Raw genomic sequence first — 72,089 nt, forward strand, 5'->3', positions numbered from 1 at the left:
GTATTTGGTCTTTGCTCACATTCGTTTATATAATGGACAGCACTGAGACCTGAGAAGTTGATAAATCTGACAGCACTTTGTTATAACCTGTTATCTTGCTCCAAGTACATTGAAACTCTACTGTGTTTTAATAGCCACTCCGTGGGGAGCAGAAAACGTTGGTGCCAAATAATCTGTGTCCGTGACAACCACACGGATGGAAATGTGAACTGTGACATTTTCCGTTTGGTATGAAGTGACACAGATAAACTTGAACATGTAGACCAAAATGGTGTATAGTGCACTGTACATACCTGAGCCAGAACCACTAGTTACTACAGTGTGTATAGTGTACAGGATAGGATTCATTTCATAGGGAGAGTCATGGTAAGAAGTATTATAACCTGTTGTACCGTACATAATATACAGTATATCCTAAACCAGGCATGTCCAAAGTCCAACCCGTGGGCCAATTGCGGCACGTGTTCCAGTTTATTGTGACCTCACTTTTAATTTGGATATATATATCTTTTGTGGCCCCCACCGATTTCCTGAGTGTCGTTGGGGGGCCACAAAAGATATATACTGTGTAGCGGGCACCTACTTTTAGGTAGGTGACCCTTTTTGCTATCTTTCTATGTCAGGTAAATTTAGACAGGCTTGTGCTATTACAGCAGGCCTGTTGTTGTCAATTTCCTTTTGAGTGACAGGTAGTTTATGTGATAGTCTGGACCAATCATTGATTTGCTTGGTAATGCCCGGGACTCTCATATAAAAGCGGGGTCACATGGTTAGAGGAGGGAGTTGGAGTTCAAGGTCGAGTCCAGTCCTGCTCTGCGGAGCGGGAGAGCCAGCCTGTTTCCCGGAGGGGAAGGTGGAGGCTTTTCCCCTCCGGGGGAGCCAGTGGAGCTTCACCTTTGCGAGGAGGGTGAAGAACCGGTCCTCATGGAGGAACAGACAACATCTTACAGCATGTAATCGCTGATGTCAATGGCCGCCCCTGTGGGGAGGGGAGGGGAGTGGGCCACAAAGGAGAAGAGGAACTAAGAATCATTGCAGGAGAAGTAGAGACAAGCGGAAGGAAACTGGGTGATCGATCGCTTAGGAGTGACACACGGGCTATTGATCAAGTGAGTGAAAAGCCCAAGGGAGGGGTACTGTGCAGAGGCTGAGGGATGTTGGTACGCAAGTCAGCAAGACAGGTGGTTGTGGCCTGTGACTTTGGGTTCAGCATTGCCCCGGGATTCCAATCAGTTAAGCGGGAAAAGGTCATTCAGAGTGACTCTTCTTTAGCTCAACTTGGAAGTACCATGCGGATGGGAAGTAGTGGTAAAAAGGTAGCGGTGAAGCTGCGAGCACATGTATAGAGATACAGACTGTTCGTAGAAGTCCTGCAGATAAAGATGTTATTCAGAATGACTCTTTATTGTTTGTTCTCAAAAATCTACTTCCATCTTCCCTGATAAAGTAATCATCCAGTTTTGAATCACTATCACCCGCAATGTTATGAGTCTTTGCGGGTGATAGTGAAGTGAAGCAAGGAAAAGATCAGAAATCAACTAAAGAGCATCTCAAGGGGGCGTGGCTTGGACGTTCATGTAGGCAGACGTGCTTCACCTCAGCTCCTGCATCCTGGAACAAAAATCCTGTAAAGGGCCACACATGCCGCCGCAATAGACCGGATACTTCGCTCCCGGAGTGGAGCTACCCCTGCTAGGACACCCGGTCGACATAAAAGTACAGCAGGAATGCCGAAAACAAAACCGGAGGGCGATCCCGCCAGCGGAGCGGCCCAACATGGCGGACCTCCGCTCCAGCAACGTGTAGGGAAGGGGTCCTATGCCGCTGCAGCAGCTAAGCTGGGTCAAGATGCCCACAACAACAGCGCAAGAACCGGACAACATTTACAGTCGCCTAGCGCTGGAAACTCGGCTAAACACAGCACTCCTGAGAAATCCCTCCCAGCTAAACATGTGCCTGAGAAGATGGCGCCGACGGCCCAGGGGAACGCAGTGAGTACACCAACCTCTCCTATTACCATTTCTGACCTAGCCAAGCATCCTGACATGTACCGCACAGGACCCTCACTACAGGACATTCTCACAGCAGTGCATTCATATGGCTCTTCTATTACTGAATTGTCAGCAGACATTAAAGTGTGAAAGAGGGTCTGTTGCACATTAGGCAGGATATGCAGAAGCTTAGGGAGAGAACCACTGCTCTGGAGGGAAGAGTGTGTTCCTTAGAGGATGAATTACCCCCCCCCCCCCCCCCGGCTCAAGAACTGCACAATACCTCTACTAAACACAATGAAACAGCAGATAGAGTGGAGGATATGGAAAATAGGCTACGAAGGTCAAACATCCGGATAGTTGGTATGCCTGAAAAGTCTGAGGGGAAACACCCTGCTGATTTCATTGAAGCATGGCTGGCTGACACTTTTGGGAAAAATAATTTAACTCCATTTTTCTCAGTGGAAAGAGATCACAGGGTGCCATCCAGACCACCGCCACCAGGGGGCCACGACAGACCATTCTTGTTGAAACTCCTACATTATAAGGACAGAGACATTATACTCTGTCTAGCCAGACAAACAGCAGATATGGAAATACAGGGATCTAAGGTTTCTATTTATCCGGACTTTTCAGCTGCTGTACAAAAACAGAGAGCAAAATTTACAGAAGTTAAAAAACGAATGAGAGCAATACCATTGATATACTCCATATTGTACCCCGCTAGGCTGAGGGTGGTGGCGGATGGAGCAGTCCATTTCTTTGATAGCCCAAATATGGCTGTGAGCTGGCTGGATCGGCACGAAAGATGCCTGCGGGGAGAACCTCAAGGTCATTCACCTGCCTGATAACTTCCTGTAAAGTATATACCTTCAATCCTTTGCTCAAGATTGTTCATATAGGAGCTTAAGAAGAGGAGCAACTGAATTCAATTGTTAACCTCTACTTTACACCATTACGTCTTGTGCCTTATGTTAAGATCAGAGGGCCCTAGCCCTCACTACTACCCCCCCGTGTAGCCCTGCGGGGCAACTACAAAAGTTCTCTTTCAAGAATGCCTGAGTTGGTTATGGGCAACATGTTTTTTCTATATGTTCTTTATTTTTGTCCTTGTTTTGACTACACTGTTTTTCAGTCTGGATTATATGGACTGCACTTCCGCAAGTGCCCACGCTGCATACCTCTGCTTCACTCTGTAGCCGGAAATAGAACATTTCTGCACATGGATGAATGTCGTCCCCCATCATGCAATAACTCGGGTAACTTTCGGTCATGGCCTAGGTGGTGCTTTGTTTGGGTATTGAACACCCATAGGCGTGACCATCCGGTATTGTACCCCCAAGGATACAATGAGTAATAAGAGAGACACAATTCTTTCCTGGAACATTAGAGGTTTACATGATCCTACGAAGAGAACTGCACTATTTACTTACCTCTCTCAACAGGATCCCACTATTATTTTTTTGCAGGAATCGCACCTTACCAGTGACACTGTTCACTTACTACGTATGTCTAAGTTTCCGCTGCAATACCACTCTATTCGCACTAGATACTCCAGGGGAGTGAGTATTCTGTTCTCTAGGTCCACGGCATTTAGTAAGCAAGATGCAGAAATAGATACCGAGGGCAGATTTATTTTCCTGATGGGTGTTTGGGAATCTCAAACATGTATTATTGCCAATATATATGTACCTCCGCCTTTTACACTAATAGTACTGCAATGTTTCGCTAGATTTTTGTCTAAATACCCTCAGCTGCCGGTGTATGTTCTAGGGGATTTTAATAGTGCAATGGATTTGTCTCTAGACATGCGTAAAAAATACTATCCCCAGGGACCTAGACTGTATACCCCGTTGGCTAAATTTATAGGAGAACTTGGACTGATAGATATATGGCGACGTTCATCTCCTCTGCAGGCTCAGTTCTCCTGTCACTCGCTGACGCATTCAACACTGTCTAGAATAGACTTTGCTTTTGGGAATGAGTTAAGTTGTCGATAGGATCCAAAGGTGATATATTTGGCTAGGGGGTTGTCTGACCACTCTCCGGTGCAGCTTAGTCTAAACCTCCAAAAAACTAGTATGCCTGTACATTGGAAACTGAATCCATTTTGGCTTCAATTGTTTACAAATACTGAATATATGCAAATGAGCATTAGAAATTTTCTTGAGGACAATAAACATTCAGCTGCGCCTGGGGTGGTCTGGGACGCCCTGAAAGCGTTTATTAGAGGGATGTGTGTCAGGGAAATTAGTACTATCAAGACCAGGAGCAAACAATGGGCTGAGGATTAGACATGTGCACACTGAAATATTTTGTTTCGGAATTTCGTTTTCATCCGAAAAATACATTTATTTAGTTACTCCCGAAATTCGTTTTTATTTATTTCGTTTTTCGTAAAAAAATTGCATTCCTCCGAAAATCCAAATTAAGGTCGAATCTGTCATTGAAGGCTTATGGTGTCCGTCGAATGTTCAAAGAAGATTCGACGGAGCAGCTAAACTGTACGATGCCGTATAGTGTACCTGCTCTGTCGAATCTTCTTAGAACTTTCAACAGACACCATAAGCCAAAGTACGTGTGTACTAGCTATTTTACTGCTCCTCCTCTTTGGTTACAATCAGCCAATAACATTCATCATCATCATTATTTTTATTTATCTTTTCTCCCCTACGTCGAATCTTTTCTCTCTATGTCGAATCTTTTCTCTCTATGTAGAATAATCTTGGACTAATAGAGTTAAGGTTAGGCACATTCGACCACAGGTTTGAAGGACACAGATTGTTATTGTCATCATCATGTCGAATCTCCTATATATATCGAACTGTTGTAGCAACAAAAATGAAATAAAGCATTTGTTTATGTCGGATCTTTTGTTTTTCGGATTGTGCACTTTCATTATCGTTTGTTAAAACAATAACGAAAATACCTGAAATTCGGACGACAATGCATTCGGACGAAAACGAATGCACATGTCTACTGAGGATGTCGCCAGAGGGGTAGACAGAGGGGAGGAGGTATTTCTAAAGGATACTACCTCTGAAAATGAACGACAGTGGATAGATGCGCAGAAATTATCTCGCTCCGTTCACCTACAACAAGCTAATAATAAAAGATTTTTCACGACACAAACTTATTTTGAGGAAGGAGAGAAAACTGGTCACATGCTGGCCGTGATAGCTAGATCACAAAACCCCCCTCAAATTATACATAACATAAAAACTAAATCGACATCAACAGTGACTGATACACCATCCATTCTGCAGGAATTTTCCTCCTTTTATCAGGATTTATATTTCTCCAAAGTCTCTTACCCAGAGGAGGAGCTGACACAGTTTCTGGAATCCATTACATTACCCAAACTCCAGAGTATAGATAAACAACTTCTAAATGCACCCCTCTCCCTAGAAGAAATACAACTTGCTTTAACCACGTTCCCCAACTCAAAAGCTCCAGGTAGCGACGGTATACCGATCGAATTATATAAAAAGTTTGGAGGAATACTTTTGCCAGAATTACTTTACACACTCGCAGAGGCAGTTAAATCAGATTCCTTGCCGCGATCTATGTATGAAGCGGTGGTAGTGGTAATCTTAAAACCGGGGAAAGAACCTGATCACCCAGAATCGTACAGACCCATCTCACTTCTGAATACAGATTTGATACTTCTCATGAAAATTATCGCCATGAGGATTTCCAAAGTGGTGTCTAAATTGGTACATCCGAATCAGGCCGGTTTCATACCAAACAGGTCCACGGCAAAATATTTAAGACGTCTCTATCTTAACATGCAAATCCCCACAGACAATCAGGGACAAAGAGCTATACTGTCGTTAGATGCCGCTAAGGCGTTTGATAGTGTTGAATTGGAGTATTTATGGAAAGTATTAGCGAAGTTTGATCTGGGAGACAATATAATTTCCTGGATCAAACTATTATAAAAGGCACCCAAAGCCTGTATCAGAATTAACAACACATTATCACCGTCATTTGATCTATACAGGGGAACCCGACAGGGCTGCCCTCTATCGCCTTTACTTTTCGCCTTAGCTATTGAACCACTGGCGGCTGCCATAAGGGGAAACACAGAAATAGTAGGCTTCAGGCGGGAAAGACGGAAGAAAAAAATAGCACTCTATGCTGATGACGCACTTTTATTCCTAGGTAACAGGTCCACTTCTCTGATTACGCTCATGGAACTGATTAGGATCTTCGGAAACTTTTCCGGATTTAAAATAAATTGGGATAAATCAACAACACTACCCCTTGATCCACTAGTAGGACCCCTACCTCAAATAGCCGAACAAATTAAAGTAGTGAATAAATTTAAATATTTAGGCATAGTCATACACCCTAACTTAGACCAATATATAAAACTAAATATAGACCCACTCCTTAAAAAATTTAAAGAAAAACTTGTCAGTTGGACCCGACTGCCCCTTTCTGTGGTCGGTAGGTGCAATCTGATAAAAATGATCTGGAATCCACAATTACTGTATGCACTACACAACGCCCCTACTTGGATCCCCATCCATGTGTTTTGACGATGTAATACCCTGTACCGAGCACTGATTTGGAGGGGACAAGTACCAAGGATTAAACTAGAAACACTACAGGAGATGAAGGACTCGGGAGGATTGACGGTCCCAAACCCATTTTATTATTTTATAGCGGCTCAGCTGCAACATTTAACGGGCTGGCTTCACCCTGAGTCTTCTGATCCTATTCGGAACATTGTGAATACACAGTTATCTTGTGATGGCCTTGTGGAGTGCATAGAGGCAGGTGAGTTAGGAGCATTGATACAGTTCCCCACGCTAACGCTCATAGACAAAATTTGGAACAAAACCAAACAGCATCTGCAGTACGACGGATACACAAACTGGTCACGAATATGAAATAATCGTAACTATTCAGAACTGAATAAATTGGAGAACTTCTCTAATTGGTGGAGAAAGGGAGTACAATACATTCCACAATTGTATTTTGGGGGGGTTCTCCGAGATTTCCAATCAATATGCTCAGAATTGAATTTGCCAAACACCTAATTCTATCAATATTTACAGCTTAGACATGCCATAGCAGCACAATCCAAAACATCCAAATGGGAGCTGGTTAAACCCAGGGTGCTCACACAACTAGTTATGTCATCATCCCAGAAGGGACAAATCTCTGCTATATATGGCTCACTTACTAACCATGTATCTAAGGCAATGACTTTTGGCTGTAGAAGGGGTTGGGGAGAGGACGTAGGGGAAATTTCAGATGAGCAATGGAGCAACATACTGGAGAATGTGCTTAAAGTGTCCATATGCTCCTCTCAGAGACTCACTCAACTATTTATTATTCACCTTATATCGCACACCTGAAAAACTACATAAGTGGCACAGGAGAGATGATCCGCTATGTCCTCGCTGTCTTATTGACCATGGTACACTTATTCACATGCTTTGGAAGTGCCCGAAGCTACAGAGGTACTGGGCTGCGGTGATAGACACTATTAACATTATATGGAACATCAAACTTACAAATGACCCTAAATTATGTTTACTGGGATGGTTGGATGAAGAACAATACACTCCTCACACATACATTGCCATTTTGAGGACACTATTCTTAGCTAGAAAGCTTATTGCCAGAAAGTGGTTATCCACAATGACTCCCACAGTGGCGGAATGGATGGCAGCGGTAAATGATTCCCTTATTAGAGAACAACTTACATATAAACATAGAGGTTGTCCAAACAAATTTGAAAATATATGGGATCCATGGCTAGACACACCTGGACTGGCTCCATTGAGCTTGGTCCATAATAGAATCTTGGGCGGTAGAGTCCATACAGTAGGAGCACCACCCTAGATTATACTAGAGAGCAGGATACACTGATGTTGGAGCTGGGGACGAAAAACCTTATCCCGTATATGTGGGTACTGCAGAGGTCAATATGTACATAGTTTGCCTAGTCTAATAGTTATACCCTGTGTTGATTGTTGACCCCGTTGGGTCCGGCAGAAGGGAGAAAGAGGAGAGGGAAAGGGAACAAATAAAAAATGTAACTGGAAAATGACCAATAGAAGTTATGTAGAACAAATAGCGACCTGTAAAAGCCATAAATATAACGAAGGTATCGCACAAATATATCTAATTCAAAGATTGTGATTGCTAATTGCCCTATGCGGACTGTGTTGATGCATTTTAGTCATGTAACATTAACGTTGATTGTTCTCATGTAATATGGCATTGAACTCGATCTGTATGCTGGAATGTAACCATTTGACTTATTGTATTCAATGAAGTTATTTAAAAAAAAAAAAAGATCTGATTTAAAAAAAGAATAATAAAGTCCTTCTCCCATCCCAGTCCCAGTTTGTTGATGAATAAAGCATTAAGAAAAAAACATTAAGGACTGTGACTTTTAAATCTATGGGCTGCGAGGATTAGGTGGTAAACGTGAATTAGGGATATAACCAATATTTAGCCGTTCCTTCGGGGGTAAGCGCTGCACTGTATTTATCGTTCTGGCAGCCTCGGAGGGGACAGGGAGAGGGCGGGACGAGTGCCGTCAGATTACATACAGGAGAATCTCCTGTTTACTTGGCGGCCTCTGTAATAGGAAGTCCCGTCTCCTGGCTGGCATTGGACGACTGTTCTGTCTATCATAGGAGGCGGGACTTTGTATTAAAGAGGCCAAAAAACAGAGAAAACAGGAGATTCTCCTGTATGTAATCTGTTGGCGCTTGTCCTGCCCCCCTCCCTGTCCCTCGATCAGGCTGCACTGATGGCAATGGTGAGGCTGCATTCATGGCAATGGTGAGGCTGCATTCATGGCAATGGTGAGGCTGCATCCATGTCAATGGTGAGGCTGCATCCATGTCAATGGTGAGGCTGCATTCAGAGGCTGCATCCATGTCAATGGTGAGGCTGTATTCAGAGGATGCATTCATGTCAATGGCGAGGCTGCATTCAAGGCAATAGTGAGGCTGCATTCATGGCAATGGTGAGGCTGCAGATGGGCTATGATTAGGCTGCATTGGTGGGCACTGACCCTTATTTTGCTTCACAGTTCTTTATAACACGCCCAAGCTCATCCGTATGCCCCGTACACACGGTCGGACTTTGTTCGGACATTCCGACAACAAAATCCTAGGATTTTTTCCAACGGATGTTGGCTCAAACTTGTCTTGCATACACACGGTCACACAAAGTTGTCGGAAAATCCGATCGTTCTAAACGCGGTGACGTAAAACACGTACATCGGGACTATAAACGGGGCAGTGGCCAATAGCTTTCATCTCTTTATTTATTCTGAGCATGCGTGGCACTTTGTCCGTCGGATTTGTGTACACACGATCGGAATTTCCGACAACGGATTTTGTTGTCGGAAAATTTTATAGCCTGCTCTCAAACTTTGTGTGTCGGAAAATCCGATGGAAAATGTGTGATGGAGCCTACACACGGTCAGAATTTCCGACAACAAGGTCCTATCACACATTTTCCATTGGAAAATCCGACCGTGTGTACGGGGCATTAGACTCTTCACCACACACAGCCACAAAGGCAAGAGAATTTTTGTTGGGCAGTGTATTAGTTAATTTGCATTTCATTTTAATGGTTCAAAGAATGTCAGGCAAAATGGTTGGCCCTCACGCATGTTAACTTCATAAAATCTGGCCCTCTTTGAAAAAAGTTTGGACACCCCTGTCCTAAACACTAAACTCTGGTTCAAAGAAAAAAATTAAATATAAGTGTTTTATTAACTTTAAAAAGTCCCTTAGCTATTAATCCTTCTTTCCTTTTTTTTTTTTTTGTTGCTGTGATCTGACTTCCTGTTAGAGGGTGGCTCCATGGTTTCCAATGTGGGAACATGGCCACCAACTCTTGCTCAATCCGGAGATGGACTTTGTAGTGTGAATAGAGCAGTGCACATGACCGCAACAAATGTGCACTATTTGTTCCAAACAAGGGGAAGTAAGGGGGAAAAGAAGAGGTTTGGGAGCTTACAAAGGGCATTACCATTCTTATACCCATAAAGTTCCCCCAACTGCCCTCTTCTAACATTGTCTGATAGGAGCACAGAGCTCCTTCCTCCTGTCTGTTACCACTTGTCACCAGTGGCGGCTGGTGCTCTATTTTTTGGGGGGCGGCAAACAAACCACCCGACACCCCCCCGGTTTGTTTGATCCGTCAGTCAAACCCAACCCCCCTCATCGCTTGTTTGGTAGATCGGTCAGTCAGTCTATTCCCCCACCCCCTCGCTGCTCACCTGTCCATCCGTCAATCAGCCCCGCACTTACCCCATCCAGGCCATGGGCAGCTTCGGCGGCTTCCCCCTGCGTCTCCTCCTCTACACCTCCCCCCCCTGCTCCCAGCCAATACAATCGCTTCTCCTCTTGGTCAATCCTCGCTTCCTGATTGGTCGGGAGGAGAAGCAGGAAGACGATAGCGAATATTAATTCCCTATTGTCACACAACTGGGTGGGCTCAGGGCGCAGTGCTCTGTGCCTCAAGCCCACCCTTTTTTTTTAAACCATTTAGAGCCTCAGACTCAAATCACGTGAAATCCATTTGTCCAGTGCCCTGCAAGTAGATTGGGGGGGATGCCCTGTGCCGCTAATGGTGCGGCCGCCACTGCTTGTCATAATATGACCATTACATCAGCTCCTTCTGCCCTTCTGTTTTCCACAAAGTAACTAACTCACAACGCCCCCTCCCCCACCCCCACCCCTCTGATCCTGTTGTATATACCTTATATGATCCCCAATTTCCGCCTAGTCCAGCGCGTTAAAACATCACTACACAACACTGGTGCTGTGTTATAGCATAATGGGAGACATGCATTGATCATCAGTGTCCATGTGACCATGCTGACCAATGAGAATCTCTTCTTTGTTCTAGGATGGCATCCTGAAAGCCTCAGAAGGATTCTCATTGGTCAGTGCGGTCATTTAAAATTACAGGTTCCCATTTAATTGTATCCAAACCCAAGAACAAAAAATGTATATATTACAGCAGTTATACCCTCAATCTAATGTGAATATATGATTGGATGTGAGTAGACTTGTAGGGGTCTTATAATGTAATGTTGATATGGAGATATATATATATACTTTAGGAATTGATAATATGCTTGATTTGTTTACTTTCCCTAGATGTTCTCCTTCCTTCCTTTTTTTTTTTTTTTTTTTTTTTTCTTTGTTTCAACTACTTGGAAAACAAAACTACAGGATATGTGACTACACAAACACTGATAAGAAACCAAGAAAGCGGCTCAAAATAGGCCTTCATACCAAAACTGAACTGACCAGATAACTGCTGAATCTATTTTTTTTTATAGTCACATGATGTAACCACCCATTTAACTGTTCCCTTGCTACTAAGAAGATATGAATGCTGATTGGACTAAACTATACAATCACACCTATAACACACTTAGTGCTTATGCATATTCATAAAGTATAAATTGTATAACCCGGGAGGGGAGAATTTTTTCTGTCCCCCACCCTCCCCCCCCTTTTTTTTTTCCCCTCTCTTCCTCACTTTTATGTTACATCACTGTTTTTTTTTTTTTTGTTTTTTTCCCCAACAAGGTAAACAAATAAGTTAAGGCACGAACATTGAGAAATAATATTGAATTCTACAAACCCACAATAGCACTGACACATAAAAGACATGGACACAGGAAGATCTCACCAAACACACAACCCATTTTTAAGATACCAACCTTCTCTCCCCCCAACGCTCTTGTTGTGTGTGTGTGTTTGTTTTTTTTTTTTTCTTTCACCGATTATATAATACATTTAAAACACGAATAGAGAAAGATTTATACTGACATTATTATTATTATTATTAATAGTAATTATCATTCACTTAATATAATTTCTACTCACATTTCACTAACTAAATCACTATACTTTAATATATGCAAAGGAAGAGAGGGGAGGGGGGAGGAGGGAGGGGAAGGAAGAGGAAAATTTTTATAATATAATATATTTTTTTTCTCTTCTCCTCTCCCTCTCTCCATTTGGTGTGGGGGGGGGGGGGGGTGGGCGAGGAGAGGGGGAGATCTAACAAGATCGGAGGGGTGCCGGGTGGGGCAAAACCCCCATGCTATCTGCAAGTTTATATAAGATACGATTACTTATTTTTATAAATATCTATTTTTTCTGTTTGTTGTCTACTTCTATGTTTCTATATAAAATATGGAATGTAGATATTGTTTGTAATAAATGAATATGTTTAAATAAGGATGAATTAATGAAGAAAAAACTGGTCTGTAATTACCAGGGATGTATTTTGGGCCCTTTTTAAATATTGGTGCTACATTGGCTTTTCTCCAATCAGCTGCTACCATTCCAGTCAGTACACTGTCAGTAAAAATTAGGAACAATGGCCTGGCAATTACTTGACTGAGTGCTCTAAGTACCCTCGGGTGCAAGCCATCTGATCCCGGTGATTTATTAATGTTAAGTTTCCCAAATCTAATGTTAATTCAGTCCTCTGTTAACCATGGAGGTGCTTCCTGTGATGTGTCATGAGGATAAACACTACAGTTTTGGTTACTTAAGCACCCTGATTCCCTCATGAAGACCGAGGAGAAGAATAAATTCAATACCTTCGCCATCTCCCCATCCTTTGTAACCAGATGTCCTTCCTCATTCTTTATGGGGCTAATATGGTCTGCCCTCCCTTTTTTACTGTTTACATACTTAAAGAATTTCTTGGGATTTTTTTTTTTTTGCTCTCCTCTGCTATGTGTCTTTCATGTTCTATCTGTAGCTGTCCTTATTGAACCCTTACATTTCTTGTTGCATTGTTTAAAAAGTCTGAATGCTGATGATGAGGATGATTAGGGATGAGCTGAACACCCTCTGGTTCGGTTCGCACCAGAACCTACGAACGGACCGAAAGTTCGCTCGAACTTTAGAACCCCATTAAAGTCTATGGGACTTGAAACCAAAAGTGCTCATTTTAAAGGCTAATATGCAAGTTATTGTCCTAAAAAGGGTTTGGGGACCCGGGTCCTGCCCCAGGGGACATGTATCAATGCAAAAAAAGTTTTAAAAAGGCCAATTTTTTGGGAGCAATGATTTTAATGATGCTTAAAGTGAAAAAAATAAAGTGAAATATTCCTTTAAATATCGTACCTGGGGGGTGTCTATAGTATGCCTGTAAAGTGGCGCGTTTCCTGTGCTTAGAACAGTCCCTGCACAAAATGACATTTTTAAAGGAATAAAAGTCATTTAAAACTGCTTGCGGCTTTAATGTAATGTCAGGTCCCGGCAATATGAATGAAAATCAGTGAGACAAACGGCATGGGTAAAGGAAAGGCGTGGGGCCCCCAGGCCCTATATACTGTGAACAGCAGTATACAGGCGGTGCAAACAAGACAGGGACTGTAGGTTTGTTGTTAAGTAGAATCTGTTTGTAATTTTGAACTGGTACATTTTTACCAGTGGTAAGATTGTGGTACATTGTGGTCACAGCCTGCCGGTTGTTTTTATGCTCGATTGGGTGTAGCATTACCTTCTAGCTACACCTAAGATTGGAGTATATACATTTTTAGTTATCTTGCTGCTGGACTAATTTATTTAGTTAGTTTGCTGCTGGACTTTAGTTTCGTATTGGAATAGTTTTTTTAATGTTTTAATAAATTTAATTTACTACACTATGGGAGCCTATTATTCCTTCTTTCCTATATGAGGGAATTACCATGACCAGGCTCAATTATTTTTATGAATGCTGAGGACTACCCTTGGAGCTCCATCGATCATGCTGGCAAGGAGATCGCAGAGATATCTATATGCGCATTGCCCCTTTGGGGTGACTGGATCCGGTGAGTGGGGACCCTTGAGGGGGAGCACTAAGTCATCAAGGATACTGAGAGCACTCAAGTCACCTTTTTGAAAATTTCTATTCACCATTTGAAGAAAACTTAATGCACAAATCATGGACTGTTATATAAACACTATATAATTTTTGTTTGTTTATAACGCCTATGGACTTTATAACTTGGCTGCAGAGCACAGCTTATCATACTAGTTTTTTAGTTATATGGTGGTCTATGGGCATTACTATTATTTTCACTACTATTATTTCTATTACTGTTTGGCTGCAGTTTATGGTTCGTTTTTTAGTTATGGAGGTATACCACTAACCTACCACTAGGGGTATTACCATAGTTAATCTGGTTATTGCACCGTTCACTGATTTATTCTACACCTTTGAAAGGTATTTTTGGCACTTTATGTGGACATCACCTATGGTATATTTCAACACATACTGAGTGAATAACTTGGGACTTTATCATTTACACATATCATTATAATTTTTTATATATTTATACACTTTTTCTGAGGGGGATTGTATGTGTAGTAGTATATTTATTTATACATATAATCTGCATTTAGGTGGGGCACCCCCACTTTGGGGCCAGCACGTTGGCTCTGTTTCTCCCCCTTATACCTATTCACGCCCGATATAACTATTTTATAGGGAGCGCCATCACCCCATTAGCCCATCTATCTGCTTACCTTTGGAGTACCCCTAGGGGAGCTCCTTTAGGGGGGCAGCATACCTATTTATTGATCTAAGCGCAGCCACTATACATATATCTAATTACCTTAGGGCTTGGTGTTGCCACAACACTGTAAGCCCTCACAGTTACTCTTGGTGGGCGCTGGAACAGGCCCTGCTGTGAAATATTAGATCAAGAATTGTTATTACATGCACCTGTTGAACAGGGACAGAAAAATTGGGCCTTAGGCACTGGTGCCACAACACTGCAACCCCTCACAGATGCTATAGTTGGAGCGCAGGAATGAGCCCTGCTGCAAAGTATTGCAACAAAAATTGTAATTACACGCCCCTGTTAAACAGGGGCAGAAAAATTGGGCCTTGGTCACTGGTGGCGGTGCCCAGAACCAAAAATGTTCTTACAAGCTTTCAGCATGAAAATTGAGGAGGAAGAGGATTGTGACTCAGCATAACAGGATAGTCACTCAGCATCAGCATAGCCAGTCTTGAAGGGATCTCACATTAAAAAAAAAAAAATCAATCGGTTACATCAGCATCAGGTGCTTGGTAGCTGGTGATCCACGACTGATTCATTTTTATGAAGGTCAGCCGATCGACTGATTCGGTGGACAGGCGCACCCTGTGATCAGTTACAAAGCCTCCAGCAGCACTGAATGTGCGTTCCGAAAGAACGCTGGATGCAGGACAGGCCAGTAGCTCAATTGCATACTGTGCAAGCTCTGGCCAGTGATCCATCCTCAAAACCCAGTAACCCAGAGGATTTTTGGTGGGAAAGGTGTCCAAGTCTGATCTTGCCCCTAGGTAATTCTGCACCATGTGAACCAGACTCTGGCGATGGTTGCTGGAACCGATCAGACCTTAGGGTGCGGACTAAAAAATTGTCTGAACACATCGGTCAGACAGCCACCTTCTCCACCGCTCCTTCTGTGACTGACCGAAGCCTCAGCAACACATTGTCCAGGAGGACCAGGAAATTGTAACCTCCCAGGCTCTGGAAACGCTTTGCACAAACCTTTCTGCAAGGCCTCCCGAAGATGTTTCATCCTCTGCTCCCTCTGTGACGGCAAGATAAGGTCCGCAACCTTACCCTTGTAACGTGGATCAAGGAAGGTTGCCAGCCAGTAATCATCCCTCCCCCTGATACCACGAATACGAGGATCCTTCCGCTTTGCAGGATCAGGGAGGCCATGCAGCATAGGTTAGCTGAGGCATTCGGTCCGGATTCCTCTGGGTCACTAAGGATGACATGATCGGCAGCCACCTCCTCCCAGCCACATACAAATCCATGGGTGTCAGGAAAGGTCTCCTCCGCTGGTAATATCGATCATTTGGCGTGCAGTACTGAGATCCACCAGCAGGTGTCTCCTGGCAGTTCGGAGCTGTCAGAAGAGCTCTTTCCTGCAAGTATTCTGTCACCTTTGGGCCACAGTACTGGCGTCCACCAGCGGAGGAATCCTGGCAGTATGGAGCAGGTATTCCCCTCTGCAGACAGGTGTCACCTGACCTTAATTAGCAGAGCTGCAGTATAAATACCCGGCAATTGCACACTTATGTTGCCCTGGTATTCTTCTTGAGCCCTGACCTGCATCCTGTTACTCTGATTCCTTATGCCTGATTCCTGGAACCTGTTGATTCTGTTTCCTGTCTGTTACCTGAACCCTGGACCATGATCCCTGAGCCTTGTACCTGACCCGTCCCTCCTGTGATCCATCCATCCTCTCTTGTCCTGTTTATCTCCCTTCCCAGCCACTGATTCCCTGTTTATGACCCCGGCCTGGCTTGACTACGATTCTGGTACTCCCTCTTGCTACATATGCTGGTTGGTTTAATATCACTGTTTGGTTGTTCACTCTGTATTGGTGGTGTGTTCACATATGCATTTTCCTTAATAAACTTATTTTCACCTATTTATGTCTGGTTCGCTCTGTCGCAGTTACACAGTTCTGGTCACATTTGGTTTATGACAATGGGTTTCTTCGGACTGTAAATGATCCCTTGAAGACTGTTGCTGAGTGCCAGGCTCCACCTCCATGCTGACACAATCCTCCTCTTCCTGTGTGATCGGCGGGCACGCAGGAAAACTGTCTGGATAAAGGGGGCCTTGAGATGTTAGGAAGTCCTCCTCTTCCTCCCTCTGTTCTGCCTCAAGTGCCCTGTCCATTATTCCATGCAGCGTGTGCTCCAACAGGTGGACAAGAGGGACAGTATCACTGATGCATGCACTGTCACTGCTCACCATCCTCGTGGCCTCCTCAAATGGTGACAGGACAGTGCATGCATCCCTGATCATAGCCCACTGGCGTGGGGAAAAAAAAACAAGCTCCCCTGACCCTGTCCTGGTGCCATAGTCGCATAGGTACTCATTGATGGCCCTCTTCTGCATGTGCAGCTGCTGCAGCATGGCCAATGTTGAGTTCCACCTGGTGGGCATGTCACAGATTAGGCGGTTCTTGGGCAGGTTAAATTCCTTTTGGAGGTCAGCCAGCCGAGCACTGGCATTATATGACCTGTGGAAATGCACACAGACTTTCCTGGCCTGCCTCAGGACATCCTGTAAGCCCGGGTACCTGCCCAAGAACCGCTGTACCACCAAGTTAAGGACGTGAGCCAAACAGGGCACATGGGTCAGTTGTCCCTGTCGGAGGGCGGAGGTTGGTGCCATTGTCGCAAACCACCATACCTGCCTTAAGCTGGCGTGGCGTCAACCACCTCTGAACCTGCCCCTGCAGAGCTGACAGAATCTCTGCCCCAGTGTGGCTCCTGTCCCCCAAGCACACCAGCTCAAGCACCGCATTGCATCTTTTTGCCTGTGTGCTTGCTTAGCCCCTTGAACGCGTACGGAGCACCACTGGTTCCGAGGACAAATAAGCACAGGAAGAGGCCATGGAGGAAGAAGAAGAGGAGGGGATGGAGGAGAGAGGTGTGGCAGAATCACCACTAATAGAATTTTGGAGGCGTGGTGGTGGAACAACCTCCAACACTACCGCACCCTGTCCTGCATCCTTCCCAGCTGCCAGAAGAGTCACCCAGTGCACGGTGAAAGATGGGTAACGTCCCTGTCCATGCCTGCTGGACCATGAATCAGTGGTAATATGCACCTTACCACTGACCGCCCTGTCCAGCGAGGCCAAGACATTGCCTTCCACATGCCGGTAGAGAGCCGGAATCGCCTTCCGTGAGAAAAAGTGGCGTTTGGGAACCTGCCACTGAGGAACCGCACATTCCACAAACACACGGAAGGGGGCAGAGTCTACCAACTGAAAAGGCAGCAGTTGAAGTGCTAGCAATTTAGCCAAGCTAGCATTCAACCGCTGGGCATGTGGATGGCTGGGAGCGAACTTCTTACAGTGGTGCAGCAGCTGGAGCAGGGAAATTTTCCTGGTACAATCTGACGTTGGTGTACCGATAGCAGATTGCCCGCAAGTACTTAGCTGTGACACACCTAATTCTAAACCTTCATTCCTCTCAGTGCAGGTTTCAGAGAGGACTGAAGGTATAGTGTGGTTTGAGATCCCAGCTGATGTGGAGCAAGGAGAGGTCCGCTTTGTTCTTTGGTGTGGGTCTTTTAGGTACACTTGCCAACGAACTGCATGGCAGGTCGACATATGTCTGGTCAAGCATGTGGTGCCCAAGCAGGTGATGTTTTGACAATGCGACATACGCTTGAGACATATGTTGCAAATAGCAGCGGTGGGATCTAATGCACTCGTCTCAAAGGCCACACCAAAGAACTTTTGGAATAACGTGCAGAGACAGCAGCGCCCTGCACATGCGGAGCTCTGCAGTGTGATGCAGTCGGTATGCTGCCCTTAAGCTGGCCCCTGGAGGGCATCCTGCCTCGTAGGAGATGTGCCTCCTCCTCCTCTCTCCTATCAGGCACCCACGTGGAGTCAGTGACCTCATCATCCCCTCCCTCCTCATCGCTGGAGTTAAGCTGGCAGTATGCTGCAGCTGGGGGAACTTCACTGCCAGATTGCTGTCCTTCGTGGGCACCCCCTCTCTCTGGGCTCATGTTACTGCCTTCCTCTAGCTGGGTGCCATCAGCGGAGCTTTCAAAATGCTGGGCATCCTCCTGGAGCATGTACCCAACACTGTGATCAAACAGTTCGGGGGACTCCTCAGGAGGACATGGTGGGGCTAGGGAAGGAGTGACTGATGCCATTGAGCCGAGGGAAGAGGCCGCATTGGCAGCTGCTTTGCCAGACAAAGTACCCTGAGCCTGGGTGAGAGATGATGAGGAGGATGAGGACGGCTTGGTCATCCACTCTACCAAGTCCTCCGCATGTTGTGGCTCAACACAGCTAGCTGCCGAAAAAAAGGACAAGCGTGTCCCACGTCCACGTGCTGATGAGGATGCACCGTCTCCACGACCAGCACTGTTGCCTCTAGACACAGAGCCTGCTTGCCCTCTTTTATTGGCTTGTGACTGTCTACCTCTCCTTGTTGGCCTTCCAGACATACTAATGGCCTGCAGTAAGATGTAGCTGCACAAAGCTGGGAGATGTGTGTGTATATGTATATGTATATGTGTGTATGTATGTATATATGTATATATATATACACACACACACACACACACACACACACACACACACACACACACACACACACACTACTGATACTGCAGCTAGCAGAATCAACTGCCTGCCTGCGGTACTAACAGGATCAGAAGAACACCACCAATTGTCTTCAGGTAGCTTTAGGTGCACACTGTGCAGAGGATGCACTACACTAACTTGTAAATACTATAGCTGCCTGCAGTACTAATAGGATCAGAACACCACCAATTTTCTACAGGTAGCTTTAGGTGCACACTGTGCAGAGGACGCACTACACTAACTAGTAAATACTGCAGCTGTCTGTGGTACTAATAGGATTAGAAGAACGCCACCAATTTTCTTCAGGTAGCTTTAGGTGCACACTGTGCAGAGGACACAGTACACTAACTGTAAATACTGTAGCTGCCTGCCTGTGGTATTAATAGGAGCAGAACAACCGCAATTGTATTCAGGAAGCTTTAGGTGCACACTGTGCAGAGGATGCAGTAGACTAACTGTAAATACTGCAGCTGCCTGCCTGTGGTATTAATTGGATCAGAAGAACACCACCAATTTTCTTCAGGTAGCTTAGGTGCACACTGTGCAGAGGACACAGTATACTAACTGTAAATACTGTAGCTGCCTGCCTGTGATATTAATAGGAGCAGAACAACAGCAATTGTCTTCAGGTAGATTTAGGTGCACACTGTGCAGAGGACGCACTACACTAACTTGTAAATACTACAGCTGCCTGCAGTACTAATAGGATCAGAAGAACACCACCAATTTTCTTCAAGTAACTTTAGGTGCACACTGTGCAGAGGATGCAGTACACTAACTTTTAAATACTGTCACTGCCTGCGGTACTAATAGGATCAGAAGAACACCACCAATTTTCTTCAGGTAGCTTTAGGTGCACACTGTGCAGAGGAAGCACTACACTAACTTGTAAATACTACAGCTGCCTGCGGTACTAATAGGATCAGAAAACCACCAATTTTCTTCAGGTAGCTTTAGGTGCACCCTGTGAAGAGGGCGCAGTACACTAACTGTAAATACTGCAGCTGCCTGCCTGTGGTATTAATAGGAGCAGAACAACAGCAATTGTCTTCAGGTAGCTTTAGGTGCACACTGTGCAGAGGATGCACTAACTTGTAAATACTACAGCTGCCTGCAGTACTAATAGGATCAGAAGAACACCTCCAATTTTCTTCAGGTAACGTTAGGTGCACACTGTGCAGAGGATGCACTACACTAACTTGTAAATACTGCAGCTGCCTGCGGCACTAATAGGATCAGAAGAACACCACCTATTTTGTTCAGGTAGCTTTAGCTTTAGCGTTTGCAATTCGACGAACGGTCGAACATGCGATGTTCGAGTCAAACCCATGTTTATCCCTAATGATCCCTCAACCTTGTATTTTTTGAAGGCCTTCTCCTTTGCTTTTATATGCCTTTTTAGATTCTTTTTAGAGTGGAGTTAAGCCATCCAGGACTTTTGTTCGCTCTTTTAAATTTATTACCCAGTGGGATGCATTGGCTAATGCTCTTATTTAATATGCTCTTAAAGCAAACCCATCTCTCCTCTGTGTTCTTTGTTCCTAAGATTTTATACCAATTTATGCCTTCTAGCAAGGTTCATAGTTTAGGGAAGTTGGCTCTTTTGAAATTCAGTGTCTTTGTATTCCCCTTATGTTTCCTATTAGTTAGGTATGAGCCGAAACCCCCCCCCCCCGGTTCGGTTCGCAGCAGAACGTGCGAATATAGGCAAAAAATTAGTTTGGGACACGAACATGAATAATCAAAAATGCTCATTTTAAAGGCTTATATGTAAGTTAAGTTAAGTGAAATATTCCTTTAAATTTCGTACCTGGGTGGTTTCTATAGTATTTCTGTAAAGTTGCGCATGTTTCCCATGTTTAAAACAGTCCGAGAGCAAAATGACATTTCTAAAGGAAAAAAAGTCATTTAAAAGTACTCGCGGCTATAATGAATTGTCGGTCCCGGCAATACACATAAAAGTAATTGATAAAAACGGCATGGGATTCCCCCACAGTCCATTACCAGGCCCTTTGGGTCTGGTATGAATATTAAGGGGAACCCCCGAACCAAAATTAAAAAAAAAAATTGCGTGGGTGGTCCCCCCAAATTCCATATCAGGCCCTTCAGGTCTGGTATGGATTGTAAGGGGAACCCCGTGCCAAAAATTTTTTAAAAAGTGGCATGGGGGTCCCCCCAAAAATCCATACAAGACCCCTATCCAAGCACGCAACCTGGCAGGCCACAGGAAAAGAGAGCACCCCCCCCAAACCGTACCAGGCCACATGCCCTCAACTTGGGGAGGGTGCTTTGGGGTAGCCCCCCAAAGCACCGTGTCCCCATGTTGATAGGGACAAGGGCCTCATGCCCACAACCCTTGACCCCCAGATCCCGGCCTCCCCCCGTGTGAAATGGTAACGGGGTACAAATGTACCCCTACCATTTCACAAAAAAAAGTGTGAAAATGGTAAAAATGACATGACACAGCTTGGGACAAGTTCTTTATTAAAAAATAAAAATGTCCCACGTAGTCTTCATCTTCTCTCGCTCCGCCGGACCGAAAAAAAACCCCCACTCGCCGCCACCAATCTGCCTCCATGGGAGGCACCCGCTGTAATGACCGTCCTCTCAGGTGACAGTGCTTTTATAACTGAGGGTGGGGCCACACGGTGACGTCCCTGGGTGACCCCCGCCCCCCTCTGACATACGGGGACATCCCTATGGCTTTCCCATAGCGTCAGAGGGGGCGGGGTCACCCGGTTACGTCACTGGGTGGCCACTTCCCCCTCTGATGCTACAGGGAAGCCATAGGGATGTCCCTGTGCATCAGAGGGGGGGTGGGGTCGCCCGGGGATGTCACCGTGTGGTCCCACCCTCAGTTATAAAAGAACTGTCACCTGCGAGGACGCGTCATACGGCAGGTGCCTCCCATGGAGGCAGGTGGCTGCGGCTTTTTTTTTTTCAGTCCGTCAGCAGAGCAAGAGAAGAACACTTTGTGGAACATTTTTATTTTTTAATAAAGTACTTGTCCCAAGCCGTCTTGTCATTTTTATCATTTTGACACTTTTTTGTGAAATGGTAGGGGTACATTTGTACCCCGTTACCATTTCACATAGGGGAGAGGCCGGGATCTGGGGGTCCCCTTTGTTAAAGGAGGCTTCCAGATTCCAATAAGCCCGCAGACCCTCACAACCACCGGTCAAGGGTTGTCGGGATGAGGCCCTTGTCCCCATCACCATGGGGACAAGGTGCTTTGGGGGGCTACCCCAAAGCACCCTCCCCATGTTGAGGGCATGTGGCCTGGTACGGTTCAGGAAGGGGTAGGGTGCTCTCTTGTCCCCCCCTCTTTTCCTGCAGCCTGCCAGGTTGCGTGCTCGGATAAGGGCCTGGTATGGAATTTGGGGGGGACCCCCACGCAATTTTTTTTTTTTTTCATTTTGGTTCAGGGTTCCCCTTAATATTCATACCAGACCCAAAGAGCCTGGTAATGGACTGTGGGGGAATCCTATGCCGTTTTTTTCAATGACTTTTATCTGTAATGCCGAGACCCAACAATTCATTATAGCCGTGAGTAGTTTTTAACAACTTTTTTCTTTAGAAATGTCATTTTGTGTAGGGACTGTTCTAAACACGGGAAACATGCGCTAATTTACAGGCATACTATAGACACCCCCCTGGTACAAAATTTAAAGGAATATTTCACTTTTATTGTTTCACTTTAAGCATTATTAAAATCACTGCTCCCGAAAACTTTTTTTTGCATTGATACATGTCCCCTGGGGCAGGACCCGGGTCCCCAAACACTTTTTATGACAATAACTTGCATATTAACCTTTAAAATTAGCACTTTTTGATTTCTCCTATAGACTTTTAAAGGGTGTTCTGCGGCTTTTGAATTTGCCGCAAACACCCCAAATTGTTCGCTATTTGTCAAACGGGCGAACATCCAATGTTCGAGTCGAACTCATGTTCGACCCGAACATAAAGCTAATCCCTATTATTTGTGTGATTTATACTGAAGCCAATTGACCTGTGATCGTTGTTACCTAAATTGTCCCATATTTCCACATCCGTGATCAGGTCTAGTTGGTGCGTCTACCATCTGACCCATAAAATTGTCCTGCAAGACATTTAGGAACTGACGAGCCTTAGATGAACGCACGGTTCCCTCCTCCCAGTCTATGTCTGGATAGTTAAAATCCCCCATTATGATAACACTTCCCATCCTTGCTGCTAATCCAAATTGTGATAGGAGATCTGTCTCCCATTCCTCCCTCAGGTTAGGTGGCCTATAGCATACTCCCAGTATTATGTTCCCCCTAGCTTCATCCTTTTGGAGCTCTACCCATAATGATTCCACCTCCTCCCTAGCTCCCTTAGTGATCTCTCACATTCACTTGTACATTATTCTTGATGTATAGGCATACCCGTCCCCTTTTTTACCCTCTCTATCCTTGCGATAAAGGGTATACCCTTGAATGTTTGCCAGCCAATCATGAGAGCTGTTGAACCAGGTCTCTGAAATTCCCCCAAAATCCAAATCCTCCTCGTACAACAGTATCTCTAGTTTACCCATCTTGTCCGCCAGGCTCCTGGCATTGGTTAACATGCCACATAGTTTAGACCGGTCGCATATTATCCTCTTATTGGGTAGATTGCAACTAGGACTTGCTACTATACTTACCTTGGGTTTATGTGCTTTGGTCAACCTACCAATAATGCAGACAATACTACCCTCTGGAATATGTTCCACACTGACTATCTCTACCTCTGGACCCTCCCCCCCCATTGCCTAGTTTAAAAACCCCTCTAACTTTTTGGCCATCTTCATTACCAGCTGATCTGCACCCTCCTCATTTAGGTGCAGTCCGTCCCTTCTATAGATCCAATTATTGTCTGAGAAGTCGGCCCAGTCCTCCAGGAACCCAAAGCCCTCCTTACCACACCAGCTCTTCAGCCACTTGTTTACTTCCCTAATCTCCCTCTGCCTTTGTGGTGTGGCTCGATGTACCGGTAGTATTCCTGAGAATACTACCTTGGAGGTTCTCTTCCTCAATTTAGCTCCTAAGTCCCTAAAATCGTTCTTTAGGACACTCCATCTGCCTCTGACTTTGTCATTGGTGCCAATGTGCACCATGACAGCTGGGTCTTCCCCAGCCCCTCCAGGAATCTGTCCACCAGATCCATGATGTGCCGAACCTGAGCGCCCAGTAGACAACATACTGTTCGGCGCTTCAGGTCTTTGTTACAGATTGGCCTCTCTGTCCTTATAAGAATTGAGTCCCCTACCACCAGAATCTGTCTTTCCTTTCCCTTCGCTTCCCCCCCCCCACTCTCACTGGAGGAGTTCTTACCCTGGCAGCTAGGAGAGTCCCTCAGCTCCAGCAGTGCTGGTCGATGACTGTTTTCACCAATGTCACTCAATGGAGCGTACTTATTGGGATGCCCCAGCCCTTGATCGGCCTCCCTGGCACTTCTTCCTCTACCCTTCCAGACTGTCAACCATCTACTCTTTGCTAGTGCCTGCACCTCTTTGTCTCCACCCGCCTCTGTGCTGGCCCCTGCCGTGTACGTTCCTGGCTTTCCTTTAGTATGGAGGGACTTCTCAAGCTGACAGTTGCTTCCCCAGATTTAGAACCCGGGCTTCCAGGGAAACAATGCGCTTACATTTTGCACAGCAGTATTCACCCTCGATTGGATGATCAAGGAACGCATACATGCCGCAAAATGTACAACGAGTCGCCTCTTCACACCCGCCGGACATCGTACCTATTAAATTTAAAGAGGATTGGGGATTATACCCTGTCCAAATTATCTAACAACTAGCTTCCTGACACTAATACTCAACAAGACAATACACAGGTACTCAACAAGATAATACACAGGTACTCAACAAGATAATACACAGGTACTCAACAAGACAATACACAGGTACTCGCAGAACTATGTGCACTCGCAGACCTATGTGCAGACCTACGTGCACTCGCAGAACTACGTGCACTCGCAGACCACTCGCAGACCTATGTGCACTAGCAGACTTATGTGCACACGCAGACCTACGTGCACTCGCAGACCTACGTGCACTCACAGAACTACGTGCACTCACAGAACTACGTGCACCCGCAGACCACTCGCAGAACTGCGTGCACTTGCAGACCTACGTGTAGACCTACGTGCACTCACAGAACTACGTGCACCCTCAGACCACTTGCAGACCTACGTGCACTTGCAGACCTACGTGCACCCGCAGACCTACGTGCACCCGCAGACCTACGTGCACCCGCAGAACTAAGTGCACTCGCAGAACTAAGTGCACTCGCAGTCCCACGTGCAGACCTACGTGCACTCGCAGAACTCCGTGCACTCACAGACCACTCGCAGAACTACGTTCAGACCTACCTGCACTCGCAGACCACCCGCAGACCTACGTGCACCCGCAGACCTATGTGCACTCGCAGAACTACATGCACTTGCAGACCTACGTGCAGACCTATGTGCACTCGCAGACCTATATGCACTTGCAGAACTCCATGCACCCACAGACCTACGTGCACCCGCAGAACTACGTGCACTTGCAGATCTACATGCACTCGCAGACCTATGTGCACTCGCAGAACTATGTGCACCCGCAGACCATTCGCAGACCTACGTGCACTCACAGACCACTTGCAGACCTATGTGCACTCGCAGTCCCACGTGCAGACCTACGTGCACTCGCAGAACTCCGTGCACTCGCAGACCACTCGCAGAACTACGTTCAGACCTACCTGCACTCGCAGAACTACGTGCACCCAAAGACCTATGTGCACTCTCAGACCTACGTGCAGAACTACGTGCACTCGCAGATCTACGTGAACTCGCAGACCTACATGCACTCGCAGACCTACATGCACTTGCAGACCACTCACAGAACTCCGTGCAACTCGCAGACCTACGTGCACCCGCAGACCTACGTGCACTCGCAGAACTATGTGCACCCGCAGACCACTCGCAGACCTACGTGCACTCGCAGACCTATGTGCACTCGCAGACCACTTGCAGACCTATGTGCACTCGCAGAACTACGTGCACTCACAGACCTACGTGCAGACCTACGTGCACTCGCAGACCACTTGCAGATCTACATGCACTCGCAGACCTATGTGCACTCACAGAACTACGTGCACCCGCAGACCACTCACAGAACTACGTGCACTCGCAGAACTACATGCAGACCTACGTGCTCTCACAGAACTATGTGCACCCACAGACCACTTGCAGACCTACGTGCACTCGCAGAACTATGTGCACTTGCAGACCTACGTGCACTCACAGAACTAAGTGCACTCGCAGACCACTCGCAGACCTACGTGCACTCGCAGACCTATGTGTACTCACAGAACTACGTGCACTCACAGACCGCTCGCATAACTACGTGCACTCACAGAACTACGTGCACTCGCAGACCTATGTGCAGACCTACGTGCACTCGCAGACCTACGTGCACTCGCAGACCTACGTGAACTCGCAGATCTACGTTCACTTGCAGACCACTCGCAGAACACCGTGCACCCACAGACCTACGTGCACCCACAGACCTATGTGCACTCACAGACCTACGTGCAGATCTATGTGCACTCGCAGAACTACGTGCACTCGCAGACCACTTGCAGATCTACATGCACTCGCAGACCTACGTGCAGACCTACGTGCACTCGCAGACCACTCGCCAAACTACGTTCACTCACAGACCCACGTGCACTCACAGACCACTCGCAGACCTACATGCACTCGCAGACCTACGTGCACTCGCAGACCACTCGCAGAACTACGTGCACTCACAGACCTGCATGCACTCTCAGACCTACGTACATTCGCAGAACTATGTGCACTCGCAGACCTACGCGCACTCACAGACCCACGTGCACTCGTAGATCACTCGCAGACCTACGTGCACTCGCAGACCTACGCACACTAACAATACACAAGTACTAACGATACACACACACACTACTCAGACAACACTCAGGTACTCACACTACACAGGTACTATGACCCCTGTTATAACCTCCTGTTTTCAACTTTGGTTTTTAACTCACCACTAGACCAGTTCCACTTGGCCTAAGTTCCAGCAGACTCAAAGATGAGCAAGCTCACAATGAGTTCTACAGAAGGTTATATAGGCCTCAAGCACCTGTGACCAATTAACCACTCCCCTTAATTAGTAGGCTGAAGGAAGCAAAGGAAAAAAAAAGCTGTTTAAAAAGTGTCAGAAAAAGCTGTTAAAAAGCTGCAAGGGAAAAGCCCCAAAAAGAACCTAAAAATGCAACCCAGCAATCACCAGTAGTCAAAAAGCAAGACTTGTTCACTCTCCACTAGGGATGAGCCGAACACCCCCCCCCCCACCCCCCACCCCCCGGTTCGGTTCGCACCAGAACCTGCGAACGGACCGAAAATTTGCACGAACGTTAGAACCCCATTGACGTCTATGGGACTCGAACGTTCAAAATCAAAAGTGCTCATTTTAATTTGCATGGTATTGTCCTAAAAAGGGTTTGGGGACCCAGGTCCTGCCCCAGGGGACATGTATCAATACAAAAACAACTTTTAAAAATGGCCGTTTTTTCGGGAGCAGTGATTTTAATGATGCTTAAAGTAAAAAAAAAAAAAAGTCAAATATTCCTTTAAATTTCGTACCTGGGGGGTGTCTATAGTATGCCTGTAAAGTGGCGCGTGTTTCCCGTGCTTAGAACAGTCCTTGCACAAAATGTCATTTTTAAAGGAAAAAAAAGTCATTTAAAACTGCGGCTTTAATGTAATGTCGGGTCCTGGCAATATGGATGAAAATCAGTGAGACAAACGGCATGGGTACCCTCCAGTCCATTACCAGGCCCTTTGGGTCTTGTATGGATATTAAGGGGAACCCCGCACCCAAATTAAAAAAGGAAACAGCAGTATACAGGCTCTGTACTCTGAACAGCAGTATACAGGCGGTGCAAACAAGACAGGGACTGTAGGTTTGTTAAGTAGAATCCGTTTGTCATTTTGAACTGGTACATTTTTAACGTGTTTAGCTCCAGCCAAAAAATCTATTTTAAGCTTTTTGGAAAACATAGGGAAGGGTTATCACCCCTGTGACATTTGTTTTGCTGTCTGTGCTCCTCTTCAGAAGATTTCACCTCACTTTTTGTCCCAATGACAAATGTTTTTTGAAAATTTGGGTTTTTTTGTGAAAAGAGGATTGGCGATAAAGCATCAGTGGAAAGGAGAAATGTTTTTCCCATATTAACTCTTACAGGAGAGAATTTCCCTTCCTAGGGGTAGATTTCATCTCACTTCCTGTTGTCTCCTTCCGTTTGCAAGTAGGAGTCGTTTGTAAGTTGGATGTTTGAAAGTTAGGGCCTGCCCTATATACTCAGCAGAAATTTGGGCCTTAGGTGTTGTTGTGGCCACAACACTGTAAGCCCTCACAGGGCCCTGCTGTGAAATATTACATCAAGAATTGTAATTACATGCCCCTTTTGAACAGGGGCAGAAAAATTGGGCCTTTGGTGGTGGTGGTGCTGGTGCCACAACACTGTAAGTCCTCACTCGCTCTTGGTGGGTGCAGAAACAGGCCCTGCTGTGAAATTAGATCAAGAATTGTAATTACATGCCCCTGTTGAACAGGGGCTAAAAAATTGGGCCTTAGGCACTGGTGGCGGCGCCCAGAACCAAAAATGTTCTTACAAGCTATCAGCGTGATCATTGAAGAGGAAGAGGATAATTACTCAGGATAGTCACTCAGCATCAGCATAGGCAATCTTTGAAGGGATATGAGATTTCAAAAAAAATAATTCGGTTACATCAGCATCAGGTGCTTGGTAGCTGGTGGTGATCCAAGACTGATTCATTTTTATGAAGGTCAGTCGATCGACCGAGTCGGTGGACAGACGCACCCTGTGATCGGTTACAAAGCCTCCAGCAGCACTGAATGTGCGTTCCGAAAGAATGCTGGATGCAGGACAGGCCAGTAGCTCAATTGCATACTGTGCAAGCTCTGGCCAGTGATCCATCCTCAAGACCCAGTATCCCAGAGGATTTTCGGTGGGAAAGGTGTCCAAGTCAGATCTTGCCCCTAGGTATTCCTGCACCATGTAAAACAGACGCTGGCGATGGTTGCTGGAACTGATCATACCTTGGGGCTGCGGACTAAAAAATTGTCTGAACGCATCAGTCAGATGGCCACCTTCTCCACCGCTCCTTCTTTTGACTGACCGAAGCCTCAGCAACACGTTGTCCAGAAACAGGAGTTTGTAACCTTCCAGTCTCTGGGAACGCGTTGCACAGACCTTTCTGCAAGGCCTCCCGAAGACGTTTCATCCTCTGCTCCCTCTGCGACGGCAAGATGAGGTCCACAACCTTACCCTTGTAATGTGGATCAAGGAGGGTTGCCAGCCAGTATTGGTCCTTCTCCTTGATGCCATGAATACGAGGATCCTTACGCAGGCTTTGCAGGATCAGGGAGGCCATGCAGCGTAGGTGTGCTGAGGCATTCGGTCCGGAGTCCTCTGGGTCACTAAGGATGACATGGTCCGCAGCCACCTCCTCCCAGCCACGTACAAGTCCATGTGTTTCTTGAGACTGATCCCTTAAAGACTGCTGCTGATGCTGAGTGCCAGGCTCCACCTCCATACTGACACCATCCTTCTCCTCCTCGTCCTCTTCCTGTGTGATCGGCGGGCACGCAGGAACACTGTCTGGATAAAGGGGGCCTTGAGAGCTAAAGAAGTCCTCCCCTTCCTGCCTCTGTTCTGCCTCAAGTGCCCTGTCCATTATTCCACGCAGCGTGTGCTCCAACAGGTGGACAAGGGGGACAGTGTCACTGATGCATGCACTGTCACTGCTCACCATCCTCGTGGCCTCCTCAAATGGTGACAGGACAGTGCATGCATCCCTGATCATGGCCCACTGGCGTGGGGAAAAAAACAAGCTCCCCTGACCCTGTCCTGGTGCCATAGTCGCACAGGTGCTCATTGATGGCCCTCTGCTGCATCTGCAGCCTCTGCAGCATGGCCAACGTTGAGTTCCACCTGGTGGGCATGTCACAGATTAGGCGGTTCTTGGGCAGGTTAAACTCCTTTTGGAGGTCTGCCAGCCGAGCACAGGCATTATATGACCGGCGGAAATGCACACAGACTTTCCTGGCATGCCTCAGGACATCCTGTAAGCCCGGGTACCTGCCCAAGAACCGCTGCACCACCAAGTTAAGGACGTGAGCCAAACAGGGCACATGGGTCATTTGTCCCTGTCGGAGGGCAAAGAGGAGGTTGGTGCCATTGTCGCAAACCACCATTCCTGCCTTAAGTTGGCGTGGCATCAACCACCTCTGAACCTGCCCCTGCAGAGCTGACAGAACCTCTGCCCCAGTGTGGCTCCTGTCCCCCAAGCACACCAGCTCAAGCACCGCATGGCATCTTTTGGCCTGCATACTTGCGTAGCCCCTTGAACGGCTACGGAGCACCGCTGGTTCCGAGGACAAAGCACAGGAAGAGGCCATGGAGGAGGAAGAAGAGGAGGGGGTGGAGGAGAGAGGTGTGTCACAATCATTAGTAGTGGCATTTTGGAGGCGTGGTGGCGGAACAACCTCCAACACTACTGCACCTTGTCCTGCATCCTTCCCAGCTGCCAGCAGAGTCACCCAATGTGCGGTGAAACTTAGGTAATGTCCCTGTCCATGCCTGCTGGACCATGAGTCAGCAGTAATATGCACCTTACCACTGACCGCCCTTTCCAGCAAGGCATGGACATTGCCTTCCACATGCCGGTAGAGAGCCGGAATCGCCTTCCATGAGAAAAAGTGGCGTTTGGGTACCTGCCACTGAGGAACCGCACATTCCAAAACTCACGGAAGGGGGCAGAGTCTACCAACTGAATAGGCTGCAGTTGAAGTGCTAGCAATTTTGCCAAGCTGAATGAATGTATGGGGACTAATGCGCAAAAACCACAATATAAACGAAAATCTGAAACTATCAGTAAGGTACCTGGTAGAGAGCTGCCAACATAGATGGGTCCACTCAGTTCCCCCAAGAAAACAATAAATATGTATGAAATATGTGGCGCTACTCTATCAATCAGTACCAATCCTACCCGTAATCATCTAAGACAAAGAATAAAGTTGACAAAGTTGACTCCAAAATGCTAATTCATACCAGGAAAAAGTTATAGTGAATTAGGGACTACTACACAGGAGTCCAACAAACACATCAGTTCCAAAATATAAGAATAAGTGACTGAATATCAACCATTAAAGTGCCCAGTGCAAACTAAAATAAATAATATATAAGCCACCCCGTCTGAAAGGGAAGTGACAATAATCAATGAAATTGTGATTTCTTCCCAAACTGGTTGAAAAGCAAATAATCCCTGGTGTAGGGTAAATATCAAACAACTCTTAAAAGTGTATCTCATAGGATAGCAACTGAAAATCAAATCAAATGGTCCCTAGTGCTAATGACAAAGGAAGTTTAAAAGTGAATCTCATACAAATATGTACAGCAAACTGTCATGATGTGCAAAAAATAATAATAAAATGATGCGTGCAGAAATTCATATCAATATCAATCTAAAATATCAGAATCAAAAATTTAAACAGTGATAATAGTGCAGTCATGCCATTATAAACGCACTAATGCGCTATACATAACTAATAAATATAAGGACTGACAATCCTACAGCAAAGATGCCGTCCAAAAAGTGACAATAGCGTGATTCAGTCCATAAAAAAGTGCAACTGTGATGAGTAGTGTCCACAAGGAACGATCTTTAAATAAAGTGGCAAGTGTGCAGTAACTGGTGCTCTTCTTTTATAAACGTTCTGGTGCACACTGGTGTGTGCACTGGTGTGTGCACCAGAACGTTTATAAAAGAAGAGCACCAGTTACTGCACACTTGCCACTTTATTTAAAGATCGTTCCTTGTGGACACTACTCATCACAGTTGCACTTTTTTATGGACTGAATCACACTATTGTCACTTTTTGGACGGCATCTTTGCTGTAGGATTGTCAGTCCTTATATTTATTAGTTATTTATGTATAGCGCATTAGTGCGTTTATAATGGCATGACTGCACTATTATCACTGTTTAAATTTTTGATTCTGATATTTTAGATTGATATTGATATGAATTTCTGCACGCATCATTTTATTATTATTTTTTGCACATCATGACAGTTTGCTGTACATATTTGTATGAGATTCACTTTTAAATTTCCTTTGTCATTAGCACTAGGGACCATTTGATTTGATTTTCAGTTGCTATCCTATGAGATACACTTTTAAGAGTTGTTTGATATTTACCCTACACCAGGGATTATTTGCTTTTCAACCAGTTTGGGAAGAAATCACAATTTCATTGATTATTGTCACTTCCCTTTCAGACGGGGTGGCTTATATATTATTTATTTTAGTTTGCACTGGGCACTTTAATGGTTGATATTCAGTCACTTATTCTTATATTTTGGAACTGATGTGTTTGTTGTTGGACTCCTGTGTAGTAGTCCCTAATTCACTATAACTTTTTCCTGGTATGAATTAGCATTTTGGAGTCAACTTTGTCAACTTTATTCTTTGTCTTAGATGATTACGGGTAGGATTGGTACTGATTGATAGAGTAGCGCCACATATTTCATACATAATTTTGCCAAGCTAGCATTCAACCACTGGGCATGTGGATGGCTGGGAGCGAACTTCTTTCGGCGGTGCAGCAGCTGGGGCAGGGAAATTTGCCTGGTACAAACTGACGTCGGTGTACCGAAAGCAGATTGCCCACAAGTACTTGGCTGTGACACACCTAATTCTACACCTTCATTCCTCTCAGTGCAGGTCTCAGAGAGGACTGAAGGTATAGTGGGGTTGGAGATCTCAGCTGATAAGGAGCAAAGAGAGGTCCTCTTTGTTCTTTGGTGTGGGTCTTTTAGATACGCTTGCCAAGGAACTGCATAGCAGGTCAACATATGTCTGGTCAAGCATGTGGTGCCCAAGCGGGAGATGTTTTGGCCACGCGAGATACGCTTGAGACATATGTTGCAAATAGCAGTGGTGCGATCTGATGCACTCGTCTCAAAAAAGGCCCACACCAAAGAACTTTTGGAATAACGCGCAGAGACAGCAGCACCCTGCACATGCAGAGCTTTGGGGTGTGATGCAGTCAGTGTGCTGCCCTTAGGCTGGCCCCTGGAGGGCAACCTGCCTCGTTGGTGATGTGCCTCCTCCTCCTCTCTCCTATTAGGCACCCACGTTGAGTCAGTGACCTCATCATCCCCTCCCTCCTCATCACTGGAGCAAACCTTGCAGTATGCTGCAGCAGGGGGAGTATGACTGCCAGATTGCTGTGCTTCTTGGGCACCCCCTCTGTCCATGCTCACGTTACTGCCTTCATCTAGCTCAGTATCATCATCAGAGCCTTCTAAACGCTGGGCATCCTCCTGGAGCATGTACCCAACACTGTGGTCAAACAGTTCGAGGGACTCCTCAGGAGGACATGGTGGGGCTAGGGAAGGAGTCACTGATGCCATTGAGCCGAGGGAAGAGTCCGCATTGGCAGCTGCTTTGCCAGACAAAGTACCCTGAGCATGGGTGAGAGAGGATGAGGAGGATGGGACGGCTTGGTCATCCACTCGACCAAGTCTTCCGCATGTTGCGGCTCAACACGGCCAGCTGCCGTAAAAAAGGCCGAGCGTGTCCCACGGCCACGTGCTGATGAGGATGCACCATCTCCACGACCAGCACTGTTGCCTCTAGACACAGAGCCCGCTTGCCCTCTTTTATTGGCTTGTGACTGTCTGCCTCTCCTTGTTGGCCGTCCAGACATACTAATGGCCTGTAGCTGCACTAAGCTAGGATATATATATATATACTGATACTGCAGCTAGCAAAATCAACTGCCTGCCTGTAGTATGAGAACACCACCAACCTTCTACAGGTAGCTTTAGCTGAACACTGTGCAGAGGTCGCACTACACTAACTTGTAGTTTTAGCTGAACACTGTGAGGAGGACGCACTACACTAACTTGTAGCTTTAGCTGAACACTGTGAGGAGGACGCACTACACTAACTTGTAGCTTTAGCTGAACACTGTGCAGAGGTCGCACTACACTAACTTGTAGTTTTAGCTGAACACTGTTCAGAGGACGCACTACACTAACTTGTAGCTTTAGCTGAACACTGTTCAGAGGACGCACTACACTAACTTGTAGTTTTAGCTAAACACTGTGAGGAGGACACACTACACTAACTTGTAGCTTATTTAGCTGCCTGCGGTAGTGAGAGAATCAGGAAACACCACCAACCTTCTACAGGTAGCTTTAGCTGAACACTGTGCAGAGCTCGCACTACACTAACTTGTAGTTTTAGCTGAACACTGTGAGGAGGACACACTACACTAACTTGTAGCTTTAGCTGCACACTGTGAGGAGGACGCACTACCCTAACTTGTAGCTTTAGCTGAACACTGTGCACTACACTAACTTGTAGTTTTAGCTGAACACTGTGAGGAGGACGCACTACACTAACTTGTAGCTTATTTAGCTGCCTGCGGTAGTGATAGGATCAGGAAAACACCACCAACCTTCTACAGGTAGCTTTAGGTGAACACTGTGCAGAGCTCGCAAAAAACTAACTTGTAGCTTATTTAGCTGCCTGCGGTAGTGATAGGATCAGGAAAACACCACCAACCTTCTACAGGAGCTTTAGCTGAACACTGTGCAGAGGTCGCACTACACTAACTTGTAGTTTTAGCTGAACACTGAGGAGGACGCACTACACTAACTTGTAGCGTTAGCTGAACACTGTGAGGAGGACGTACTACCCTAACTTGTAGCTTTAGCTGAACACTGTGCAGAGGTCACACTAAACTAACTTGTAGCTTTAACTGAACACTGTGAGGAGGATGCACTACACTAACTGTAAATAGTCTAGCTGCCTGACTGTGGTACTAATAGGATCAAAAGAACACCAGCAATTTTCTTCAGGTAGCTGTAAATACTGTAACAAGACAAGCCTGCCTGTCAGTAGGAAGATAACAGGAACGGATCTAGCTAAACTGAATACAGTGTGTGTGTGTGTATATATATATATATATATATATATATATATATATATATATATATATATACACAAGACCTGGGATGCATATATATACACAATACACTGTAAGTGCAGCTAACCCACTGACTGTCCTGCCTAATCTATCTAACTTAAATCAAATGACACTGTCTCTCTCTTTCAACGCCGGAACACACACTACACAGGGCCGCCGTGCAGGCGGCCTTATATAGTGTGAGGCATGTACTAAATCCCCTGAGCCATAATTGGCCAAAGCCTCGTTGGCTTTGGCCAATTACGGCTCTCTGTTCAGATGGCACTGTGATTGGCCAAGCATGCGGGTCATAGTGCATGCTTGGCCAATCATCAGCCAGCAATGCACTGCGATGCCGCAGTGAATTATGGGCCGTGACGCGCCACACGAATTTGGTGCGAACGGCCCATATCATTCGCAATTCGGCAAATGGGCAGACGATGTTCGAGTCGAACATGGGTTCGACTCGAACACGAAGCTCATCCCTATTGGTGATTCAGAAGCTGAAGAAAGAGAAATAGAGGGCTGATGGGAATACCCTCCGTTACTGGAGTGGCAGCCGATACCAGTGTAGGAACCTCTGTTGGTACAGGCGTACCTGGTCCCTGGGAGGGATCCTCAGGCTTTCCACTGAGTCTTCTTGTAGGAACACCCATTTGTCTCATTTTTGCAGATTAATTCACAGTTGGTGATCAAGAAGCTGCAGAAAGGGAAAGAGAGGGCTGATGGGATAACCTTCCAGTTACTGGAGTGGCAGCCACCACCAGTGTAGGAACCTGTGTTGGTACAGCCATACCTGGGAGGGTTCCCCAGACTTTTTGTTGAGTCTTCTCCTAGGACCAGCCAATTGTCTTATTTGTCCAACTATTTTTATATTTGGTGATTCAAAAGCTACAGAAAGGGAAATATAGTGCTGATGGGAATACCCTCCAGTTACTGGAATGGCAGCTGCTACCAGTGTAGGAATCTGTGTTGGTACAGCCATACATGGTCCCTGGGAGGGTTCCTCAGACTTTCCACTGAGTCTTATAACACTCTATCCCCACACACAAAACTTGGACTATGCAGAAAAGATACTGTGGCATTCCTGTTGGTGAAGAAAGCAGGTTGTATTGCTCTCTTGAAGACAGGTGCCGATGAGAATCTTTCAAGAGAGTGATGACAAAATGGACTCCAGTGATGATAGCTTGACTTGAAGATCTTCTCCCTTATGTTCACTAGCAAATCATCCTCTGATCCCTCCTCCTCATATCCTAGTTTAAAATTTCTTCCAACGTTTTGGCCATCTTCACTCCCAAAAAAGCTGCACCCCTCCCATTTAAGTGCAATCCGTCACAGCTATAAAGATGGTAACTGACTGAAAAGTCAGCCCAGTTCGCCATGAAGCCAGACCCCTCCTCCCTGCACCAATTCCTCAGCCACTTGTTAAGCTTCCTAAGGAAAAACGGAGCTATATCTCCTTCCTTTGCGATCACAAATGGTTCAAAGCCCACTGTCTCCCTTATTGTTTGCCCTGTCTCTTGATCCATTTCTCTGTAGAGTCCGGTTGAATGTGGATATTCAGGGGATAATGGTGGAAGGAACACAATAAAAAGTGTCAGCATATGCAGATGATATACTTTTTTCAATAACTAATCCAATGATTTCTCTCCCGAATCTCTTCAGGGAAATAGCTTTACAGTGCATTATCTTTTTTTAAGATAAACTTTTCTAAATCTGAAGTCATGGGGGGTAGCGGTACCGAGTGAAATGGTAAAATTAATGAAGTTAAACCACAAATTTAAATGGATGGACCAGTCCCTGAGGTATTTGGGGACCTCCATTCCTGCAGACCGATCGCGTATATATGAGCTTAATTTTTTGCCATTGTTATGTAGGGTGAGAGATCTGCTGGAGGGATGGCATAAGGGACTTCATTCATGGTTTGGTAGGAGTAACATAATAAAAATGAACATCTTACCAAAGTTCCTATACCTTTTTCAAGCTATACTATATTTCATTGCTATCCCCAGGATATTTTTTAGAAATATTCACACACTATTCACAAAATATATTTAGGCACATAGACATCCAAGGATTAGAAGGACACTCTTGATGCTGCCAAAACAATACGGGGGGCTAGCGATCCCCGATATGTACAAATATTATCAGGCAGCCCTAGTAAGTCGAATGATTGGTGCTGACATGGGGACTTAAAAATCTGGCCAAGATTAGAACAAGCACAGAGTAGGGAGTTACTGCTGAGGTCACCATGGTGCTTCAGGGATCTCGTATCCATGACCAAGTCACACCCAACTATAGGACCAACTTTACGCTTATGCAATAATCTTTTTGCCAAGGGTAATCTATCCTCAAGGCATTCACCCCTGGTCCCTGTTTTGGGGAACCCACAATTAATTTTAGGTTTACGGAAAGGATCCTTTGACGTATTGATAAAGCAGGGATTATATCAGGCCTCGCATTTTTTAAGAGCAGGATGTTGGCCTAAAGTTCAGGAACTGACAGACAGAAATGGCCCTTTTCAATTAGACTTTTGGCGAGTGGTACAACTAAGACATTTTTTACATACTATGGGTCCTCCTGAATCCTTGGACCACAGCTTGCTGCCATTTGAGAAATATTGTACGAAAAAAGGATCACTTTTGCATACGCTCTCTAAGTTATTGGTCAAACCAACGGAGAATCACCAGTTGCCTTTTTTATGAAAATGGGAACTGGATTTGGGTAGGAACTTCTTGGAAGGTCAAAGTACCAACATAATACACTCCATATTTAAAACAGCAACTTGTACGAAAATGCTGGAAACAAATTATAAGATCATTTCCCATTGGTACAGAACTCCAGTTATACTTCACAAATGCTTTCCGAACATACCGGATGGTTGCTGGCACTGTCAGAGGGAACAGGGGACCCTACTACATATTTTTTGGTCCTGTCCTAGAATTAGGAAATTTTGGAAAGAGGTCCGGGAGATCATGCAAAAATTTTGTGATATTGAAATTCTGGAAGACCCGGACTTCTTCCTATTGCATCTATCTGAAATCCCAGCTAAAACATACAGGAAGTTCATCTTGTGCCATTTATCAAATGCAGCCAAAGCCTGTATCCCCTTACTTGGAAACAGACACAGCCTCCCATAGTGGGAATGTGGCTTAGGAAGGTAGAGGAAGTAAACTGAATGGAAGATCTAGTCTGGACATCTCGACAAAAATGAGAAATCTATATGAAAACATGGTCACCATGGAATCTTTTTTGTTTCTTCAGAGGAAGGAAGAAATCTTATTGACGTGACCTCATGAGATGAGAAAGGAGGACATGGGCCATTTAGTATACCTTAAATTGAGATGAGGGGGAGCCTTTTTGGGGGGGAGGGGGTGGAATTAGGGGGGACTCTTTTTTAGTTTTTTTTTTTTCTTCCCTTTAAGGTGGGGGAGGGGGGTAGAAAAAGGAAAGGAGGAGAATAGTCTGATATTAGCTGTTATGTTTGGAACATTAGGGGGAGTAGTTGCTGTGCCGGGTCCTGAATCAGGGGTTGCATTCCCCCTTGACCAGGTTTGGCTAGCAATTTGGAAAGTGGAATGTAGATGGAGATATTTCCTCTTTTTGATATTCCCCCAGATTTAACTGCATGGTTAAACAATATTGAATTTGATCATATGTTGTTTGTTGCTTATATACAGGTGATGTATGTCAATTATGGAAGAGGCTGTTCATTTTCCTTTGTTAAAATAAAAATAAAGAAATTGAAAAAAAAAAAGCTTCCTAAGCGCCTCTCTGGTGTGGCTCGAGGTAAGGGCAGTATTTCTGAAAATACTGTCTTGGAGGTCCCTTTCTTCAATATAGCCCCTAAGTCCCTAAAATCATTTTGTAGGGTGCCCCATCTTCCTCTAACTTTGTCGTTAGTACCAATATGTATCATGACAGCTGGGTTCTCCCCAGCCCCATCCAACAATCTGTCTATCTGATGTGCAATGTCCCGAACACAAGCACCCGGTAAACAACATATTGTTCGGCAATAACAGTCTTTTTGACATATTTCCCTCTCTGTCCTTCTAATTTTTGAGTCCCAGTATCTTCCTATTCTTTCCTGTAACCTTGACCCCATCTTCACTGGAGATGTTCCAAAGGTTCCTCTGGCACTTTGGTGGAGTCTCATCTTGAGCGTCACATTCTGGTGGAGTCACAATGTGAATGTCACTTTCTGGTGTAGTCTTGACATGAACGTCACATTCTGGGTGAGTCTCAGAGTGAGAGTCACATTCTGGTGGGTTCTCAATGTGAACTTCGCATTCTGGTGAAACGTCAACCTGAATTTTGTCCATCTTTTTGGTCATCTTCTCTCCCAATAGAGCGGCACCCCACCCATTTAAGTGCAGTCCGTCCCTGCTATAGCGGCGGTAATTGACTGATAAGTCAGTCCAGTTCTCCATGAACCCAAACCCCTCCTTCCTGCACCAGTTCCTCGGCCATTTGTTAAGTACCATAAGCTCCTGATGCCTCTCTGGTGTGGCTCAAGGTACAGGCAATATTTTGAAAACATTGCCTTGGGGGACCTTTTTTTCCAATATAACCCTGAAATAATTTTGTAGGAGCGCTCCATCTTTCTCGAACTTTGTCATGGGTACCGATATATACAATGACAGCTGGGTCCACTCCAGCCCCATCCAACAATCTGTCCATGCAATCTACAATGTTCCGAACCCAAGCGCTCAGTAAACAACATACTGTTGGATGATAACAGTCTTTGTGACAGATTGCCCTATGTATCCTTACAATAACTGAATCCCCTACCACTAGTATCTGTATATCCTTTCTTGTAACCTTGCCCCCATCTTGTTGCCAGTCTTTTGAATCCTTATATTGGATCAGCTGATGACATCACAGTGCAGCTTTTTTTTTCGTTGTTGTTTTGAAATCTCATGATGACTCATCAAAAAAAAATAACTGCCGATTTTTCTTAAAGGAGACTCATCCTTGTTTGTGAGATTTGTGAATTCAGCCTGTAGGCTCAGTATAGAGATCTAATAGGGATGCAGCTCCTGTAGGAACACGTTTTTCCTGAAGTGACGGTTATTGTGAATGAGATTAAACCATTACAGTCCCATGCCTGAAATAAATATGTATATTCCTATAACACTGTGAATGGAGCCTTATAATGCCTTCCTGGAGATCAAATCTTTTCATTTCTTTTATTTTATCATTATTACACAATTATTTTTCAATTTTTAACCCTTTCACTACCAAATATTTTTTTTTTTCATTTGTAACCCTTTAACTGCCAAGTCAAGTGCTTTTACTTTCATTTATTAACCCTTTCTCTGCCAAACCAAGATTTTTTAAATCCTTTCATTATTTTTAACCCTTTCACCACCAAACTCTTCTTTTTTTTCCCCTAACACTCTCCCTCCCCTTTTTTTAAGCCTTTCATCGCCAAAACCAGTTTTCCCTCTTTTAACCCTTTCACTACCAAATCACATTTATAACCCTTTAACTGCCAAGTCAAGTGTTTTTCCTTTCATTAACCCTTTCTTTGACAAACCAAGATTTTATTTTATCGTTTCATTTTTTTTCAACACCAAACCAAATTATTTTCTTTCTTTTTTTGCCTATCCCTCCCCCTTTTTAACCCTTTCACTGCCAAAACCAGTTTTCTCCTTTTTAACTTCTTTAGTGGCAAACTAATTGTTTATTCCCATTTCTCGCCCATATGTTAAAGTATAAATAAAGGTTTTTATTGCTGTCTGCGCTCCCTTTAGGGAGATTCATATTCTCTTTTTACCATTACCACCAAACGTGAAAGGAAATTCCAGATTTTGGGTTGTCACAAGAACAGGAATCAAAGGGGAAATCTTCCCATGGGGACACTAGTTCTGGTGACACCCAGGGATTATGTCACTTTTGGGGATTTCGCTCACTTCTTTTTTGGCTATGGGAAAGGAAGTGAAGGGAAATCCCCCCAATGGGGACACAGATGGCAAAGAAAACAGACAGAGGTTATAGCCCTCCCTTACTCCATTGTAAATGAAAAAAAAATGTTTGTCTTTAGTTCTATTTTATCTTTTAGCTGGTATGCGGGGGATGGTGGGTCTAAAAAAGGGTGCAGCATATTACATATGGGGGGGGTAATGTCTGCAGATACGAGCAACTGCCAGTGCCAGGGGGGGAGTGCTCAGATAGTCATGTTGAGGGTCATTTGAACCCTTTCACTGTTGGACATTTTTGCACATGTGCTAATTGCTGGTTTCTGCTCTCCAAGCATTCCATAGTTTGTGAAATGATGAAGCCCTCAGTTACACCTCTGACATACACCTGGATGGTAAACACCCAACAAGCATAGAGCAGGCCATTGATTTCAGTGCACTGCCCTATGCGCCACAAGTGTGGCAAAGTAGCTCATGGCGCATTCTGGTTTGTTTTATTTTGCACGCATTTTGCCACATTTGTTGTATTAGCGTCTCACATTTGGGGGGACATTTACAATAAATGGCACTACAAGTGTGAGGCACTTTTTTGCATGTTTTGGGATTGTGTGGAAACGTGCATTTCTGTGCACATTACGTGCAGATGTGAACAGAGACTGATATGGTGGAAATTTGTCACAGCGCCATGAGGCGTTCCTCCATATTTCCATTTTTTATCGGTTACCACCACACAAAAACTTGTGCTGGGCTTTTTTTTAGAAGCAGGCAGACATGTGTAAAGTGCGCATGTTTTCTTTGGATGGAAATGTTGGAGGAAAGTTCTTTTATCTCCTTTACTCCTGGGTATAAATAGCTGTAAAATGTGGTGTGAATATGAGCAGACAGGGAATGCCTATGGCTCTGATCAATAAATACTGGACCTTCTACAGATGAGTCCCCGGAAACCACAAAGCTTCCCAAAGCTGCATAAGACGGAAGGAAAATGGCTGAGATTGCTACTTGTTTGTCAGGGAGAGGGGGGTACATTTTCTTAGAGGTGACTCCTCACCATTTCTGGGTTATGGGGGTCTCCAGCACACTTTCTGCTCACTGTGGCTATGGAAATAAAGGGTCTCACTGTGTAATTGGTGTATCTGTTCTTTAGCTCCACAGAGGGCCATACAAGCCCAGAGGATCCCCGCCACCAACGAACCTGGCTCCCCAAGTAACTGAGATAGTCACACAAAAATGTGTTGCCATTCCGGAGCTGTGTGGGGGCAGGTTCGGCTTTAATGGGGCACTGGGAGGGGAGATGATGTCAGCAAGAGAGGTTTAGTCACATCCACAGTTTGCCGCAATGCACTGCATTACCACTCTCCTTGAGACACCCAAAGATGCCCCAGCTCTTTTATATTCCTAAAGTGTATACAATGAAAAAAAAATGTGCCCTGTGCCGCTAAAGTGTTCAGGTTTGGCTTGAAGAAAAGGTGGCAATCCTCTTTCTAACACTGTTTAATTGTGTCAAGTACATTCCATTTCTGCAAATCCAATTTATTATTCATTTTATACCATCCTTATTTATGAGTTCATATACAGAAGATACTGTTGAAGTGTATCTAAGGTGAAAACTTTTACATTTTTCATTGGAGAATGTATAGAATTGGCAAAGCACTGTCAGTTCTTTTTCCATCTGTGCCCCAAACAGGAGAGTTCCTATCACTTCCTGTCCTGTAGACACAACATAAAGTAAGAATAAATCTTTCTGATGTGAGGTTGTCAGGTGAGGTGAAGAATTCCCCACTATTCCTGGTAAATTATTATTTTCTTTTTTTTTGGATTTTCCCCTCACAGTGGTCGCCAAGATAGGCAGCATGAATTTCACCACAGGGACACAGACAGCAATAAAAACCTGACAGGTGTTTTAACCCATCACTACTATAGCTAAAACGGAAAAAAAAGCTTGATTTTGGTATACTTTAAGGGCAAGTATGCGGATAAATCTCAACAAGTTGTTCTTGAATGAAAAGATAGGAGGGCCTAAAACTGACATTTTGCCTTTTTTTTTTTCTACAGATTTAGTGACATCACTTATCTGTAATGAAGTATGTCCCATATCAAGCAAGCAGCTGGAGAATTCTTCATTGCAGGAATCCCAGTCCTTTTCCTGTAGAAGAACTTTTAGTATGCAGGGTGTTAGTAGCTTCAAGTGATAATAAAAGGCAATCCTTTTTTTTTTTTTTTTCAAAAGTAATAAACATGTTACCTTACCTGCCCTGTGCAGCAGTTTTGCACAGAGCAGCCCTGATCCTCTTCTTCTCGGGTCCCCCGCCAGCGCTTCTGGCCCCTCCCTCTTCCCAAGTGCCCCCAGGGCAAGCAGCTTGTAATGGGGGCACCTGAGCAGGTGCACTCCTAAGCCGCTGCTCAGCGTGTCCATTCACACACAGAGCCACAGTTCGGCTCCACCCCCTCTCTCTTCATTGGCTCACTGGCTGTAATTGACAGAAGCCAATGGCTCCTGCTGGTGTCTTAGTCAATGAGGAGGGAGAGACCCAGCAAAGCCGAGGCTTCCGTGCACAGCGCTGGAGAAAGATCAGGCTCAGGTCAGTATTGGGGGGGGGGGAGGGCTGCTGCACAAGGGTTTTTTACCTTCATGCATAGAAATGCATGAAGCTAAAAAACCTTGAGCCTTTACAACCACTTTCAGGCTCTAGGCTGAGCTGCTGTGAAGAAAGCTCCTGACAGGGACCCATCTCCTTCTACATTGAGAATTGTTCAGGGAGTTCTCTCCCCTATTCACATATTGTGTTACAGGCTTTGAAAGTAATTAGCAGGGGTTTACCTGTCCCACAGCAACTTGATGCTGATTGGCCAGGACATGCAGCGTAATTTGTTGTTATGGTGCTGGTGGTTGACCCAACCACACCATGGAAATACATAATGCTGAGCCAGGGTGGTAGCATCTAGGGTCACCCCAGCATTCAGAAGAGGATCTGCTCCACCTCCCACCCTCTGTCCAGGCTCACTGTGCCTCTCACCCTGTGCCATTCTGCTGCTGTGGTAAAAAATGGTAGGTAGGACAAGGGTACTGAATACTCAGATGTGAAGGGGGTCTCTGATGTGTAAGGAGGACTCTGATATAAAGAAGGAGCTCTGATGTGAAACAGGGTTTCTGATGTGAGGGGGGATTCTGATGCATAAAGAGGGACTTCTGAAGTTATTTCTAGGAGTTTTTTGTTACTGTTTATTCATTCAGCAAAAACTTTATTCATGCATTTTTTAAAACTGTTTGTTGTTGTTTTTTTGGCCTGCAAATATTTGTAAAATATATTATGTGTGTAGCAATAACTCTCGGTGGAGCTGCTGGTTTAAGCGGGCTGTTACCTTCACTCTCGATACCTCTGTTTCACCGGCACTGGGTCTAGGGTTCCGTTGAGTTTACCTCTGGACGATATAAGCACCAACACTTGAGTACGTTTTCAATGCTTTATTGAACCAAGTAACGAAGGAAGTAGCAGGAAAGAGGCAGGAGGAAAACTGCAGGGAAGCTCAAATACCTTTCTTTAGGTTTCTTTAGAACATCCTTTAAGGTTGAATACTGTAACTGAATGCAATCCCCTTTTGTGGAACACGATCTTTGCTCGCCTGGATAGGCCTCTCTCAACTGCCTAGCAGCCAGTACGTAGCACGAACAAAAGTCTCTGCCACAGACTTGCTACCCTAGATGGTAGCATCTAGGGTCACCCCAGCATTCAGAAGAGGATCTGCTCCACCTCCCACCCTCTGTCCAGGCTCACAGTGCCTCTCACCCTGTGCCATTCTGCTGCTGTGGTAAAAAATGGTAGGTAGGACAAGGGTACTGAATACTCAGATGTGAAGGGGGTCTCTGATGTGTAAGGAGGACTCTGATATAAAGAAGGAGCTCTGATGTGAAACAGGGTTTCTGATGTGAGGGGGGATTCTGATGCATAAAGAGGGACTTCTGAAGTTATTTCTAGGAGTTTTTTGTTACTGTTTATTCATTCAGCAAAAACTTTATTCATGCATTTTTTAAAACAATAACAGGGAAGCTCAAATACCTTTCTTTAGGTTTCTTTAGAACATCCTTTAAGGTTGAATACTGTAATTGAATGCAATCCCCTTTTGTGGAACACGATCTTTGCTCGCCTGGATAGGCCTCTCTCACTTGCTTAGCAGCCAGTACGTAGCACGAACAAAAGTCTCTGCCACAGACTTGCTTGAGATAAACCCGTACGATCCTCTGCCACAGGATGTATTGGTTCGCGATGAATGTCAGACACAGTACTTGGACCTCTAAGCCAACCCGGCAGTACCATGTAATAAGACTACTTCAGGATATGTCCTCCAACCGAGTCACCAGGCCCCTCTCCAGACCAGCACTCTGCATGATCCTTCCATGACGGGTCCTCCCCTGGGATCTTCTCGGTTGTCCAGCTTCTTCACTCTGGATAGACAGCTCAGGACCATTCCTCGGCTGCTGTGGTAGGCCCCAGACAGGCTTCTGGGCCCACCCACGCGCCGCAGCGACGCGGTTCTCCGGGACGGAGGACCACGAGGTGGTACTCTAACACATACCTCTCGGCCAGGAGGGCCAGCAGGTGGCTGAAAACAAACCCCTAAACATGGCGTCTGTCCCATAAATACTCTCTCCCAGAATGCAATTCGGAGGACCACCTCCACCGAGTTGTCTCCGGGACAGAGGAGCACTCATCCGCTTTAACACATTGCTTTTCCAACACCCGCCGATGGTGACAACGACACCCACCGGCACAATGTGGAACCACACGCAACGTCAGCCAAGCTGGAACAGAGGCAAATCTAACTTCCTATAACGAGCAATTCACTAAATTTACCTATCAAATGGTAGATCATAAATCTACCAGCACTACATGTGGTCCTCATACTAAAAAGTTTAGAGCTCCCTGCTGCAGAAAAAAAATAGCTAAACTTCAGCTTTTTTAAAAAAAAATGTTGCATTACCATAGCAGAAGATGGTACAAAATGATCTGATAATTACTTTTGCAGTAGCTTACACAGTGTGTACAGTGCAGACTAATTAAAGCAGGTGCCAGGAGATGCACGTGATTCTGGCAGAATAATTAGGAGCTTGATATAAACAGTAGGAGAGGTCTGTACATTATCTACTCTTAAAAGGGGTCAGTAGCCCATCAGAAGCCATACAAGATTTGTCGACTCTACAGCTCAGTCCCTTCCAATGAAACACAAACATACATAAACCAAACCAGTGCATTGCAAATATAGAGACACTGAGGGGAATTAACAAACATTTTTTCGCTTTACATATACTATAGGCTCAGCATGTGAGGGCTGGTGTCCTTTGTGTAAGTCTTGGCCACTCTCTTCTAAACATCCTGCTCCTATTTGACAGGGGGTGAAAGCTGTTTTGTTCATTCAAGAGATCTGCTCCATGTCTGCCCCAGACACAGCATAGTGTGAGCAGGAGAGATGGAAGCTTTGTCAATTGCCCTAACTGTGCGTACCATGATTCTGATCTTTTTTCCCTTGAAGAGCCAAACCAGCCAATATACCTTAAACATCTACAACACTTCTGAGAGTATTGGATGCCTGTGTCCCCTGCTGTGTGATGGGGTTCTATCTGCCAGCCCCTCTTCACTACTGTGCTCCTGTAGAGGTGTAGTGACATAATGGCTAGCATGTAGAACTACAGCGAAAATGAGGAAGTGCAGGCACCCAACAGTCCCAGAAGTAATTAAGATTCTTTAGTCAAAGTATCTCTTTAACATCCGAGTCACAGTCTGCCAGATTGATACAGTAGGTATTATAACTCCTCTTGCATAGAATGGCTTTTTAAATGATTTTTGTGGTAACACAGTTGCGTAAACTATGACATTCTGGTGATTCAGGATTATCCTCAAACATGGAGGACATCAAGGGTTCTTCAACAACGTCATGATTAGTTTGCAACATAAATTTGCTTCTCCTTTGCACAGGGCTCCCCAGCCAGCTGCATGTCCAGAGACCCCCATATCACTCAGTCAGCATTTGCATTGAGCCCTCATCCTCTCCACCAGCATTTTAGCTCTAAAAATCAAACCACTAAAACATTACAAGTTTTCTGAAAGCATTCAGCCCACAGAATAAAAAATTTGCAATTGCAATTTTTTTTATCTCACACTATTGGTGCAACCATTTTTGAAACCTATATTTTTGATAAATATAAAAAAACACACAATATAATTTGGCTTTATTTTGTACAATGTAAAAGACAGGACTGTAGCAACTAAATAAGATACAAAAAAAATGGTATTCAAATGTAGCCAGGTGCTTGGCTAGAGAGAACAATTTAGGACAATGTGCTGTAGCTGCTCTCTATGCCAGCCTTTTTCAACCAGGGTGCCTTAACAAAATGCCTAAAAATTGTATACAAGCCAATGGGTAGATCAAGCCTCCATTTTAGTTACACAAAGCCATGGGTCTTCAATGTGCACCATTACAACCTTCCAGCCACTGATGTCCTAACAACTACTGCCATCATTGGTTGATAAGGAGGATGTTGGGCGGCTGCACAGCATCCTTGTTTGCCCCTTCCCTGCCCCTCTTTGTCAGCACTGGGGTTACATTAGCTGAGTTAGGAAGAGAAAATGAGGGAGCAGAGAAACATTGGAATACTAGGTTGTAGTCAGTACCAGTGTGCATAGGTGTATTTGTTTTGTAAGAATAAATTACCTCTAATGTTGGGTGTCCTACATGTGTGGATGTTGCTGCATTATATAAAATCGTTAGTTTAGTTTTTTACATTTTAGAATGGGGCGCCTCAAGATTGTGCAGGATTTTAAAGAGTGCCTTGACTGAAAAAAGGTTGAGAAACACTGATCTATGCTTCCACTGGACTGTCATGCTGAATTTAGTAACACTGTCTGCCTCCAGGCAGTAAGGGGGGAGGGGGCTTCAAGCAGAAGAGCTCAAGTGGAAGGTGTAATGTATGGAAGTCAATAGACTGGTGGATTATAGTCTCCAGAAAGAGGCTGTTAGGAGGAGAGAGAGGAGGGGTATTTCCCCAGGCTGTAAACTGAAGGACTTCCTGTTGCTGCGGGGAGATCGGAGAGCAAACACACAGTAAATCAATTGTGAATATAGAAAGAATTTCCATCCATTTATTGGCTTCTATTAGTGCATGCAAATCCTAAGGGACTGTACTAATGTGCACCATCTTAAAGACTGGGCCCCACTGTTAGCCGGGTGAAGGTGTACAGCTACTGACTGGCTACCAACTAGCTGCTTCATGGGGACTTTGCCTCAAGCACTCATAGCTGGAGGTACCTCTCTAGATACACAGTTATTCATTTCTGTGCTCTCATAAGTATTTGCAGCAACCAGCTGTTTAACCAGGTTTGTCGGAGGGGCTGAGGTTGTTCACGGATTTGAGGCAAAATAACAGAGAACCCAATATATCAAATGGCTCTTGCAGGGGTATCGCTACACAAAATTGTACATAAGTGACACTCTAAAAACCTTTAAAGCTCAAGACTTTAGAGTTAACAAAAAATAATGGCCCTAGAATTATTCCTTTTACTTTTGTGTGCATAGCAATACCCAGTATATGGTAACTGATCATATACCTGGGAACTACAGACCAGTCAGTCTATCATTGAAAGTATGTAAACTATTGGAGGGGATAAGGGACTATATCCAAGAATTTGCTGATGAAAACAGTATCATTAGTAGTAATCAGCATGAGTTTATGAAAGGTCGTTCTTGCCAAACTAATCTGTTAACATTCTACGAGGAAGTGAGCTGCAATCTAGATAAGAGAAGGCCGGTGGGTGTGATGTATCTGGATTTTGCAAAAGCATTACATACAGTCCCCCATAGACACTTAATTCACAAACTGAGGTCTGTAGGCATAGACCAGGGGTGTCCAAACTTTTTTCAAAGAGGGCCAGATTTGATGACGTGAACATGCGTGAGGGCCGACTATTTTGCCTGACATTCTTTGAACTATTAAAATTCAATGCAAATTAACTAATACACTGCCCAACAAAAAATCTCTAGCCTTTGTGGCTGTGTGTGGTGAGGAGTCTAAGGACGAGCTTGGGTGTGTTATTTGGATATACCGTATTTATCGGCGTATAACATGCACCTTCACTTTAAGGGGTAAGTTTTAGGAAAAAAATTACATTTTAAATAAAGAACTGTGAAGCAAAATAAGGGTCAGTGCCCATCAATGCAGCCTAATCAGTGCCCATCTGCAGCCTCACCATTGCCACAAATGCAGCCTCACAGTGGCCATGAATGCAGCCTCACCATTGATATCAATGCAGCCTCACAAGTGCCATGAATGCAGGCTCACCATTGCCATGAACGTAGCCTCTGAATGCAGCCTCACCATTGACATTTATGCAGTCTCACAAGTGCCATGAATGCAGCTTCATCATTGCCATCAGTGCAGCCTGATCCATGCCCATCTGCAGCCTCGGAGGGGACAGGGAGGGGGGCAGGATGAGCGCCAACAGATTACATACAGGAGAATCTCCTGTATACTCGGCGACCTCTTTAATACAAAGTCCTGCCTCCTATGATAAACAGAACAGTCGTCCAACGCCAGCCCAGGAGATAAGACTTCCTATTACACAGGCCACCGAGTAAACAGAAGATTCTCTTGTATGTAATCTGACGGCACTCGTCCCACCCCTTCCCTGTCCCCTCCGAAGCTACCAGAACTGAACGATAAATACGCTATATATCTTTTGTGGCCCCCCATCATTGGGGGACACAAAATATACACTGCATTTCCTGGACCTCCCCATGTCAGCCTACGATGGGTCAGCTCCGCCCCCTCTGACCCCTCCAGGACCACCTCTTTTCTAGCCCATAAAGGGCGGCTGGCTGCCCACACCAGTATTCTTTTTTCGTCCTCGCTCCGGACACCTTTTAAAGTTTATTTTTATTTTATTTTATTTTTTTTTTTTTTTTTTCTTTTCCCTTCTCCATCCATCCTGTCGGGTTCAGCCTCTCCCGATTCAGAAGACCCCCCCATATAGGCTGTAAATCTCCTGAGGAGGTGGGTTCCCATGGTGCTGGGATTGTATGGTACAGTATAAATGACTGTGTATTAATGGCAAAGGTCACTGGCAGTATAAATGACTGTATATACCTTTGTTAGGCAGGTGCTGGCACTCTCCATCATGTTTTTGTGTGTTCACGGTTTGGCTCTCTGGGTCTTGTAGTTCACCTCCTCCACATGTACTCCTTTCAGGAAACTCAGAGTTGTGCAGGTGAGGTCAGAGGTAGCTTCCTCTTTGGGTTGTCTAGCAAACACCAGAATGCTCACTGCTGATGGGTCTTGTAGTTCACCTCCTCCACATGTACTCCTTTCAGGAAGCTCAGAGTTGTGCAGGTGAGGTCAGAGGTAGCTTCCTCTTTGGGTTGTCTAGAAAACACCAGAATGCTCACTGCTGATTGCTGATTCTGTCCTCTAGTCTAGGCTGATCTCAGTCTCCAGCTGGTCAATCTGCTTCTCTGTTCTGCTCTGGTAAGCTTCCTTCCAGGTACTTTCTGCTGTATTACTTGTCTGTCAGAGTATTTTTATTATCCTGTACCTTCTAGGACTGGGGAATTATGCCTGCCTGCCTAGCTGCCTTAAGCACCGAAGATTTGGATGGAGAAATTTATTTTAATTGTATTTATTTATTTATTTTTAAAAGAGAGCATATCCTCTGTGTTTTACAGAGAGAAGGGCCCAATGTGAGATAAACTCCCGCAAAGAGGTTCCAAATCAACATTCCAGCCTCAAAAGAGTAAAGAAGTGACTAGACATGACAAATCGCAGAGTCGCATGCAGCTGGATAGATGCCTGTTGTCACAGCATTCCAGATCTCCCTCGCTCTTACCTCACTTTAGTCGCTCGGACCCGAGCCAAGAGAGATCAAGACATCAGACGGCTCAGGACAATGATGCGAAAGCACGCCAGGTTAAATCCTACATTAAGCACGCAGTCAAGGAAGGGTTAAAGAGTGTTTCAAGGAATCCTTCTCATCCTGCTGTATCTTCACCATCTGCAGATTCAGATCATGTGTTTTCAGTGCGTTTTAACTCTGAAGTCGATAGCCATTCGGATCCATCTGAGGTTGAGATGGTCTCAGAATCGCATACGTTTGATTTTTGCACTGGTTCACCCCTTGGTGGAGGCTGTTAAGAAAAGAATTTTCGCTTCCAAATAAACAGCAAAGATACTACCCATATTTAAAAAGATCATTACCCTCCTTCCCATTTCATTTCTGAAATTAAAAAAGTAATTGACGATGGGGGGGGGGGGGGGGGGCTTGAGAAGAAGCTCAATGTGCATAATGGTGTATCGAAACTGTACCCCTTGGGACACTATGCCTAAGGTGGATGCTTCATTACGTATATTCGCCAGCCACTTCCGCTGGAGTATTTGGTCTCTTTTAGGAATCCTATGGATCGCAAAGTAAACGCAGACCTAAAAGGTCGTATAGTTTGGACAGCAGCCTGCAGACCGGCGGTAGCACTCACTCCTGTGGCAGCAGCACTTGGGCTGGGTTCGCACCTGTGCGTTTTTGGTGTTTTTTGCAGATTTGCACTACTGTCCATTTATCATGGTCTCCTATGGAACACGTTTTGTGGTGTGGTTCTGCGGTATGCACTGGGAGTGCATGGGTGTGAATCCAGCCTTCGAGTGTGGGTAGCAGAGCTGGTGGATGGATGTTTGGATGAAAGTCTGGGAAGTGGCAGTTCTTCTCCTTGTAGACTGCTGTAGAGTTGTGTCTGTCGACCAGGTCAAGATGACAGCAAAGATAATGGCTCTTTAAGACACAGCAGCCCTTTCGGTTTAACAAGAGATCCAAAGAAGGATTCAGAGAGGCCAGGGCTTCAGACAGTTTTTCAGACAGTGGAGAGGAGCTGGTTCAACCTTCCAAGCCCAGGGCCAACAAAGCTCCTGGGGCTGTTTCCACTGCTGCATCCCCAGAGTCGCGCAATTTACACTGCGACTTTGCTGTGCGATTTGTGATGCGATATCATTCGACCTGTGAAAACCATTGGGGACAGTGTCTCTCACTTTTAGCAGCTGCTTTGGTTTTTTGTTTTTTATTTTTCACTACTTAGGATACAATAATATTTTCAATTTCTATTTATTAATCATTTTTTCACTTATTTGATATAGCGCGGTATTTTTTATGTTATTATTCTGTGAAAACCATGTTAGTACAAATCGCACAGATGTGGGAACAAAGTAGTGCAAACCTTTTTTGGAGTCGATGCGACTTAAGTTGCACCAATTAGAATGGGGACCATTGAAATACATGGGTTTTGACTTGTCATGCAACTTCGCTTGTGCCAGGTCGCACAACAAATCACAGTAATAAGTCCTTCTGAAGCTGTCTCCGCTTAACCCTCTCAAGTAGGAGCAAGACTAGCCCAATTCAGGGGGGGTTGGGCGGACAAATGACATGATGCCTGGATTGTAGCCGTCATTTAATCACGTTATCGTCTCGAGTTCAGAACAAGGCCCCCTCAGACCTTGTGCATAGAAACTGGACTTCCTAAGGATTTGGAAAGGAGGCAATGTTTGCAAGGATATATAGGATATATAGGGGAGCTGTTGGCAGCAAGGGCCATCCTTCCGGTTCCAAGGCACGAATTGGGTCAAGGAGTATGTTCCCCCTCTGTTTTTGGTCCCAGAGGCTTCAGGGGGTTCGGACCAGTTTTTGACCTCAAAGTCCTGAATTCTTACATGAAGGTTCCACCATTCAAAATGGAGTCATTGGTAACGATGGTTTCGGTTGTGGAGTCAGGAGACTGGATGGTTTCCATTGATCTGGCGGATGCGTATCTTCATATCTCTATAGACGCATCTCACCATCGCTTTCTCAGGCCTTCCGTGGAAGGCTTTCATTTTCATTTTTAATCTCTCCCATTCAGTTTCTGCACGACTCCGAGAACGTTTTTTAAAGCTGCTGTCGTTGCGACTCTCAGGGTCAAGGGAGTGCAAATATTTCATTATCTAGATGACATGCTAGTTCTGGGTCTGTCAAATGAGCTCCTTCTAGTTCATATGAATTCACCTGCAAAACATTAACCCGTTTCGGTTGGTTGATCACCTTTCGGAAGAGCCAGACGCATCTGACCCAAATGTTGGAGTATTTGGGAGTACAATTCAACACAGATCGGGGTCGTGTTTCTCTTCCTCAGAGGAAGGTCCAGGGGATCCAGTCTCAGACAAAGCAGCGACAGCCAGGCCTTCTATGATGCTGAAGGAATCCATGCAGTATCTGGGGGTTTTATCAGCCACAGGTCCAGTAGTCCCATGGGTCAGATGGCGCAGAAGGAGGTTTCAATGTAACTTTCTTTAGTGGGATCATCTGCCAATTCCGATAATCTGGTCCCTGGTTGGTGGTCAGTAGCTTGCAATCTTTCCAGCGGAGTTCTGTTGAAGGCCTCAGAACCAATAGTGGTGTCGACCAATGCCAGTCTGGCAGGCTGCAGGGCACACTGCCTGGGACAGCAGGTTCAAGGCCAATGGTACCTTTGTGGGGCGAAAAGTTCAAATTTCCTGGGATATGATGCTGTCAGACGCACTCTTAGTGTTCCAACCTATGTTGCGAGGTCGAGCTGTCAAGATTCTTTTGGACAACAAAACGACGGTGGCTTATGTGTCTTATCAAGGGGGCACAAGAAGTCACCCTCTCCTTCAGCTGGCATGGCAATCTTCCTCTGCACAGAGAAGAATCTCGGCTCTCTTACAGCATCTTAACTCCCAGGGCCTGGCAATGTCTTAGCAGATAGCTTGAGTCGAGGCTTTGGGGATCACAACAAATGGGGCCTCAACCCCAAGTACCTATGCAAGATCTCAGGATCTGGGGGATCCAGATCTTATGGCATTGGAGAATTGTCAACTGCTTTGCTTCTTCACCCGGACCTAGCATCCACAGGCATTGGGTCAGGGTGCTCTGTCCAGGTCTTGGAACTTCCCCTTGGTGTATGTGTTCCTGCCGCTTCTATTGGCTCTCAAAATCCTGCTGAAGATTCAGCGAGAAAGGGTCACAGCAATAGTAGTCCTACCTTACTGGCTCAGGGAGCGATGGTTCCCTCTGGCTTGGAGGATAAAGTTGGGCTCACCAATCCCTCTGCCTCTTGTCAAAATCTCCTTCTGCAGAGTGGGGCCTGACACCCGAACTGCAGGAGGATAAAGTTGATGACATCATTACAGGATCGGCAGAACGAATGTTACCTATCACCGAATCTGGAATACTATGGAAAGGGGTTGGGACCTTGGATCTCCTTCAGTATCTAACATTTTGGAGTTTCTGCAGAGTAGTCTCCAAGGGTTAGCTTATAATTCCCTGAAGGGTCAAATCCCTGCCTTGTCGGCTATGTCGTGTGCAAGATATGCTCTACATCCGTTGGTGATCTGATTTTTTTTTTTTTTTTTTTTTTGGTGCAGCCATAGAAATTAGACCTCCATTGAAATCGTTTTTTCCAAAAGAGGACATAACACTAGTCTTGGGAACATTGATGGTTCCTCCGTTTGATCAAGCTTTCTCTTGTTCATTATTACTTTTAACAGTTTTGTTTTTTACTAGCCATGGCCTCGGCCAGAAGAGACTCCGAGTTGTGCGCCTTCTCATCTAAAGAACCATATTGTTTGGTGCTCCCAGACAAGGTAGTCTTTAGGCCAATACCAAGCTTTCTACCTAAGGTGGCCACATAATTTCGTATGAACTTGGAGGTCTTTCTCCCAGCCTTTCCAGCAGATACAGCTGATGAGTGGAGTAGGTTAAACCTGGTCTCTGCGGTTTCAACCTAGCTGAAATGGACTAAAAGGTTTGGCAAACAAGATCAGCTGTAGGTTTTCCCAATGGGGCCTAAAAAGGGTATGCCAGCAACATCCAGAGTTGTGTCTTCCTGGTTTGTCAAGACCATGCATATTGCATACAAAACGCTGGGCCTTCCTTCTCCTTCAGAGATCAAAGCACATTCGACGAGGGGTAAGGCAGCATCCTGGGCATACGCGAAGGTCGCCCCTGAGGTAGTTAGCGGAGCAGCAAGCTGGAGCGTGCCTAACACCTTTTTTATTAGGCATTACAAGCTTAATATGGCTTGTCCGCCTGAGGAAACATTTGGCTCTACAGTATTACGGCTGCTGTTGCCCATTAAAAATTTTGAGTAGCATTGCATTGAGGGTTTGGCTTATTTTTTTGTCTTCCCTCCCTTCTTAATATTGCTTGGTACATCCCATAGTAGGCTGACATGGGGAGGTCCAGGAATAGGGAAAATTGTTGTCCATACTTAATAAAACAAGAAATACCGCGCTGTAGGTGAAATTGCCAAATATTTAAATAGATAAATCAAAAATCAGAAAAGCTTCTGCTAGAAGTGGGATACACACAGTAAACATATAGCAAGAAGTAGCAGCGCTAAATAACCCCTAAAATAGAAATCACACACCAATATAAATAATGTGCAAAAAATATTGAAATTAGTAAACAAATAATCGTCCATTTCAAAAAAGTATGCTGAGCTTGAATAGACAAAATGTGCATGTAATTCACTTCTTAAAGTCCATCCTCCACCTCCTATAGCCATACATATACCTACAGTTCAGTGGTGGTCTAGCAGTTGGAACGCTACTTGTAATTGTATTACGCTATGGTGATCTTCTTTCATTCTGGGAACAACTGAATGCCATCATTTTCTGACCATATATACGATCTGTGATTGGGGAGTTTGGCGGTCTCTGTTATACATGCTGATCATCCTGAAGGGCTGTGTCTGGATTTCGTCCTCCATTGGCAAAGGCCCTGGCCGGGTATAGGTCGCAAGCTAATCTGAGCTTGCTGTCTGGTAAGCGAGCGTTCTGTGTGATTTTTCACTCGTGGTGCGGTGGAGGATGGACTTTAAGAAGTGAACTACATGCACATTTTGTCTATTCAAGCTCAGCATACTTTTTTGAAATGGACAATTATTTGTTTACTAATTTCAATATTTTTTGCACATTATTTATATTGGTGTGTGATTTCTATTTTAGGGGTTATTTAGCGCTGCTACTTGTTGTCCATACTTACCGTAATTTTCCTTTCCTGGATCCTCCCCATGTCACCCGGAGGATTCCCACCCAGTTTTTCCGTCGCGAGGCACGGTTTTTTTGAACACTGGTGTGGGCAGCCAGCCGCCCTTTATTGGCTAGAAAAGAGGTGGTCCTGGAGGGGTCAGAGGGGACGGAACTGACCCATAGTAGGCTGACATAAAAAAGAGAGAGAGGAGCGCCACTAAGTAAAATCATTTATTCACCAATATAAAAACAAAGTATCAACTTACATTTAGGAGCGGTATATAGAACAGACAGATGTGATTCCTGATGGAAGAGGGGGAAGGGAACAGCCAGTGATTACCCGGGAATGCCTCCAAACACGATGCAGTCTGGCGGGGAACACGTGTGTTTTTTCTCCTCATTGACAACATTGCCAGCGGCTTCCTGGGCTGCCGCTCCGTCCTACCGCAGAGACAGGCTGTGTACCGTCCTGGCCTCCCCGCCAGACTGCGTCGTGTTTGGAGGCATCCCCGGGGAATCACTGGCTGTTCCCTTCCCCCTCTTCCATCAGGAATCACATCTGTCTGTTCTATATACCGCTCCTAAATGTAAGTTGATACTTTGTTTTTATATTGGTGAATAAATGATTTTACTTAGTGGCGCGCCTCTCTCTCTTTTTTACCTGGATGGATCTGAGTTTGACTTCTCTCAACAAGAAGAGCTGCCTTTCGTGAATCTGGCCACACAAATTCCCACAAGAAAAGAAAAGTTTTATTCCGGTGTTTTGTTTTACCTATGACTTATCCTCCAGGGATCCTCTCCTGCTTTATAGACTGTTTCCTGGCTCCTGTCCAAGACTTCCAACACCGTCCTGATTACACCGTGATTGATCCAGCTTTTAGACTTTATAATTTTATTAACTTTTATAGTCATTTGCCTTATAGCCTCTGAGCGCCAGTTTATTTGTTTTAGTGTTTTTTTTTATAGTAGGCTGACATGGGGAGGATCCAGGAAAGGAAAATTACAGTAAGTATGGACAACAATTTCCCCTAATATCCAAATTACCAGTGGGGCCGTATTAAACCAGAACATGGGCCGCAATTGGCCTACGGGCCGGACTTTGGACATGCCTAGCATAGACCATTGTACATGGATAAAAAACTGGTTACAAGGGCATGTCCAAAGGGTGGTGATAAATAGCGATTGGTCTGGAGTGGAAAGCGGGGTACCCCAAGGATATGTCCTGGGACAAGTCTGTTTATTTTTTCATAAATGATATAGAGGCTGGTATAAATAGCTCAATCTCAGTGTTTGCTGATGACACAAAACTAAGAGAAAAAACTTCACAGCAAGATATATAAACTTTACAAGAGGACCTCAATAAAATAATGGAGTGGGAAACTACATGGCAAATGAGGTTTAACCACTTCAGCCCCAGAAGCATTTCCCCCTTAATGACCAGGCCATCTTTTGCGATATAGCACTGCGTTACTTTAACTGACAATTGCACGGGCGTGAGATGCTGTACCCAAATAAAATTAATGTCCTTTTTTCCGACAAATAGAGCTTTCTTTTGGTGGTATTTGATCACCTCTGCGGTTTTTATTTTTTGCGCTATAAACAAAAGAAGTCAGACAAAAACAATATTTTTTACTTTCTGCTGTAGCACGGCCCCCTTGGGGACTGCTTGGATTTACCTGCTCATCTGCATCTCCATGACCCCATGAACATTCCAACCCACCGACCGGCACTCTGGGTTCAGACATCATTGCAACGTTTTTGAGTAATAAGACAACACTCAATACATTTATATTTTGTTAACGTTTACTGGAATACTTCCGATAAGACGTTGTTGTACAAAGAGGTAATGGTCCATCTGAGCCGTGGATAACCGCACAAGCTCAGTAGAATGATTTCCCCAGTAAAACAGAACAGTTGGCAACAACAGGATACTAATATATAGAGAAACCCAGGCCAGCCTGTTCAACCTCTTATTATCCTAATGAGAGATGAAGCTAAACAAGGATGGTAATAGGGCCTTTTAAGCAGCAATGACAGAAAGTCCCCGTTGCAGATCTGATGGTATTCACCGGCAGTCGGAGCTCATTAACTATATCCAATAAGGTGTAGTAACAGAGTGGTATTATATTGTGTGATGAATGCAGCTAAAGATGCCTATGTACAGTGTTCAAATAGAAGTGCAGTAAAGTATTCCCAAAGTAAAGCTGTCTGTACACAGAGTCCCAGTAAAACAACCAAGGAAAGGTTTGCAAAGGTAGGCAATTGCCCTCTCACCAACAGCCAGGCCGATTCAGCGACTACTGGGTAGACTTCTTGGCTGCAAACCTGCTTGGGACGGTCACTCGATGCGAAGCACAGAGCGTGGGTGGCTGGACTGTGGAGTTGATGCTGTTCAGACGTCCGATGAATAACAGGCAGTGGTGAACCTCTTCTCGGTTGGGTGAGGATAATGTAGGCCGCGACCTCACTCCCCTTGCACGGAGAGACCTTTCTTGCACAAGGCCCGGGAAGAAGAGCGCGTGGGGTGGGTCTCTGGTTTCTTTTATAGCTCTTCCCAGCAATCTCTCTGAAGGTAGCAAAGATCCCTGGGATATGTGGTCTGGGTGTATGGTCACGTAGGGGAATAGTCACCTGATGGAACCACAAATCCCACAATCCCTTTTTGTTGGCTCACAAATATGATGTCAGTTTAGTAATGTTGGGCACTAGAGGGATGATATGTTATACTGGGATATACGGGATAACTGTTCATTGCAATTGTAGTCCATATTGCTACATACATATCCAAAAAAAAAAATGTAAAAAAACTAATTTCTTCATCAATTTAGGCCAACATGTATTCTGTTACATATTTTTGGTAAAAAAAAATCCCAATAAGCGTATATTGATTGGTTTGCTCAAAAGTTATAGCGTCTACAAACTACAGGATAGATTTATGGACTTTTAATTTTTTTTATTGTTTTTACTGGTAATGGTGGCGATCAGGGATTTTTAACGGGACTGCAACATTGTGGCAGATAAATCTGGCCCTAAATTACACTTTTTGGGGACCAGTGACACCAATACAGTGATCAGTGCTAAAAAAATGCACTGATCACTGTATAAATGACGCTGGCAGGGAAGGGGTTAACATCAGGGGTAATCAAAGGGTTAAATGTGTTTCCTGTTTGTGCTTTCTTACTGTGTGGGGGAAGTACTGACAGGAAAACACAGAGATCGCTGTTCCTGATTACTAGGAACAGACAATCTCCATGTTCTCCCGTCAGAACGGGGATCTGCCTTTTTCATAGGCAGATCCCTGTTCTGCCTCTCTGTGAAGCAATCGCGGGTGGCCGGCAGACATCGGGTCCACTGGACATGCGCACTGGCTCCTCCTCTGTGCAGCGCACGCGCCCACACTATCTATTGCATAAAATGGCATGCAGGTACGTTGTTTCGCACAATAAAGCCACCCTGCCACAGTATATATGTGGTGGGCGGTCCTCAAGTGGTTAATGTTGAAAAATGTAAAGTAATGCACTTGTGGGCTAAAAATGTGAATGCAAGTTACTTGCTAGGGGGGAAAACCTCTGGGGGAATCCAGGATGGTAGAAAGATCTGGGGGTCTTACTAGACCACAGACTCGGCAATGGCATGCAATGCCAACCTGCAGCAAGCAAAGCTAGCAGAATATTAGCATGCATAAAAAAGGGAATTTACTCCAGAGATAAAATGATAATCCTGCCACTTTCTAAAACTGTTGTTTGGCCACATCTAGAGTATTCTGTCCAATTCTGGTCACCAATCCTCAGGAGGGAGGTGCAGGAACTGTAGAGAGCCCAGAGAAGGGCAACAAAGTTAATAAGAGGCCTGGAGGACCTCAGTTACGAAACTGTTAGGACTACAAGCACTAAATTTATTTTCTCTGGAGACGAGACGCTTGAGAGGAGATATGATAGCAATATACAAATACCTCAATGACGATTCTGGCATTGGGAATGAACTATTCAGTCTCAGGGAGTGTAAGAAGACACGGGGGGGGTTTTACTGTCAGGGTGGTAAGGATGTGGAATTCACTTCCACAATCGGTGGTGTCAGCAGGAAATTTTAATAGTTTTAAAAAACTCTTGGATGTGTAGCTTAGCGAGCACAGTATACAAGGATACGGAAAATGATTATGAACATGCACACCTACACAGGTTGAACTGGATGGACTGGTGTCTTTATTCAACCTTTTTTTTTTTTTTTTTTTTATAACAGAAAAGTTTTTATCTCGAAAGGAAATAAACAATACATACAAAAAAAGGAAAAAAGAAAATAAAAAGAAAGTAAACAGTAAGGCACAAAGTTCAGTTCAATGCAGTATACAAGAGATATATCTTGAAACAAGCACGTTATAATAGATAGTATATTACATCCAGAGAATCAAGTACATTCACGTCAGGCCTAGTCCCCTATCTGGCTTAGTAAGAAACAGTCAGTATAAATCGCCCTGGGGGGGGGGGGGGGAAGAGAAAGCGTCTGTCAGACTCGGTGGGGTATATCCTCGAACATTTCTGAGGGGTGTAATATACTCTGTGAAGAAAATTGAAGTTGGATATACCTGTCCCTGGCTGATATCAATAATTACATGTATTTCCAAATCCCTTTCTCCCAATCCTTAGTATTAAGAGTAGGTATGTCCTCCTTCCAGGTGTGGAACAGTCTAGTCCCCCTGCCAGTGTTCCTGCTAGATATTCTAAAGGTATAGGGAGGAGGTAATCCTCTCTGCATTGCTGGAAATAAGCAAACGCTCCACCACATGAGATTGCACAGTTACCACATCAGGAAACTGCGACAGCATATCGTGACGTAGTTGTAGGTAGCGAAAAAGCATCCACAAGGGAAGTTGGAGAGTGACCTTTAAAGAGGACCTTCAGTTTTTAAACTTTCCATCTATTAAATCTTCTGTCCTTGTTGTTTTAACTTTGGATAGTAAAATATTTTTTTTCTGCCAGTAAATAACTATTACAACCCACTTCCTCTTTCTTGTCTGGTCATTAGCCTAGGCTTATGACATCATGCATTTCTCTCTCTCTCTCTCTCTCATGAGAGTTTGTCAGGAAGGGAGGGGGGATGAGTCATAAGAGGGCCAATGAGAGCTGCAGAGCTCAAGGTGTGCCTTTGTGTGTCTGTGTGAATCCAGGAAGTGAACAGGCAGCAGCTTCAACTGCCCAGTTAAAATGGATGCAGCTAGACTTAGTGGAAGGAGATTTCTGCAGCATATTTGGCAAGTACAGAATCACAGTATATATAAAATAATATGCAAAGTGGTTGGAGGGAAGCTTCAGAATGGCAAAGATGTGTATTACAAATTATGTGAGCAGACTGCAGTTCCTCTATAAACTATCAAAAGTGATTAGTCTACCCTCCGGCATAATCTGCTGTAATGTTTTAACCTCGATCTTGGCCCAAAGGCCAAGGTCTGGGATGGACTGGGGGTGTGGCAACCTAAGGTTACCCCAGAGTGGAGTATGAGGAGAGATCTCATTGATATCACTGAGCGCTGCTGTCATCTGTCCCCACACCCTAACTATTGTGTGCATCAGGGTAGTCATTTTGGGGTGTGCCCCCCCGAGTCCCTAAACACTAGGTTGCTTAAGGCAGAGTATGACCCCAGAATAGCCGCCTCTAGGTTTACTGTGGGATTTGTGTGCGATTGGGTAAACCACCAGCGCACTGTCACCATCACCGCCACCCAGGGGCAGCTGCAAGGTGGTTTTGGCAATTCTAGTGGTGGACTCCACCCAAACAAAGTTGACTACTATTTGTTCCAATTTATTAAAAAATAATTAGGAATAGGGACTGGAGTGTTGCAAAATACATAGCGAAACATAGGAAGGAACGTAATTTTTAGGAGATTAATCCTACCAACCAGTGAAAGTGGCAAGGACTTCCATGCCTGGCACCTGAGGGTGAGTTGCTGGAGGATTGGATAGACATTATCAACCAGATAGAGAGAGTGATCCCTCTGGATTTCAATCCCTAAATATCTAAACTTGGAGACCCAGGTCAGGGGAGTCTGAGTAGAAAGGGAAGAGACTGGCTGGGACAATGGAAATAGAAGTGATTTGGCCCAGTTTATGTGGATACCCGAGAAAGACCCAAACTGGTCTATAGTCTCTGCTAAAAGGGAGTCAGATGTGTCTGGGAGGTATAAGAGGGCATCAGCACACAGGGAGATCTTCTCTGTCAGTGGGCCCACTGAGAGTCCCCCAATTGCAGCTGAGGAATGAAAAAAGATGGGCCAGAGGTTCCATGCCAAGTGCAAAGAACCCAGGGGACAGAGGGCACCACTGTCTGGTCCTTCTTCGCAGGCAAAATTATGTTGTTAGAATACAGTTAGTCCTGACTCAAGCCGTAGGTGCTCTATATAGCAATTGTATCCAGGAGACAAACTTGAGTCCAAAGCTGAACCTCTCGCGTATCTGCCAGAGGAACTCCCACACCCCTGAGTCGAAAGCCTTCTCGGCATTGAGGCCACAATTCCCTGGGACCCAGTGTTAGCAATTGTGCAATATTGGTATAGAGACGTTGGAGATTAATGCCGGTGCCCTTGCCCGGCCTAAAGCCTGATTGATCTCCATGTATCAAAGACAGAATGACTGAGTTAAGATGATTCACCAATATTTTGGTGAACACTCTGGCGTCCACATTGAGTAGATCGATTGGTGGGTAGGATGCCAAAACTCAGGGTCCTTGCAGGGCTTAGGCACTACCACAATCACTGCCTCTGACATACATGGTGGAAGGCAATCTTCCTCCAATACCATCTGTAGCAGCTTGTGAAAGTGGGGGATGAGAATCTCTCACTATTAGTTTTGTAAACGTCCGCTGGTAGACCATCCGGGCCCAGGGTTTTTGCGATCTGGAGCAAAGCTATAGCCACTTGCACTTCCTATACTGTTATCTGAGCATCTAGGCAACTGCCTGCCGAGGTAGACAGCTCTGAAAACTCTATGGGGTCTAGAAAAGCAGTTAACCTGTCTGGGGCAAAATCAACTTTAGAGGTATAAAGGCACTCGTACTTTGCAAATTGGGCATTAATCTGTAATGGGTCAGACTGTAAAGAACCACTGTTATCTCTGATGTTGGCTATGTGCGATGTGGTACAGCGTTCCCTAGCCAGCCATCCTAGCAATCTACCTGTCCTCTCTCCCTGTTCCAAAATCTTCTGGGATCGGGACAGTAAAAGCTTCCAATAGGAGGTTGCACGCATCAATGCAATTTCTTTATACAGTATTTGCATACAGTAGCTTTGTATGTCACTTCTTCCCTGCTGACTACATAATGAGCTTCTAAGGACTGAACTTTATATTCCGCTTCCTCAAGCGATAGGCTGGACATCGTTTGGTATTGGCCTCGAGCATGTGCCTTAAAGGCATCCCAAACTAAAGCTGGGGCAGCAGTACCTCGATTATGCACCCAATACTCACGCATCTCCCCCGTCATCCTGGGGGCTACCCGTTCATCTGTTACCCAGAAACTAGACAGCCTCCAGAGACAGAGTAAGTCCTGAACTTCAGCAGCACTGGGGCACGGTCTGATATGCCACGAGGCAGTATAACAACATCCTGGGTATGGGAGAATAGAGGATTACTGACATATCAGATCAATCCGGGAGAATGTAGCATACGTTGCAGAATGGCAGGTGAATTGTTTCTCCCATGGGTGTCTCCACCGCTACCTGTCACTCAGATGAAAAACCTCAGCCCATCGGGATAAGGTAGAATCTGGAACTTCTTTTGGGCAACACCTGTCCCCTCGAGATTGCTGTTGTTTAGGGTGCCATTGAGAAATAATGGCACTGCAAACACGTCATGCGCTTTGCTGCGATGCAGCAGCCCACTGATAAGTTCATCTACAGCCATGGCCAAAAGTTGAGAATGACACAAATTTGCTTCAGTTTTTATGATGGCAATTTGCATATACTCCAGAATGCTATGAAAAGTGATCAGATGAATTGCAATTAAAGGAGTTGTAAAGGCATTATTAATGCATTAAGATAAAAAAAAAAACCTTCTGTGTGTAGCAGTCTCCACAGCACCCCCCCGCCGCCCCCCCCCCCCCCCCCCCCACCATTAACCTACCTGAGCTCCTTCCCTCTCCAGCGATGTCCACGATTCCCCTCAGCCATCCAGTACACTCCTCCTGATTGGCTGAGACAGAGCAGCGGCGCTATTGGCTCCTGCGGCTGTTAATCAAAGTCAGTCAGCCAATCAGGGGAGAGAGTTGGCGGGCCCATGTCGGGGCTCCGTGTCTGAATGGATAAACGGAGATCTGACAGCTTGAGTGACCCCTGTAGCAAGCTGCTGGCTGAGAGTCACTCAATGGTGGGAGGGACTAGGAGCAGCAAAGAGAGCCTCGAGAAGAGGAGGATCCAGGCTGCTGTGTGCAAAACCAACTGCACAGAGGAGGCAAGTATAACACGTTCGTTATTTAAAAAAAAAAAAAAGCCTTTACAATCACTTTCATTGCAAAGCCCCTCTTTGCCATGAAAATGAACTTAATCTCATAAAAAACATTTCCACTGCATTTCTGAAGAAAGTCCAGCAAGCACCAGCACCGTCTCCCACAGCTGCGGGATTGGGGCACCACCAGAGCAGAGCTTGCTCAGGAATGGCAGCAGGCAGGTGTGACTTTTGGAGGATGGCCTGCTTTCTTGAAGGGCAGCAAAGAAGCCACTTCTCTCCAGGAAAAACATCAGGGACAGACCGGAAATCTGCAAAAGATACAGGGATTGGACTGCTGAGGACTGGGGTAAAGTCATTTTCTCTGATGAATCTACTTTCCGATTGTTTGGGGCATCCGGAAAAAAACTTGAATGGAAAAGAAAAGGTGAGCGCTACCATCAGTCCTTTGTCATGCCAACAGTAAAGCATCCTGAGACCATTCTTGTGTGGGGTTGCTTCTCAGCCAAGAAAGTGGGCTCACTCACAATTTGTCTAAGAACACAGCCATGAATAAAGAATGGTACAAAAACCATCCCGAGAGCAACTTCTCCCAACCATTCAAGAACAGTTTGGTAACGGACAATGCCTTTTCCAGCATGATGGAGCACCTTGCCATAAGGCAAAAGTGATACCTAAGTGGCTAGGGGAACAAAAGATCAAAATTTGGGATCCATGGCTAGGAAACTCCCCAGACCTTAATCCCATTGAGAACTTGTGGTGGTCAATCCTCAAGAGGCAGGTGAACAAAGAAAACCCCACAAATTCTGACAAATTCCAAGCATTGATTATGCAGGAATGGGTTGCCATCAGTCAGGATGTGGCCCAGAAGTTGATTGACAGCATGCCAGGGTGAATTGCAGAGGTCTTGAAAAAGAAGGGTTAACACTGCAAATATTAACTTTTTGCATAAACTTGATGTAATTGTCAATAAAAGCCTTTGACACTTCTGAAATGCCTGTAATTATACTTCAGTATACCATAGTAAGATCTAAAAACACTGAAGCAGCAGACTTTGTGAAAATTAATATTTGTGTCATTCTCAAAACGTTTGGACACAGCTGTATGTGCTATCGCCTCTAATCAGCAAGCTCCATTTGTTACATTCACAGCACTGTAATGTGGTAAAAGCTGAATGAAAGCACAAGTGGTTTGGCCCATCAGTGTCAAATCCCAGTCTACTGCTTGATACAGTGGGGTTGATTTACTAAGGCTAATCCACTGTGCACCTGGAAGTGCAGTCGCTCTAGATCTGAGGGGAAGATATGAAATGAGGGGAAGCTCTGCTGATTTCTATAATCCAATTATGTGCAAGCAAAAATGCTGTTTTTGATTGTCCTTGTATGTCCCACTCAGATCTACAGAGACTGAGCTTCCAAGTGCACTTGTAGTGCACAGTGTCTAGTCGCTATGTATTTTAGCTTGTCATAAATCTTCACAGGTTGTTGGCAGCATTGTTTATTACAATTGTTAAAAAAAATTATTAAAAAAAAAATTGTGTGTATTTACTAATAAATCCATAACTAAATTAAATAGTATCTTCTAAATCTTCCCACACCTATACTTTATGGGGAGTCTGTTTATCAAAAACTATAAGGAGTACTAACTAGAAAAGCTACAATTTCTGGGGAAATTGTGAAAAGTGTTCTTGCCTCTACACCTGGAGTGGGCGGAGTAACTGGGTGGAGTGGCTTGAGTAACTGTGAAAAGTGTTAAAAAGCTTAATATTTTAAAAAGTATAAATAGTAGTAAAACAGTTGAAGTCCCATCATTAGCTGAAAGCTGCACATTCTTTTCAAAAGATTTTTTTTTTCCAAAATGATTTTTTTTTGCAAAAATGATTTTTTTTTTGCAAAAATGATTTTTTTTTGCAAAAATGAATTATTTTGTTTTTTCAAAAATGAATTTTTTTTTTGAAGAAAAATATTTTTTTTTTTTTTTGATGGGGTGGTCATAATGTTTTGGCTGATCATGGGGGGGTCATAATGTCAGCTTTTGTCACCTCCCACTCTAGTTTTGAACATTTCGCCATTCATTCCTATGGGACCAATTTCGCCGCAAAAACTACGATATTTCGTGAACCATTCGGCAAAACGTTCCACAAAGTAATAGCACACCAATTAAATGACATTGATTCCGGATTCACACTGGTATTTTTCAGCTTTTCACAAAGTTCCACAAGGTAATAGCACACCAATTAAATATAGTTACATAGTAGGTGAGGTTGAAAAAAGACACAAGTCCATCAAGTCCACCCTATGTGTGTGATTATGTGTCAGTATTACATTGTATATCCCTGTATGTTGTGGTCATTCAGGTGCTTATCTAATAGTTTCTTGAAGCTATCAATGCTCCCCGCTGAGACCACCGCCTGTGGAAGGGAATTCCACATCCTTGCCGCTCTTACAGTAAAGAACCCTCTACGTTGAACCTCATTTGCCATGTAGTCGCCCACCCCATTAATTTGTTCAGGTCTTTTTGCAAGGTTTCCACATCCTGCGGAGAAGTTATTGTCCTGCTTAGCTTAGTATCGTCTGCAAATACAGAGACTGAACAAATTAAATAGGATTGGTCCCAGCACAGAACCCTGGGGAACCCCACTACCCACCCCTGACCATTCTGAGTACTCCCCATTTATCACCACCCTCTGAACTCGCCCTTGTAGCCAGTTTTCAATCCATGTACTCACCCTATTGTCCATGCCAACGGACCTTATTTTGTACAGTAAACGTTTATGGGGAACTGTGTCAAATGCTTTTGCAAAATCCAGATACACCACGTCTACGGGCCTTCCTTTATCTAGATGGCAACTCACGTCCTCATAGAAGGTTAATAGATTTGGTTTAATAGGTTTGGCAAGAACGATTCTTCATGAATCCATGCTGATTACTGCTAATGATACCGTTCTTATTACTAAAAAAAAAAAAAAATTATAGCACACCAATTAAATGACATTGAAGCCGGATTCACAATGGTATTTTTCAGCTTTTCACAAAGTTCCACAAGGTAATAGCACTCCAATTAAATGACCTTGAACATTTCGCCATTCATTCCTATGGGACCAATTTTCTGCAAAAACTACGATATTTCGTGAAAAATTCTGCGAAACGTTCCACAAAGTAATAGCACACCAATCGGGAACAATCAGCACCTTCGGTATATTACTGTTTATGTAGTTTAAAAGCTGTGGGAGGAGTTAGGGTGGTTTGATCATGGGGTTGTCAGCTTTTGTCACCTCCCACTCTAGTTTTGAACATTTCCACATTCATTCCTATGGGACCAATTTTGCCGCAAAAACAACAATATTTCGTGAACCATTCAGTGAAACGTTCCACAAAGTAATAGCACACCAATCAAATGACTGATTCCGGATTCACACTGGCATTTTTCAGCTTTTCACAAAGTTCCACAAGGTAATAGCACACCAATTAAATGACATTGAACATTTCGCCATTCATTCCTATGGGACTAATTTTGCCTCAAAAACAACGATATTTTGTGAACCATTCGGCGAAACGTTCCATAAAGTAATAGCACACCATTCGGGAACAATCCGCATGTTTCGGTATATTACTTGTCTATGTAGTGTAAAAACTGTGGGAGGAGTTAGGGTGGTAAATTTGGCTATAATAATAACTAGAAAATCTACAATTTCTGGGGAAATTGTGAAAAGTGTTCTTGCCTCTACAACTGGAGTGAGCGGTGTAACTGGATGGAGTGGCTTGAGTAACTGTGAAAAGTGTTAAACAGCTTAATATTTTAAAAAGTATAAATAGTAGTAAAAAAGTTGAAGTCCCATCATTAGCTGAAGGAGCTGAACATTTTTTTCAAAAGTTTTTTTTTTTTCAAAAATGATTTTTTTTTTTTTTTTACATGAAATTTTTTTTTTTCAAAAATGATTTTATTTTTTTTTTCAAAAATTTTTTTTTTTTCAAAAATATTTTTTTTTTTTCATGGGGCGATCATAATGTTTTGGCTGATCATGGGGTTGTCACAGCTTTTGTCACCTCCCACTCTAGTTTTTAACATTTCACCATTCATTCCTATGGGACCAATTTCACCGCAAAAACTACGATATTTCATTAACCATTCGGCGAAACGTTCCACAAAGTAATAGCACACCAATTAAATGACATTGATTCCGGATTCACACTGGTATTTTTCAGCTTTTCACAAAGTTTCACAAGGTAATAGCACACCAATTAAATGACATTGAACATTTCGCCATTCATTCCTATGGGACCAATTTCGCCGCAAAAACGACGATATTTCGTGGACCATTAGGCGAAACGTTCCACAAAGTAATAGCACACCAATCGGGAACAATCCGCACGTTTCGGTATATTACTTGACTCTGTAGTGTAAAAACTGTGGGAGGAGTCTACAAGCATTATCAAGCCTCACAGAGGAAGGTATGACCACATGCATTTGGGGGGTCTCAGCATCTTGTGTTTACAACCACTGTTTCCTAGCAACGCTCAATAAATCCTACAGCAAAGATCTTTATATTGTGAGAATCACAAAACCCAGACCTAGATTTTGATACATAGTATGTCTCTGAAATATTAAAATTGAAGGCATGGTTGCAGTTTAGAAATTGCTCTTCAAATTTGAAGGGGCTAGAGTGTCGTTTCAATGAATGTCAATGGACGGTGTGAGTTGCAAACAAATGGTCATATTGTGAAAACTATCAGGACTATGGCTTAGCCGTGGACATGTTTAGTGGCAGCAGGGATAGCTGAACGTTTTGATATAAGATTTGTGTAGGTGGGCTTGAAAATGAGGGAGTGGTGGCAGTTTAGAAATCATGTTCTGATTTTTCAGCTATTGTCACCTCCCACTCTAGTTTCCCCATTCATTCCTATGGGACCAATTTCGCAGCAAAAACTACGATATTTCGTGAACCATACGGCGAAACATTCCACAAAGTAATAGCACACCATTCGGGAACAATCCGCACGTTTCGGTATATTACTTGTCTATGTAGTGTAAAAATTGTGGGAGGAGTTAGGGTGGTAAATTTGGCTATAATAATAATATATATGTGAGATAACAGTAAGTGGTCTTGCTATGCAAGAACACTTAACTAGAAAAGCTACAATTTCTGGGGAAATTGTGAAAAGTGTTCTTGCCTCTACAACTGGAGTGGGCCGAGTAACTGGGTGGAGTGGCTTGAGTAATTGTGTGGTTGGAGTGGCAGGAGTAACTGTAAAAAGTGTTAAAAAGCTTAATATTTTAAAAAGTATAAATAGTAGTAAAAAAGTTGAAGTCCCATCATTAGCTGAAAGAGCTGAACATTTTTTTTCAAAAATGATTTTTTTTTTCAAAAGATTATTTTTTTCAAAAGATTTTTTTTTTAAAATGATTTTTTTTCAAAAATGATTGTTAAAATTTTTTTTTTTTTCATGGGGTGATCGTAATGTTTTGGCTGATCATGTTGTGGTCATAATGTTTTGGATGATCGTGGGGTGGACATGTTTTGGCTGATCATGGGGGGTCATAATATTTTGGCTGATTATGGCGTGGTCATAATGTTTTGGCTGATCATGGGGGGGTCATAATGTTTTGGCTGATCGTGGGGTGGACATAATGTTTTGGCTGATCATGGGGCGGTCATAATGATTTGGCTGATTATGGCGTGGTCATAATGTTTTGGCTGATTATGGCGTGGTCATAATGTTTTGGCTGATCATGTTGTGGTCATAATGGTTTGGCTGATCGTGGGGTGGACATAATGTTTTGGGTGATCATGGGGGGGTCATAATGATTTGGCTGATTATGGCGTGGTCATAATATTTTGGCTGATCATGGGGCGGTCATAATGTTTTGGCTGACCATGGGGGGGTCATAGTGTTTTGGCTGATAATGGGGGGGTCATAGTGTTTTGGCTGATAATGGGGTGGTCATAATGTTTTGGCTGATCATGTTGTGGTCATAATGTTTTGGCTGATAATGGGGTGGTCATAATGTTTTGGTTGATCATGTTGTGGTCATAATGTTTTGGCTGATCATGGGGCGGTCATAATGTTTTGGCTGATCATGTTGCGGTCATAATGTTTTGGCTGATCATGTTGTGGTCATAATGTTTTGGCTGATCATGTTGTGGTCATAATGTTTTGGCTGATCGTGGGGTGGTCATAATGGTTTGGCTGATCGTGGGGTGGTCATAATGATTTGGCTGATCATGGGGGGGTCATAATGTTTTTTGGCTGATAATGGGGTGGTCATAATGTTTTTTGGCTGATAATGGGGTGGTCATAATGTTTTGGCTGATCATGGGGGGGTCATCATGTTTTGGCTGATCATGGGGGGTCAGCTTTTGTCATACCTTCATCTAGCAGATGAAGGTATGACCACATGCATTTGGGGGGTCTCAGCATCTTGTGTTTACAACCACTGTTTCCTAGCAACGCTCATGTCCTGTTTATGCTTCACAAATACTGCTCAATACACAATACACAGGACCATGATAGATGTAACAACTGTGCAGTAATTCAAATGGCCGTATTTTAAAAACTATAAATCCTACAGCGAAGATCTGTATATTGTGAGAATCACAAGACCCAGACCTAGATTTTGATACATAGTATGTCTCTGAAATATTAAAATTGAAGGCACGGTCGCAGTTTAGAAATTGCCCTTCAAATTTGAAGGGGCTAGAGTGTAGTTTCAATGAATGTCAATGGACGGTGTGAGTTGCAAACAAATGGTCATATTGTGAAAACTATCAGGACTATGGCTTAGCCGTGGACATGTTTAGTGGCAGCAGGGATAGCTGAACGTTTTGATATAAGATTTGTGTAGGTGGGCTTGAAAATGGGGGAGTGGTGGCAGTTTAGAAATCATGTTCTGATTTTTCAGCTTTTGTCACCTCCCACTCTAGTTTCCCCATTCATTCCTATGGGACCAATTTCGCCGCAAAAACGACGATATTTCATGAACCATTCGGCGAAAGGTTCCACAAAGTAATAGCACACCATTCGGGAACAATCTGCACATTTCGGTATATTACTTATCTATGTAGTGTAAAAACTGTGGGAGGAGTTAGGGTGGTAAATTTGGCTATAATAATAATACTAGAAAATGCATTTCCTGGGGAAAATGCGTGGGAATGCTGAATAGCTAAATTGCTAAAACGGCCGCCATCAAAACTGCCCCATTATACTGCCATCAAAACTGCCCCATCAGAATTGCCCCATCAAAATTGTCCCCATTAAAACTGCCCCATCATATTGCCACCATCAAAACTGCCCCATCAGAATTGCTCCATCAAAATTGTCCCATCATATTGCCACCATCAGAATTGCCCCATCAAAACTGCCCCATCAGAATTGCCCCATCATATTACCACCATCAAAACTGCCCCATCATATTGCAACCATCAAAACTGCCCCATCATATTGCAACCATCAAAACTGCCCCATCATATTGCAACCATCAAAACTGCCCCCA

This window comes from Aquarana catesbeiana, linkage group LG12 (assembly GCF_042186555.1).
Source record: "Aquarana catesbeiana isolate 2022-GZ linkage group LG12, ASM4218655v1, whole genome shotgun sequence".
Classification (NCBI taxonomy): domain Eukaryota; kingdom Metazoa; phylum Chordata; class Amphibia; order Anura; family Ranidae; genus Aquarana; species Aquarana catesbeiana.